At 41.1% G+C, this 72,089-nt stretch overlaps 1 long non-coding RNA gene across 1 annotated transcript; it reads left to right on the top strand.

The window, feature by feature from the left end:
• The first annotated feature begins 53,982 nt into the window (after positions 1-53,982).
• On the top strand, positions 53,983-62,645 carry LOC150044796 (uncharacterized). The gene is made up of 3 exons (XR_016533035.1): positions 53,983-54,074; positions 58,311-58,451; positions 62,116-62,645. It is a non-coding gene; the product is annotated as an uncharacterized LOC150044796 (long non-coding RNA).
• Positions 62,646-72,089: the final 9,444 nt, after the last annotated feature.

The raw sequence follows: 72,089 nt of genomic DNA, 5'->3' as shown, positions 1-72,089 counted from the left end.
TTTTCTATAGTCCTGCAATTCTAAAAACAAGAAGTAGTTTTTTTTTTTTTTAACTCTCTTGAGTCCTGGAGACCATGCAATTATTTTCAAGGTGATCTTGTTCCTCTCTTCTGACCAAACTATTCTTTCACAACCAGAGTTGCAGAATTGCAATATCAATTAAAATAGACCTTTAGGGGCCTGGAGTTTGGCCTAATGGTAGAGTGCTTGCTTAGCATGCACGAAGACCCGGGTTTGATTCCTCGGTACCACGTGCATAGAAAAAAAAAGCTGGAAGTGGTTCTGAGGCTCAAGTGGTAGAGCGCTAGCCTTGAGAAAGTCCAAGGACAGGGCTCAGGCCCTGAGGTCAAGCCCAGGACTGGCAAAAAAAAAATAGACCTTTAAAGCCATACTTTTCTGGAAAAATGCAGGTATGTATTCTTAGCTAATGTTACTTCCTTATTTTTCATGATTTAGTTGTGGGATTTCTTTTCTTGATAGTTCTGGGATTTGAACTAAGCCCTCATATACTTGCAAGCTAGTATTGTATCAGTTGAACCATGCTTCTAGCCTTGCTTTTGGCTGGTTGCAAATATTTTTGGGGGGCTTGGTCTGGTCTTAAATCCTGATCCTCCACCTTTGAGTTTCTTGAGTAGCTAGGCAACCAGAAGTATAACTTTTTTCTGATAGAAATGCATACATGCTTCCTTGTATTGTATTCTATGAGATACTGTTTGTCTAATTATCACCTTCAAAGACACTTCAGCACTAATTCATAAGGACTTTGTCATGGCCTGCTTAAAGTACATGACAAAGCCTAGACATAATTTTTCCACTGCTTGACAGTTTGACATATGTGCCTACATTTTACATTGATGAGCTTGCCTGACACACATTAAACTATAGAGCAAATATCCAGAGCTTAATATCTAAACATTCCTTTACTGGAAGGAATTGTGGTTAACCATGAATGGGGTTCTAAATTTCACATTGGACCAAGAGAAAACAATATTTATCGTTGGCAACGTATCTAATATTGCTATAGAATGGGACAGTTTGGGTTTGAATGGGAGTTCCTCCAGTTTAACAACTGAGATTTCAAAATGTGGACAACCATAATGTTAATTTCAGGGTACTGTGAGAAGGCAATTTAAGAATGGATGCGATCTGAACCATGTAGGAAACTTGTATCACGCAGAAAAGGTTCATTCTCACTTCCTTCAACAATGTCATATACAGAAAGTTCAAGTACTTTGCTATCCTTTCAGAAGCTGTCATCAATCCGTAATAACCCACTTGAAGCATCGTCCCCACAGAACACAACAGTGGATCCAGGTTCTCTAAGGTTATAATTTTTTTTTTTGCCAGTCCTGGGCTTCAGCTCAGGGCCTGAGCACTGTCCTTGGACTTTCTCAAGGCTAGAAGCTCTACCACTTGAGCCTCAGCACCATTTCTGGCTTTTTTCCTATGTATGTGGTACCGAGGAATTGAACCCAGGTCTTCATGCACGCTAGGCAAAGACTCTACCACTAGGCCAAACTCCCGGCCCCTAAGGTTATAATATTAACTAACCCATTCCAGCTACATAAGGGCATTACATGGGAATCTCAGTAGAGCACTCAGCAGTATGGGTACTGCTCAGCATGGGTATTCCATGCCTGAACAACTAGTATCACTAATTTATTAAAGTCGAGTCAAGAGTCACGGACTGGATAGTGAGGTGCTATGGCTCATGCCTACAATCCTGGCTACTCAGGAGGCTGAGATCTAAGGATCCTGATCACAGGCTTGGGTAGGAAAAGTCCATGAGACTTTTATCATGTGTGTGTGCGCTGCTTCTTTACTTCAGTTCCCTATGTCCAACAAATCAGTCTTGGCTGAGACTGGAAGCTATCTGTTGGATCACGAGCTGAAATCGATTCTTCTCTTTTCAAGTTGTACTTCATCAACGTGGAAGCCCCTAAGACCTACCACATGAAAACCTTTTTGAGTTATCTCCCTGGAACAATATTGTCTTTCGTCTTCTTTCTCAGGCGTCAGTGGTGCCTGATTGAAAGGGCTCTCGAGTGAGCAGCTGGACAGGCAAAGAAAACAGTCCATGTATTCAAGGGGTTCCCATGAGAGCAGCTGTATTTTTCCCCTGGGGAGTGTGGTGGGTGTCTATTTGTTCATTCGGTGTTGCTCCAGCATCTGGCCCACACAGGCACTGTAAGCCAGCCCAGTCTCAGGCTGTCACAGCGTGGTCCAGAAGCCTGATGCTTATTCCAAGTCAGTCCACTTCTTGCCTCTGTGTACTGTTTGAGCCTCTCTGCTTGCTCCCACATCATCTGGTCCTTATGCAGCAGCCAGGATTATCCATAATGAAGTAATCATCATAATGACGGTGCTCATAATCTGAGTGCTGGTGGCTCATGCCTGTAATCCTAGCTTCTCACCAGACTGAGATCTGAGGCCTGCAATTTAAAGCCAGCCCCCAAACAAGAAAATCTGAGAGACTCATCTCTAATGAACCACCAACAAACTGGAAATGGATCTAGTATTCAAATGACAGTACTGCCTTTGAATGAAAGAAGCTAAGAGATTTGTGCCCACAAGCCACACACACACACGCACGCACGCACGCACGCACGCACGCATGCACGCACTCTACGACGAGCATTGGTGGCATACACCCACAATTCTAGCTACTCAGGAGGCTGAGATCTGAAGATCGAGGTTCAAAGCCAACCTGGCCAAACAAATTCGTGAGTTCTCTAATTTACCAGCCAAAAGCTAGAAAGGGAACTGTGGTTCAAGGGGCCATCATGGAGTGAAAAGGTGAAGCAAGAGCACAAGGCCGGGAGGTTAAGCCTCAATAAAGCACAACAAAACAAAAAAAAAACAGTGGATAGCATTAATTCTGGGCTAGGTAGGATCTGATACTTTTTTTTTTCAACAACTTCATGGACAGAGATGCAATTTCTATATCATGAGATTTGCTTTTAAAGTATATAATTAAGTAGATTCTGATGTACTTTCAATACAGACATGTGCTACCAGTACCACTGTCTAATTTTAGAATGCATTCATCCACCCACAAAGCCCGGGAGTATCTAGGTATTCCTTTTTCCTTATCCTGGATCCCTGACAGTCACTAATCATTTTCTGTCTGTACAAATTTGCCTAGATTTGGCTGCCTATAGAATTCTTGATTGCTTCTTTTTTATTCTTCAGCTCTTTGAAAATGTCATGGCACTGCTGCTTCAGTTCCTGTATGGCTTCTGATGAAAACTCTGTTTTTAACCTGTGAACCCATTGCATTGAGAGTTAGTCTTTCTTTCTGTAACATTCTTGAATTTTAATAATTTCTATATGATGTATCGAGATACAATATCTATTTTGGTTTACCTTACAGAGGTTTTATTGATATTCTTGGATGTGTGGGTTATTTCTTTCCATGGGATGTTTTTGATCTTTATTTGCTAAAAGATTTTTTTTCCTGGTTCTTCCTCCCCAGGTACTTACCCCACAGAAATAAACAGAAGCAATATTAATATAAGGTAGAATCAATATTCGCAGTTACTGATAAGGAAATGATATACATACTTACCAAAGTAGAAAAGGTATATTAAATGAAGATTATCCACATGTTGAAATATATTTTTGCTTTGAAAAAATGAGATTTTTACCTTGTACCCTGCAGTCATTCTAGTAAGTGAAAGCCATTGAGTGTGTGTTTATGTATAGTGAATGAACGTCAGCGTGTGTGTGTGTGTGTGTGTGTGTGTGTGTGTGTGTGTGCTGGTTGTAGTCTTGGGGCTTGAACTGAAGGCCTAGGTACTGTTGTTTTGCTTTTTCACTCTACCTGACGATTAACTATTTGAAAAAATGGCTTAGGTTTTGGGATTGTGGTTTCAAAATTGGATAGGGAAGGGGAAAACAACATAAGCGACAGGGCGGGGAGGGGAGGGGGAGGGAAATGGGGACCATGACATGAGAAAGGGTATCAATGTATGTGAAGTAATGCACCTTCTATCTGGTGAATATAATGTAATCCTTCTATTAATTACAATAAAATATATGAAAAAAACAAATACAAGTAAATGATCAGAAGAGAATAAAAAGACTATTGAGATGGGGAAAAAAAGTAGGAAGTGATGCTAATGAGAAGCGTAGCCTGGCACAGAACTACTCTGAAGGAAGCAGTGCTAGTGAAGAAGAAAAAGCAGCAAATTGCACATCTATTAATCCATGGTCAACCTCTTGTATCCATGCAGTGATTTTTGACATGTAGACATTGTTCTCAAGTCCCCTTGATGGTTGGATTGGGTGATTTGGAATAGCTGTCTTCAGAGACTTGAGCTTGAATACTCTGCTGAGCTGAGAAATTCATCATTTTAATGACCACTTGGCTGGAGATTCGTTGTGTTGTGAGATTTGTAGTATACTTCATATGTTTCTTTGTCTACCCAAAAGTTTTCTGTGAAAAGAGCTATGAAAAAAAATCTCATATTTACCAGCTGTAGAGTATCAAGGGACCTGATTAATAGTAAGAACCTAGTAAAAAGAGAAAAAAATGATGAAGTTGTTATAATTATATATTTCACAGTCATCCTCAGGTGCTACCTTCTCAATGAAAGCCTTTTTTTTCTTAATTTGACCTTGAGAGATCCATTCAAGTCTCAAGTGGGAGTAGCGCTTAATATTTTATAGCCTAATTTAGTTTTTGCCTCCATATGGTCTTGCCATAATCTCTAGGGCAAAAACATCTCAATTATATAAGTTCTTTAGTGTAAAGAAGCCCAAGGCCAAGTAAATGTTTTAGTCAAAGAGAAGCAGAGAATAATTGGTTTTGGTACCATTTTCTACCTCTAAGGTCACTTCTGTTCCCCACTGTTCATTAGAACTCTGTAGGACAAAGTCTGGGTGTATTTTCCATAGGTTATTCTAAGAAGAGAGAACATTTGTCTGAGAGCTGGTCATCCAGGCTGGAGAGCTGCCATTATCAGACTTGCTAGATTAACTGACATTGGGCTCTCAGGTTTCCGTGTGTGTGTGTGTGTGTGTGTGTGTGTGTGTGTGTGTGTGTGTGTGTGCCTGACCACTGTCATTGAGCTTCTTTTGCATGAGAGTAGCATTCTAGCACATCCAGTGATGCCTTCTCTGTGTGTCAGCGTGAGGATGGGGGTAGCACTTGTACACATTTTGTGCATTAACTGATATAAAAACATAATAATAATAGCCACTATTGAGCTGTAACCCCTGTCTCCTTCCACTTATAGTTAAAGCTTTGGAAGGAAATTGAACTTGTGCTGTGGAACTTGAAATAGCATCTGTGGGTAGGCATGGATAAATTTTCTCAGATGGTTCCTGCTGGACTCTGTCTGGTGCAGTGACCTATGAAAAGAGTATCAATGGAATTTGGCTGGTTTTCTGCCTCTCTAAGGCCTACAACTTGGCTCTCATGCCCAGGCATCTGCAGACCACCTGGCCAAGAGAAGTCCTGCTTATTTCTTCCCCATCCTGCTCTTCACGAGGTCAGTGGACAGGGAACACAGGAAGAGGGTATTGCAGAGGAGGTGAGAATAGGCAATCCCCACTGAGAAGACATTCTGGGGGGAAAAATAAGGAAGCACACAGGAAGTAGCAGCCAGTACTCGTGAATGTCCTTGGCAAAACACATCACCTTCATCGAAAAAGTTCTCAGGTTAGAGTAGCTATCATCACAATCTGGTAGTGGGTAGAAAGCCAAGTGAACTTCAGTTGGTCAGAGAATTATGTGTGCGATGATGAACAGGCATTCTCAATAGACCTTAAAGTCAGATATCCCTGAGTTGAAATTCTCTCTCTCCCACTAATGGGCTGATTTGAGGCAAGTGATATTACTTTCTATGAGTCCCTGTTAATCTATTGAAGGAGATACCGTTGGCTCTCTCTACCTTGCTGTTTTATAGGAGATTTAAATAAGGATGGTAAATCACTGTCCCTAACACATGGCACTTGATGATCACTTGATAAATATTAGCTATTAATAAAGATAAGATTCGAAGTGGTGGGGGGGTCCTGTCTGTATATCTGCAGTGCTAAGAAAGCCTGTTTTATCTTTCCCGTATCTCAGCACAAGAAACTTAAGACACAAATCTTTCAAAAAAAAAAACAAAACCAAAAAAACCAAGAACACAGGGGTTGAAGGACAAAGACGTTCTCTGTGATGCTATTTTCAAAGGTTAAGGACATAAACAGGGCACAGTGGCTTGCGCCTTAATCCTCGCTACTCAGGAGTCTGAGATCTAAGAATCAAGGTTCAAAGCCAGCCTGGGCACAAAAAACCTGAGACTCTTATCTCCAATTAACCTCTAGAAAACAGGAAGTGGGGCTGGACTCCAAGGGTAGGGCAATAGCCTTGAGCTGAAGTGCACAGGCCCAGTTCAAGCCCCATGACCCACAAAAACTTTTTTTTTTAAAAAAAGGAAGGTGAGGACATAATAATGCTGTTCTCTTGTATAAACTTGTTTTCTTATATTAATGTACTGGTTTTTCTAAACTGGACTATTTGCTGGGGGAGGGGGAGGGCCTGAGACTCAGGGTGCCCTTCTGACATTTTTGATAGCTCATTGGACATAAGAATCTTACACATTTTCCTGCCCCAGCTGGCTTCAAACCATGATCTTCATATCTCAGCTTCCCGAGTAGCTAAGATAGCAGGCGTGAGCTGTCCAGGGCCTGGCTTTAAATTGAACTCTTAATTCTGCAAAATTCTTTGATAGTAGTGAATCCACTAAAATAGGAGGAACTCTGCAGTCCTATAATGACCGTGTAGAACTCTCTAGAAGTCCCTTCAGTATGCTGTCTGGAAATCTCCACAGCTCAGCTAGTGAGGAAATGTAGTGTATCTCTTTAGTTTTCATTCTTATCTAAGAGGTGACAACGTTTCTAAATATGCTGCCACTACATACACAGAGACTTGAACTCAGAACCTGGGTAGTTTCTCTTAAGGTTTTTCTTTTTTCTTTTTTCACTCAAAGTGGACAGTTGATCACTTGAGCCACACCTCTATATCCGATATTTTGCTGGTTGATGGGAGATAAGAGCTTTCAGAATTTCCTTCCCAGTCTGGCTTCAAACTTCCATTCTCAGAGAGTAGCTTTCAGGCACACATGGGCCCCACAGGGGCCTGGATAATTTGCTTGTTAAATAAAAATAATAATTTAGGATACTCCCAAGACTTAATGGCTAGAATACAGGTGTTAGGTATTTCTAGTTTCTGATATAGGCTACCTAATGGAAAAGAAGCTGAGTTGGGGTTTAGAGACTTTTCAACTGGGTCTCCATCTTTCTGATGTTGAGCAAATTCCTTCTATCTGTTAATTTATGTTTATTATATAAAGATATTGAACTAAAACTCAGTTAGATATAGTGAGATATATGAACCTGCATGTTGGCTTGTTAGAATTTTAGATCTCTTTTCTCCATTTCTGCCACCCCAAATTCTGTAGCTGGTCTACACCGAAGTTTAAAACACCCCAAATACCCGGGTAACTTGTGGCTCATGCCTCTCAACTTATGTACTTGGCCTGAGATTTGAAGTTCATGGCTCGAAGCCAGCATGGGTGGGGTAGTTGATGAGACTCTCCACCACAAAACTAAAAGTGGAGCTGGGGTTCAAAGTAGTAGATTGCTAGCTTTGAGCAAAAAGGTCAGGGACAGCACCCAACCCTATGCAATAAAAATAACAACAACAATCCAGAACAAAGTTCTCAGAACACTATAACATGTTGCATTAAAATGACTTAACGGAGAAAAAATAAGAAAGAGAAACAAAACTGGGCACTAGTGGCTCATTCCTATAACTCTGGTAACTCAGAAAGCCAAGATCTGAGGATAGAGGTTTAAAGGTAGAGTGCCAGCCGTCTTGAGTGAATCAGCCAAGTGGAAACCAGCCCTAAATCATCACTAATCTCATTCCACAGAGAATTTCTATTTTGGAAGTTTCACATGAATGAAATTTTATAGTCCTATGGTTAAGCACATTTAACATAAATTGGAAGAGTTATCTCTTTTTCTAGTGTGCGTAATGCCTCATTTCTTTTTATGGTCAAATACTGTTCCATAGCATGGCTATATCACACCGACTGGTGGACATTTCGGTTGTTCTTGTTTTAGCTGTTATCAATACAGTTGCTATCACCATTCCTTTACACATTTTTATGTAGTCATTTATCTTTTAATTTCCCCCTGATATATATATATATATATATGTATATATATATATATGAGTAGAATTGCCTGGCCATATAGAAGATCAATGTTTAATCATTAAAAATCTACCAGACTTATTTCTCCTCGTGGCTGAACGGAACATAATCCTTTGTGTGCTTAAAAAAATCAAGCCACAATAGAAGGAGCAGCGTGCACATATTTTAACATCACGAGATTGTCTACCTCTCATTCCTTCCACTGTCATTTCGCAAGTTTTTGTTATGTCTCTTCCCAGAGAGACGGCCAGTGGAAACCCAGTGGCTAGGCACAGCATTTGAATCCCTCTATATTATGACACAAGCACAACAGAGTAGTTCAGACTTAGGTCTAAATTTGACTTTGGAGCTTTATCTGTTTTATATCTTTGGGTATATAGTTAATGTATGTCTGTCCCTGCTTTTTCTCTTATGGTAGATTGTCATGAATATTTACATAAAGAATATCTAATATAGTTTTAAGCACTTACAGGTATTCAGAGGTACTGGTTGATAGAATCTCAATAAAAATAAAAAGTAGTACATTTGTATGCCAACTGAAAATGTTTGTTAAGTACAATGTACATTCACTCTTTATAATTGCATGAAATGTCTGAAATGTATCTGGAGACAAATTTAGTAAAAATCAACGTGGAGTTTCTCTACTAGATATTCTAAAGTATGCCTAACATAGACCTCAAGTGGTAGGGCAGCAGCTGTATGCGATAACACACACACACACACACACACACACACACACACACACACACACACAATATGCCTATAGGACTCAAAGACTTATGGTACATTGAGTTACATCTTTACATCTCCTGAACTGGAAAGAGTCATATTCTTTCAATAATCACAATTACAAAATTGCATGTATGTTTGCTTGTGTAGAAGAGATAATTTGCATCTAACATTGGTATGAAAATTCGTGGTGCATCTTCCCAACCATCTTGAAAAGAAGAAAGTCTGGTGAATTATACTGCTTAATATCAAGGCATTACTGGAAGGCCTCTGCAGTCTAGACCACTGTATTAGCATAAATTACACATTCAGACCAATGGGAGAAAAGTAGAGTTGAAAATGATCAACACATACATGTCCTCAATTTCACTAGAAATCAGTTGACAGTCAATTCCACTAATGGAGGTACAAATGAAATTCAGTGTGAGAAATGAGTCTTTTAAAAGTATTTTTTTAAATGGGGCACAGTGGCTCGTGCCTGTAATCCTAGCTACTCAAGAGGCTGAGATCTGAAGATCATGGTGTAAAGCCAGCCCTGACACTAAAGACCATGACACTCTTATCTCCAATTAAGCACCAGAAAACCGGAGGTGGTGCTGTGGCACAAGGGGTAGGGCAGTAACCTTGAAGTGAAGAGCTCAGGGGACAGCGCCCGGGTCCTGAGTTCAAGCCCCATGACTGACTACTGACTATATATATATATATGTATATATATATGTATATATACATATATATATAAAATTGTTATTATAAAGTTGCTATACAGAGCAATTACAGTTTTGTAAGTCAGCTGATGAGTGTATTTCAACAACGTTACCCCATTCTCTTTTTCCCAGTTTTTCTGCCCTGTTCCCACACACACATTGTCTAGTTCATTTTATAGTGGTCACCACTAGACCACATTTGTTTACCCTTTGTCCCTCCATGTCGGTGTCCCCACCATGCCATCCAAAGACAGATAAAAGCACAGACAAGATAAAAAGAAAAGGAAATCAACAAAGAAAAGGCCTCTTTGTTTCCATTTCCTATAATACATTCCGTTAGAAAAGGTGTCTTTTTAAACAAAGTAAATGCTACACTAGCTGGATAAACATATGGAACAGTAAATCTCAATCATGATTTCACATGATGTCATATAAAAAGATTCCAAACAATATTTCAGAGGGATTGGGGATTAAGACAGGCTACCCGCGCGCCCCCCCCCCCCGCAATTTTCCAGCTACTGAGATTTTTATTGTTCTGTGAATGAAAGCAGAGATCCCACGCATCCGGAAAGATGGAGTTATGAAACACTGTTTGGAATTCAGATCTCCCATCCTGCCTTGCTCACTTGCAGCATATTAGCTAGAAAAATGGCCTGACATCACTATTGTATTTGCTGCTGTATCAGCAAAGCAGAGGGAATCTGATAACAAAAAAAATGAATGCAGAGATTCCATTTCGCTTTTAAATCTGGAGACTGCAGAACAACAGGGAAAAAAAAGTTATATTCTTCCCTTTTCATATCTAATGAAGCATTCAATGGGCAGAGGGAGACAATGATGACGTCACTACCTGCATTACAGGTGGCTGACTTGGTAGAATTTGTAATAGCGAAAAGGAGAGAATGCTGGCATTGCCCTTGAAACTTCTTTTATTGCTGAGATGCTGAGTTCTCGGTTGTCCCAGTGAGATGTGACTTTTCTATTGTCCAGCTCCTCTGAATGGCTGAAATTGTTATCCTCAGAAGCTCCAAGTCAATAAGGCTGGGCGAATATTTTATGAGGAAATAAAAGGAACAGGAATAAATGCCATGAAACTGGATTGCTCAGGTCAGGCAGTTGGGGTTCACACAGTCACGTGACCTAGTATCCCTTCCTTAATTTTGATAGAAAGTTCCACAGCTTGTACTAGAGGAAAAAAAAAAAACCTAATAAACCTATGTGTTTGTTTTACTTATTTATTTTAGCCCAAGTCACTCCTTATGCTTCTCAAACAAGAATATACAATTTTTCAGGTCAATCAGTGCCTTACTATGATGAAAAACATCACTTAGGAAATAAATGACTTGGAGTTGGTTAAAAGTATACTATTTAAAAGTCCATTTTTGGCCGTCTGATCTTAGACACATTTACCCACTGCTTCGTAGGAATTGGTTTTCCTTTTTGGATAGGTATTGGAGTTTCCACGATATCAGCCCTATTCTGATTCACCAAACCACAGAAAGAGATCTAATTCCTTTTTATTTCAAAATGACAGAGCTCTTATAGGTAAAGTAGAATGGGTCTTCCCAAGATTGTTGGGTCAGTAAATGTTCCCTGGTTCTTCAGCCATCTATTAGACCCATCCATTATCATCCTGGAAGAGGTCTGCTTCATTTACAAATCTCTCAATTAGAGTCAAGGAATTGAACATCCTGATGTGTGTTCTGGGAACCAAAAAATAGAGGGAAATGTTTTTCATCTACTCATGTCTGTACACTATTTTAATGTTTTTTTTCAAACATTCTCCCTTCCATCTTTTTAAAATTTCATTATTATTATTTTTTTATGGGTCCTGAGGCTTGAACTCAGCCTGGGTACTGTCCCTGAGCTCTTTAGCTCAAGGCTACCATCCTACCCTCGAGCCAAGCCCCACTTTCCATTTTCTAGAGGCTAATTGGAGATAAGAGTCTCAGATTCTTTTGTATCTGGGCTGGATTTGAACCTTGATCCTCATATCTCAGCCTCCTGAGTAGCAAGGATTATAGGCGTGAGCCACTGCTCCCTGCTTCATTTAAAAATTTTTATGCTATTTTAATTTCATCATTTTATGTTGTATATTTTTTATGTTACTTTTGTTATTGTAATTGTTTGTGCCTGTACTATGGCTTGAACTCGGGGCCTTGTGCTCTTCTTTGAATTTTGTATTTTTTAATCAAGCCCGGCACTCTGACCACTTGAGATTCACCTCCACTTCCAGCTTTTTGCTGATTAATTTGGTTTAAAAGTCCCTCAGATTTGTTTGACCAGGTTGGTTTTGAACCCCAATCCTCAGATCTCAGCCTCCTGAATAGCTAGGCTAAGTCACTAAGATTACAAGACTTAGCCATGAGTACCCAGCCTCAATTCTTTATTCCAGAAGGACAGGGAATAAATGAACGCTTGTTGATTTTTAACTTAGGCTTAGATTGCTTTGTAAGTTCTCTTTCTGGCAACCTTATTTTTCCTGTCCACTGAACTCCATCTCTGAGGCTGATTAATTTTGTCACCAAGTGCGTGATTCAGATGAAGCCAGGCTAAATGCCAAGACATCCGGTGCTTCCAGTCCACAGCCCTCTCTGTTCTACCAGTCACCAGCCCACAGTCTCTGGGTCATAAGAGAATGAAAAATACTCAGCTCGCCCCATCTCATGAAGGGAGAATTTGAGGACTTAGAGGAAGTAAGTGGCCTTCTAAGGCTGGTTGGTATCATGGAGAAGTTCTCTAATCAGTCTGATGGGAGTTGCTGTAAAGATTAAGATAACACCGAGCGCCACCTACCGGTAGCAACTTCCAGGTGTGTTTAGAAAGTGGGAACACATGACCTAAGTAATTTAGTGGACTAGACCAACCTAGAGCATTTGCCTGTAGTGTTGGAATTCTAATGTCCTTTGCTTCTCTACCAACATCTTCTGGTCACGGAAAACCTCATTCTTTGCCGTTGCAGCACACATGGAGCTTAAGTGTTGGTTGAATTGGTTATTTTTGTTGTTGTTGTTGTTGGTTTGTTTAGTAGATTTTTTTTTTTTTTTGGTGTTGGTCCTGGAGCTTCAACTTTTGCTAGTTAATTAGAGGTAAGAGTCTCCTGGACTTTCCCAGGCAGGCTGGCTTCGAGCCACAATCCTCAGATCTCAGCTTCCTGAGTAGCTAGGATTCCAGGCACGAGCCACCATGTCTGGTGGAATAGTTTTTTATTTTTTTATGGTTTATATTATTGTCATTTTCTTTTTGCTTCTTTATATTATTTTTATTTATTTGTGTGTGTGTGTGTGTGTGTGTGTGTGTGTGCCAGCACTGAATCTTGAACTCAGAGCTTTATACTTGTGCTTGTTTTGTTTTGTTTTGTTTTGTTTCTGTAACATGGTTGGCGCTGTACCTCTCAGGTCACACAGTGAGATGTGGAGATAAGTGGACTTTCAAAACTGAAGATTGCCCTTGTGCAAGCCACATAGTATCCAGAGGATACTGAGGGCAGATTGTATGATATTACGCTCTTCTAACCATCCAGGGCTGGGCTAAGCTGTCTTTGCTCCTTCTCACTTGCATTGCCCACACGTAGTGCAAGGATGTGCCTAGATGAGCCGTGATTCGTCCTGAAGCATCCTTGTCCTTGTTGCAAATGCAAGCTCTGCCAGCTTCCACTCAGCCTCTTCTCCCAGTCACTCGTTGTCTACAATGCTCAGTCTACACAATGGTTTCTCAGTATAGCTCCTATGAGCATCTCTTCCAGTCTCCCTCGTTGACTTGGAAATGCAGTCTCCTCTGTTGAGCCTAATATTTGAGACTTAGACTATGTAGGTTCAAAGTTATACCTATGTCACTTTCCCAGGATAAGACTTAATGGCATCATCAGACAAGAATGATAGTGATGCCAACTCTTGGGTGGCTGGGGTGAAACAAGAGGATGCAGAGAGGCTAGGGCGATTTCTGCAGATAACTCCCATTTACTCAGTGGTTGTAGCTTTTTCTGTGTGTGGAACCCCTTCTACTTAATAAGATCCAAACTGGCCACAAGTATTATATATGGTATACTTTATTATTTATGAAGGTCCACTTGTGTCTCTGTGGGTTTATGTCCCAGGTGATTCATATGTACCTTTGAGAGGAATTGATTCTAAGTAAAGGCTATTTAAGTAGTTTCTGTTTTGTTTTGTTTTTGCATCTTTCCGCTTCACTTAGTATTTGAATAGGGGCCATTTGGTAAATGCATCACTCAAATATTCCTAAATGGGCACCGATCTGGATAATGATAGTGCTTAGTCATTAACCTGGATTTCTTCCCTTCTCAAGTATATTTACCAAAGTACAGAAAGAAAAAGAAATAAGTTGCCAGTTGTTTTAGGAAGCAAGATTCGGTCATGATGACCTTTGTTGTTGGCATTTAGTGAGATCTTGCTGTCATTCATTCTCCTCTTCTGGTCCTGGAGCTTCTGTCCCTTTGTCTGTCTTTTAAAGCCTTTGTGTTGCTACAATTCTACTCCCTCCCCCCCCCCCAGAAAACAAAATATGCTGAGAAAAAAAAGTGTGAGTGCATACATGTGCACGGATGTGTACTGTGATGTTTTGAATATGTTTACGTGTGTATGTATGAACAACAATATAATGTGTTGAGGAAGATGAAATGTGTCAATAGGGTATCTAGGTGGAAAGAATGAATGAAGCCACTCACTGACTGTTCTCTCCCTCTCTCCCTCCCTCCCTCCCTCGCTCCCTCCTTCCCTCTCTCACTCTACCCCTCCCCATTCTCACCTGTGTTGGTACTGGGACTTGACCTCAGGGCCAGGACACTGCCCCTTAATATTTTTGCTGAAGGTTGGAACTCCTGCACCGAAGCCTCCTCTTCCGGTTTCTCGTTGTTTAATTGGAGATGAGAGTCTAAGAGATTTTTCTGTCCTGGCTGTCTTTGAACTGCAATCCTCAGCCTCGTAAAGAGCTCAGGATAATAGGCATGGGCCACCAGGTGCCTGGATAGTGTGTTCTCTTATCTCAGCCTTTATGTCTTGTCCTTTCTTCTTTTCAGTCCCCCCCATGTCCTGTCCTTCTTGGTGTCCATTCAGTCGCACATCTTCATGCGTTTCAGGAAGCCCGAGCAGCCAGCACGGTGCCATCTTTGTCATCCAGCTACCACGTCACAGTGCTTGGCTCTGAGGGCAGTACAGGAGGCTCTGCCTAATTTCACCTTGGCCCTTTACAAGGTTGCTTATGTCCAACTCCAACATGTCTCACTTCCAGGAAGGTAAAATGTACCTGAAGCCTTGACTCTGAACTCTTCTCCTTTGCCTCTGCTCTAACAAGGCAGATGGATGTTTTGATTTTGCTCCTCTATTGTGAGCAATCGAGGCTGGGATCTATCCCCTTCCCCACTCTCCACCTCAGTCAGAGGTCTGCTGATTGTTAATACCGGGCTTCTGTGAGATACGTGTCTTTTCAGAGTGACATTCCTTTAGTAAATTCAGTTCCAGCAAAGTGTTTCCTTCACCTCCTATTTAGTACCCACGTTGGAAAACCTGCCCTGGTATGATTAATAGTAATCTTAGCAATCGTAGCAAGTCTTGAGGAAATCCTTCTGTGTCACTCCATATTCATGCTTTCCGCATCCCCTTGGGTTCTGTTTACAGTCGTAGTAATTAAGTATCTGAGAGCACAGTTAGAGAAATAACAACTGAGCTTATTAATGATAACAATTATGAATATGAAATGTCTGATGTTCATTTACATAATGTAAATAAAGGGATGAATTATCAAGCTGGAGGAGAAGGCTTCGGCCTGTCAATTAGCTCTGAGCCTATAGCCTTAGCATTGGGAAGGCTTTGTCTTTTTTTTTTTCTTAAACCATCAGTGACATTGATTTACCATGCATTTGTAGAATAAGAGAACTACAGCCTGGGAATCAAGATGATTTGAGTGCAGATAGGATTGGTTTGTGGTTTGACTCACAGGGTAAAGTAAATATTATTTTTTTCTGCTTTGCCAGTCCTGGGGCTTGAACTCAGGGCCTGGACACCATCCCTGAGCTTCTTTTGCTCAATGCTAGCATACTACCACTTGAGCCTCAGTGCCACTTCTGGCTTTTCCTATGGATGTGGTACTGAGGAATCGAACCCAGGACTTCATGCATGCTGGCAAAGCACGCTACCCGCTGAGCCACATCCCCAACCCTAATTTGCTGCAAGCTGATTGTCAAGTCCTTAGCATTACAGAGACATTTTACTGAATGTGGTTTGGTTCACATGAGGGAAAGTCAGATTTTACTGCGGCAAGAATCAAGTTAAGATAGACCTGCACACCTTTGCAAATGGATCTTGATTCAGACAGTTCTCACATAATGGAATCAACTCACACCTTCAAGGTCAGAGCCTGGGGCAAGGCACCCTCGAGTCAAATACATTCTGTAGTTTGGGCGTTGAGAGACATCTGATGCTTGTTATGAACTATGGACTTCAAGCAGCAAATGGGACTTCCGCAAAATGTGACTACCAACCAAGAATACTGGACCCAGCTGAGCTCTCATTCATAGCTGAGGGACAAATAAAAACCTTCCACAGCAAAGAAAAAGTGAAACAGTACATCTCCAGCAAACCAGTATTACAGTAGAAAATCCTCAAAGACATTCTACACATTGAAAATCAACGATAGCACCATATTGGCCGAGAAACGGCCCCTCGTCAGAAGACAAAGTAATTAGAGCAAGAATTGACAAGGCACAGCCCCTAAAAAGATGGGTAAAATGGCAGGTGCTAAAAAACACTTCTCAATCCTAACTCTTGACTATTAATGGATTTAACTCTCCAACTAAATGACATAGACTGACTAGTTGGATCAAAAAGCATCTTTCTGCTGTCTTCAGCAGACACATCTTGCCCACAAAAACAAACATATTTTGAAAGTGAAAGGCTGGAATAAAATCTATCAAGCAAACATACCTCCTCCCCAAAGTAAGCTGGACTTGCAATCCTAAATATGAGATAAAATAGACTTCCAATTAAAGCTCATGAGAAGAGACAAAGTCACCACATACTAATAAAGGGGTTGCTTCTCCAGGATGATATAGCAATCTTAAACATTTATACACCAAATACTGGAGCACCCAACTTCATCAAACAAATTCTTCCTACACTAAAAACACACATAGATACAAGCACAGTGCTCTCTGCTGACTTTAGCACACCTCTCTCGCCTCTGGATAAATCAGTGCAGCAAAAAACTCAACAGAGAATCCTCAGAACTAAACCATTACATAAACCAACTAGATTTTACAGACATCTACAGAACGTTCCACCAGCAATATGAGACTGAGGAATGAAAATCTCCACTGGGATTGGACCTGATCCATGAAGCCTGGGGCTAGCTTGTTTTCCATCAGGTATTGGCAAAGAGAGAAAGATGCAGAATACGAAAAGGAGTCTTTCCACTGTCTTTGGATCCCTATGCTTTTTTTTTTTATAAGACTCCTGGCTCTGGTACAATGCCTGTGCATCCCTTTGAAATGAAGTTTCTGTGTCCCAGGTGAGTTAGCACATATGTATTATCAAATGCTCTGCTGAAGTCACAAAGTTTCCTTCTCTCATTCTGCTGCTGCTTTGTGTTTCTTGGCTCTGGTGCTCTCTGTTCAAGACCCACCCAGCTGTCTTGGTGAGGAGATTCACTTGAATCTTCTAGGATCTCAGCATTTGTGATGAGAGCATTCTGCTTGGCTTCTCTCACGTACAAATGTACCCCATCAAGACACTCCTTGATTCATTAAAATTCTACAAGCGGAAGGTGCAGCCAGCTGCCATTCTTCTTGAGCAACCACCTTCCTGTTTTCAGTCGTACCTCACTGCATTTGGCAATGTTTTTGATGTGAATGACATTAGCCAGAACTCAAATCAGATGGCATCTGCTAGGAGACTGGCAGGGCGGGGAAGAGGGGTAGAAGATATCACAAATACATTTCTAAAAGGGAAAACAAAATCAGGGTGACATCCACATCCAGGTTGTCTTTTCAGGAGGCTCTGGTTCGTATTTAGTAGAGATAGATGGAGTGTGTGTGTGTGTGTGTGTGTGTGTGTGTGTGTGTGTGTGTGTGTGTTGTTTCCAATTTGCCTTTTCCAAAGTTGCTCTTAACTTATTTTTTTGTCCTTTTCTGCATCCTGGGGCTTGAACTCTGGGCTTGGGCACTGTCTCTAAGCTCTCGTGTTCAAGGCTAGATGCTCTACCACTTGAGCTCCACTTGCAGCCTTTTGTGATTAATTGGAGAAAAGCATCTCATAGTGCTGAAGGATTGACATACATCAAGATGCATGCTACACATAAATTGACATGGTGAATTGAAACCCCTGTGTACAACTACTTGGAGATAATAGCAAATGCTAATTACAGATGAGTGACAACGATGGAGATGCAGTGTATTCATACCTCGCTTGGTTGAGTGACAACTCCTCTGCATCACTACTTCCAGACAGAAAATCAGATTGGAAAGGGGACAAATCCGTCACATATCTGTGACAGATATCTAGTGTTGGAAAGACCTGTATTAGAAAGGTGGCCCAAATTCCCTATCGCTCTGAGGTGGAGGGTTCGGAAGTAAACATTTCCTAGGACCCCTTTCGACATTTTCAGATAGAGCTGTGACAGCAAGACAAACTGTGTGCCGTGGGCTTAGGAGCACAGATGGTGTCAGAAAAATCTAGCATGTGATGGAAAAACACGGTGTGTTCCCATCTCATGGAGGGTGGAGGGGGAGGAGAGACAGAGTGTGCTGAGTCTCTGCAGCGAGTTCTTTTATGGGTAGGTCCGGACTATGGACCCTTTGGAATACTTTTTTTCCCCCCTTTACTGGATTTAGAAAAAAAATCTAAATTCTGTTTTGTTAAAGTTTTACATTTTATTTTACTATTTAAAATTCTTTTGAATGGTACTTCTTGGGATTGTACACCAAGAATCCTTGCCATGAGTTGTTGGAAACACATTCGAGACATCTTAGGGTTTGTACAGGGACTACACAAAGTAGAACATTTGCTGTTTCCAATGGCTACGATCTATTAATGATCTTTGATTGTATTTGTAGATATAGATCAACCGTCCTTGAACCCTATATGTGTGCCTTTGTGTGTGTGTGTGAGAGAGAGAGAGAGAAAGAGAGAGATAGATAGAGATAGAAAGAGAGAGAAAAAAAAACTTGTGCTTGTGCTCTGGGTGCTGTCTTTGAATTTCTTTCCTCAAGGCTAGTGCTCTACCACGAGCTGTGGCTCAAGTGGTTTTCTGGTGGTTAATGGGAGATAAAGAGTCACACAGACTTTCCTCTCCAGGCTAGCATTAAATCTCAGTCCTGAGATCTTAGCCTCCTGAATAGCTAGGTAATTTCCTCTGAGTATATGTGTGCGTGTGTGTGTGTGTGTGTGTGTGTGTGTGTGTGTGTGTGTGTATGTGTGTGTTGGTACTACGGCTTGAATTCAGAGTTTTGTGCTTTCACTTGTCTTTCATGCTCAAGTCTAGCACTTCACCACTTGAACCAGAGCTCCATTTTCAGCTAAAAGCTTCAAAAGCATGATTGCACGAAGTGCCTACATAACATTCTGGAATGTTCCTCTAACTGCCATTTGATTCCAAAGAAACGGTTACATCGACAACGGATTTCTTTACCCAAGGAAGAGTCTACCTCTCTGTGCTATTCCCTTTTCTGTTAAAACATATTTTCCCATTAAATTGAAAAGGAAATTATAAACTGTAGAACGATGCCAACACAGCATCTTGAGTGATCACTGATGGAGTTATAAATAGCAGAAGAGGAGTTATGACACTCCTTCAGTACCAAATGGAGCTTGTTCTGAATCTCCCAGTTGGGTGTCTGGTCTTGTTTCACTGAGTATTTCATTCTTTGGTATGTATCATGAGGTTTTAGTAATGTTAGAAAGGTCTTCTTGTATCTCCTTATTCTATTAGTCTAATTGGAAAAGGAGAAAAAGGAATGTAAAACTTGCATTCTTTTTTTTTTTGCCAGTGCTGGGGCTTGAACTCACATCTGTTTTTTTCTTTGTTTCAGTTCTTGCACTGGCCACATGGTGATGCGTTTACCTTAGTGGTCAGGGATTGTGGGATTCGGGGTGGGGATCCTGAAAGGGGATTCCTGAAGAATCCCTTGTTTGCTTTTTTCCCAGATTACTTTTGGGGGACGCACACAATTATTTGCTAAATGGTAATGTAGTCTACATAATAGTCCCATCTCTGGATCCCAGTGAGATGGAGGTTAACACTTTCTGTATTTTTTAGGGTTGTTTATAGCTGAAGACTCCTTAAATTTGCTGGATGCTCGTGGCCCACCCCCTTTTCCTAGCTACTCAGGATGCTGAGAGCTGAAAATCAGAGTTTGAAGCCTATCCTGAGAGGAAAGTCCATAAGATTATCTCCAACAAACTACCAAAAAACAAACCCCGAAAGTGGAGGGCCCAGGAATTTGGCCTAGTGGTAGACTGCTTGTCTAAAATGCATAAAGCCTTGGGTTCGATTCCTTGTCACTACAAACCCAGAAAAAGCTGGAAGTGGAGCTGTTGCTCAAGTGGTAGAGTATCAGCCTTGAGAAAACTCAAGAACAGTTCCCAGCCCCTGAGTTCAAGTCCCAGGACTGGCAAAACAAAAAATAAGAAACACAATTAAAAAAAAAAAGCTGAAAGTGGAGCTGTGGTGGTTCAGGTGGTCGAGAGCAAACCTTGAGCAAAATAGCTCAAGGACCAGTGCTCACGCCCTGAGTTAAAGTCCCAGGACAGATGGACAGACAGACACACAGACACACACACCATCCAGGTGTATAACCACAGAAGTAATTTCCTATCAGCGAAGTAGCTCAATTTTTGTGTGTGTGTGCACGCCTGTGTGCGTGTGTGTGTGTGTGTGTGTGTGTGTGTGTGTGTGTGTGTGTGTTTGATGGGGCAAGATTTTAATCAAGGGGATGCCTTCTTTAATATAATTTCGGATGAGTGACCAAGCTTGTCAGTCAGTGCCTGAGTAGCCCATGCAGTGACCCCATTCAGAGTTGAAACTCTGATACTTTATCCCAGTTGGAGGAGAGAGTCCAAAATTTCTTGGACCCAAGCCCCCAGCACAGCACCAGCCTTCTGCTGAAAGCCTCGGCCCAGCAGGGAGCTGTTTCCTTGTCAACAATGAGCATTAACACAGCAGTAAGACTGGAAGGAAAAGCCTTTGTCTATTAGGGAGCCTGCAGTTTGGTTGCTAGGCAACCCCATCCGGAGGCAGCAACCCCTTGTGTACCCAGAGGGAATCCAGGGAGGCGGGCCCAGAAAAAAACAGGGAGAAAGATTGTCTCAGAGTCAGTCCAGGCAGTGGGGGGGGTGGGAAGATGGGGAGTGGGGAGAGAAACCCACAGTGTCCAGTACCCACCCACGTGGAGAATGGAAGTGGGGCAGTTGGCATACCAGCTCTGACATGGTAACTGTACTGCTTGATGCTGCCCTGTGACTTTGTCCACTTTCTGCTCCTGGGACCAGCCACAACCCAACCCACCTCTCCTCACCTCTGCTCTGACAGCAATAATCGGAGAGGTGGTGAGTCTCATCTTTATGTGGGATCAGCAAGCAAGAATGGAAAAAGATGTAGCGGTAAAAACACATCGCTCTAAATGCCTTCCTTTTTTTTTTTTTTTTCTCAGATTGGGATTTGAATTCAGGGCCTTCTGCTTGCTAGTCTGTCACTTGAGCTGCATCCCCAGCTCTTACGATTTTAGTTAATTTTCACTTGTGGTCCAGAATTTTTTTTCCATTTTTTTTTTCCACCCAGGACACCCCCAAAAAGTTCTGCAAGCCAGATGCTGATGGTTCATATTGGTAATTCTAGTTATTCAGGAAGCTAATATCTGAGGATCAGATATTGTGCCAGATCAGCCTGGGCACAAACATCTAGGATGGCAGTGGCAACCACAACTACAAAATAGCAAAAAGAGGGCTGGGAGTTTGGCCGAGTAGTAGAGTGCTTGCCTAACATGCACAAAAGCCCAGGTTCGATTCCTCGGTACCACATACATAGAAGAAAGTCAGAAATGGTGTTGAGGCTCAAGTGGTAGAGCTCTAGCCTTGAGAAAGTCCAAGGACAGGGCTCAGGCCCTGAGCTCAAGCCCAGGACTGGCAAAAAAAAAATAGCAAAAAGATAATATGATTATATCTTAGATTAGTCTCAAATCAAAGTGACTGTCCACAAACCAGATTTCTAAATAGACTTTGGGAGGGTTCTAGGTACCAAACAGTAACAGAAGTTTTATTATTTTTTTGGGGGGGGGGAAATCAAGAGGGGACCTTTGCTTTTGGCTTTCTTTTTTCTTTCATGTGTGTGTGTGTGTACGTGTGTGTCACGCCTGAAAATTGTTCTCAAGGTTTCTTGCTTAAGACTAGTATTCTACCACTTGAGCCATAGCTCCACTTCTGGCTCCAGTTTTTGGTGATTAACTGGAGACTGGAGATAAGAGTTTTCTGGACTTTGCTGCTCTGGCTGGCTTTGAACCTTGATCCTTATATCTCAGCCTCCTAAGTAGCTAGGATTACAGGTTTGAGCCACCAGCAATGGCATTTTTTTTCTTTATTTGTCTTTACTTTTGTTTCTAGAAATCACACAAGAGTATTCATTACTGGCCTATAAAATGAACTACAAAGGCCTCTAAGTGTTTTTGTGGCTGAGTCTTGAGTATCAGAATACAAGGACTTTTGTTTGGTGAGAAATGGCAGATGGATAGGAGATGACTGAAATAAAGGTCATTTCCTCTGGATTTGATGATAAAACAGGGAGACTGGAGAATATTGAGGAAGGAGAGGGATTAGAACTGACAGATAAATTTGATAGTATGAAGTAGATAGTATAATTTGAAGGACTTACCTAGACTGTAGGCAGAAGTGGACAAAAACATTTCTAGTCTAAGGTGATGCCTGGGTGAGTTTAAAGGCATTTAAAGAACTGTTCACTCGGGCTGAGAGCATGGACTAGAGGTAAAGTGATTGCCTACCATGCACAAAGCCCTGGGTTTGATTCCTCATTACTTTATACACAGAAAAAGCCAGAAGTGGTACTGTGGCTCAAGAGGTAGTGTTAGCCTTGAGAAAGCCTAAGGGAAGTGTCCAGGCTGTGTTCATGCTGCAGGACTGGCAAAAAAATAAAATAATAAGTGTTCAGGCATGTGTGAAATAGCACGGTGCAGCCCCCATCTGATCAATGAAGACGTGCTTTAACAAAAATTAAATGCTACAAAGAAGACTCGGGTCCCTTCTCCTGGGTGAGCACTGGTGGCAATGAGGAGAGGAGCAGAGAGGGTGGAGGGGGTGAAAAATGGTCACAATACTGTTTATACATGTGTGAAAACCTACCCATGGAACTTGTAACTTGTTGAGCTTGATTTAGAAAGGCCAAGCACACTAAGGAAAGTGGCAGAGTCGAAGGCATATTGTTTGCATGGACAGACAACGTGTTGATGCTAATAACAAATAATGAGAAAGGAATAGAGTGAGTGAAGTAAGCGTGGAAAACAGTGTACAGACGTGACATCAACCAGTTGGGCTTAAGATTCTTCCCCTGCCCCAAATCTGGTTTCTATCTTCATTCTAGAAGGCATGGATAGTGGTAAAGAACCCAAAGGCCAGGGCCAGATAAACCACAGATCAGGAACCTTGGTTGATTTCTTTTTGACAGGAGTTCTGTTCCTTTAAGAGAGAAAACATCAGAAACAGGGCTGGGAGTGTGGCCTAGTGGTAGAGTGCTTGCCTAGCACGTACAGAGCCCTGGGTTCGATTCCTCAGTACCACATACATAGACAAAGCCAGAAGTGGTGCTTGGCTCAAGTGATAGAGCTCTAGCCTGGAGAAAGCCCAAGGACAGTGCTCAGGCCCTGAGTTCAAGCCCCAGAACTGGCAAAAAAAAAAAATTAAAAAGAATGAGGGAAAGGGTAGATAGGGGAGGCATGGGTGAGAAAGTTGAAAGGTTGGTATGCATTGAGACATATTGCATTCATAAATTGCTTTGTTAAATGGCAACTCTTGTACAACAACCTAAAGATAATTTATAAAGGGAAATAGAGAGAAAGATGTGGGGGGGGAGTGGAGAGGCGGGGCGTAGATTGCTAGGGGGAAGGGGAACCAGCAGTCATAATATTCACTGCAAATCCTATGAAACTAGACATTGATGATAGGGATCAAGTGGCATTGTCCTTAAATTGATTTACTGAATATTAAGCTCCTTGTACAAATACTTACATGATAATCATATATATGCGTATATGATTATATGCATATATACTGTACATGTATATGTATACGCCTGAGAGAATGAAACAGAAGTGGGAACATACCCAGACTCTTGTCTGCTACCTTTCAACTTGGTATCTCACTTTTCTGTATCCAAATCTAGCTTGTATAAAGGGGTTGGTTTACGAAAATTATGTCAGATACGGTTAGGTAAGGTGTGTGTACCATGTTTGAGATCTAATCCATCGTGTTTCTGTTATCTGTTTTTGTTTTCAACATCATCTGCAGAAAATGAAGAGAATGCATGGCCCCTAAGGAAAGGAAAACGCCGATGAAAACATGTACTGATCTTTCCATTGTGTTCCCAGGGCTTCTGAGAAATGTTGTATTTCCTGTAGGTTGATGAAGAATCAAACTACATAAAAAGCTGTTGCTACCAACTCAGAGGGCTCTAGGAGCTTATATTGTTTATGATGATACTGAGGCACTCTTGAATTGGGATTTACTCTATATATGATGGAGAGAACCAGGGAGAACTTCTGAGCAGAAATAAAACATAAAGATATGAGACTTAGAGTAGGCCATTTGCATCTAGCCCAGCCCTTATGTACTTTCATGTGAATATGAAAATTCAAGCTTGTATTTCTTTTTTGAGGGAGGAAAAATTCTATGCCTATCACTTAAGATTCTTTTCTTTTGCTTATGACAATAATGTTCTTTTCTAGCTCAGAATGCCTTCCTGCTTGGTAGGTGGTCTAGCCATTGGGTACCTAATTCAATCTCTTACTGAAGATATTGTCTGAAGTACAGTATCTCTGTACTTGATTGACACCATCTATCAAACACTTGGAGAACACACATTATAGGGGTTGCCGATTCATTTAGCAATTGAAGATAACTGCGGGATAAATACCGACCAGAGTAAATTATTTTCAGGGTGAATGGCCAGTTGTTATGTGAATCACAATTCCTGTGTTTAGCCTCTTCTATAGTCTGCCAGAATAGCCAATGTCTGAGGCTGTTTCGAGATTGGCTGTTAAATTCTCATGACTGCTTCATGTCCAGTCTCTTCAGATGGTCATGTGAAATTTCCTCTCCCACATCTGTTCTTCTGTGCTATTTATTTAAAAAAACAAATCATGGCTGTGGTGGCATCTGTTACTTGCAGATTTCCTGATGGGAATTACCTATGTCAGTGCCTGTGGGAAAATCCTGTCCTCACTTCTCTTTTCCTGACCACAGCCCCATCTGAGAATCAGGAGAGCAAGCTGGGAATCCCTGGATCCCAGGCCCGTTCTTGGGAAGTCTGAGCTTTCTGCTTGGATGTCGTCGTTCTTCTGAATTAAAAGTGAAGCTGGAGGTCGGCTGTCTCCGCAACCTGCACTCACCAACCTTTCCTATAGATTATTTTATTTATTTATTTTTATTGTTTGCTAGTCCTGTGGCTTCAATTCAGGGCCTGAATTCATTTGCTTAAGGCTCTAACACTTGAGCCACAGCTCCACTTCTGTCTTTTTAGTGGTTAGTTAGAGATAAATGTCTCACAGATTTTTCTGCTGGGTTGGGACTGAGATTCTCAGATCTCAGCCTCTTCAGTAGCTAGGATTCCAAGCATGAACCACTGTTGTCTGGCTTCTTTCCTGTAGATTTTTATGTACCAACATTGTGCCAAAAGTTGTCACATTGTCATACAGGGAAAGTTTACACCACTGTGTGTGTGGGGGGGGGGGAGGAGGTGTTGTGGGTGTCAGTGTACACTGGTACTGGACTTGAACTCAAGTCCTGAGTGCTGTCTTTTAGATTCAGCCCCACGTCTGACTTTTTGGTGGTAAATTGGAGATAAGAGTCTAATGGACTTTCATGCCCAGGCTGGTTTCAAACTGTGATCCTTGGATCTCAGCCTACTAAATAGGATTGCAGGTGTGAGTTACCAGTGCCCCCCCCCCCTTTTTTGTCAGTTATGGGGCTTGAACTCAGGGCCTGGGTACTGTCCCTTGAGACTCTGTGCTCAAGGCTAGCACTCTCCCAATTGACCCACAGAGCCACTTCTGGTTTTTGAATGGTTATAATGGAGATAAGAGTCTCACAGAGACTTTTCCGCCTGGGCTGGCTTCCAACCTCGATCCTCAGGTTTCAGCCTCTTGAGTAGCTAAGATGACAGATATGAGCTATCGGAGTCCAGCCAACATACAGGCAGAAGCTCTCCGAGACAGAAGCCCGTATCCCTTAGCAATCTGCTCTCACCGTTTGTCTCTGACTTTCTTAATCCTTTTGGCCCACTGTTGAGCACATTCTGCAGTTTCCTCCTTAATTCTTTTAGTGCATTGCTTTCACAGAGCAACACACTGGCATTTGCGTTGCTGGACAACAGGGAGTAATAAGACACTGAATCTTGGGGTGGGGGGAGAGATTTGGTCCCGAGTTTCTTATTTTCTTTGTCCAAGTCCTTTCTGATATTTCTCCATTTTCTCTAGGGTTTTTTTTTTGTCTTTCCTTTATTGGTACTGGGGATTGAACCCTGGGTGCTGCATTTTCTAGGCAAGTGCTTTGCCACTGAGCTACATCCCAGCCCCTCCATTTTCTCTTCATCTTTTTTTCTTCTTGGTTTTTTCCCCCTCTTCTTCCTCCCTTCCTCCTCCACCTCCTACCATCCTCCTTCTCCTCTCCCTTCTCCAAGGGTTGTAGGTGTGTAAGGCGTCTTCCAGAAGCTAGCACTGTCAAGAATAGCTGAGAGCAGAAGGGGCAGGGTGTGTATTGGTGGGAATGAAGTCAGTTCTGAACAGAATAACAATGAAGAGTGAATGACAGTGAAAGAAGAATTAGAAAGAACTCTGTCTGGACGAAAGGGATTGAGTTTGTTAACTCACTGAGAGCTGAGGCCAGGGGTATCATTTCCACTGGTGTCTTCTGTGTACCACCCTCTTCCTACCCCAAACCCCTGCCTGGGGAAACACCTTTAGATTTCCATCAGTGGAGTGATGGGGACACAGGTGAATGGAGAGAGGTCGGCTACAAATCTTCCTGAGAGGGAATTCTTGCCAGCCCCATGTTTTCCTCAAAGAAGACTCTGATGCTGTCTAGGATGGGTTGGGTTTTTTTTTCCTCCTTAAAGAATTAGAGGATAGGGAAACATTTAAAGCATACAGAGCAGGTCTACTTGAAAGGAGAGAAAAACAATGGAACAAACAGTGGTATGGATTCTCTGTGCATGGAGAGGACCCCAGAACCAGTATCTCCTCTTTCCCAGGTCCTACTATATATATATATATATACATATATATATATACATATATATATACATATATATATATATATATATATATATATATATACAGTCCCTTGAGCCCTCCCACTTCAGATGTGTTTGGGGCCTGATTGGCTGAGGAGTGGAGGTGAGGTGTTAGGAGCCTTGTGATTGGTTCCTCCTCCTCATGCATCTTGTTGAGTCACCCCTATCCATGGTCCTTGTCACATTGCAGGCCAGGTGAGTTACCCAGTTGGTTAAGTCCTTACTCCTGCCTCTAATTGGGACTTAAAGTCATTCCTATATGAGATTAACACATAATTATATCACTTAACCAGTTGGGAGGTATTCAGAAAGCCATTTAACTTCTCTGAGCCTTGGTTTTATGGCCCGTATAATCAGGGTAATAGTTTTGAAATCCCAGGCGACAGAAAAGTTCACCCATGTGAAATACTTAGTACCGGTTAGCATACCGTGAGTGCTGAACTTATAGTCAATTTAGTTCATGAAAAATCTGGCTGCCTCTGACCCTCGAAGGAAGAGGAAGAGACACTGGAGAAAGAAACACTTACTGTATCTATTCTGAGAAAATAAAACGATGCACCATGCTTGCCATTCTTGACAGGAATAGGAAATGAGAAAAATAATATCATAAACCTTAAAAGGAGGGCAAAAATATAAGACCCAAAGGGCTGTCAGGTGTTTTTCTTGATTTTTTAAAAACCTTTCACAGCTAGAAAACTTAGAAGGCTAAATTCTAAAAGCTGTGTCATAACAGATTTGTTGCAGACTATCAGAATGAGAAGAAATAATGTCAGGGATGCTGAATATGTTCTGAAAAAAGTGGCAGCAGTATGGCCTCATCCTCCTCTTACCCCTCCTTCCCCAGGCTCTGCTCCTGGGCCCCTGGCTACCTCTCAAAGCTGTTGACTTCCCTTTGGATTTAGATGGCTTGAACCATTCTATTTAAATTCAATACAAGAAAGACATTTCTGACTCCTGGCGTCTTCCAGAAATTCAGCTCTTGTTGGCAGAAGGTAAATAATAATCTTGTCTTGCAAAGGAAACACCTTCATTTGATTCAGAGCATGGATGTCAGTGCCTAGAATCCTTTCTTTTCAGTGAAATAACCTTTGGTTGGTCAACTATACACCAAAGATATAGAGCTATGTATCTATATATCTACATTTCTATTTGTCATCATATCTGCATATTATCTAGATAGTATCATATCTACATGTTATCTAGATATCATTAGCTCAACATGTTCTATATTCCTATATATTACATATATAGAATTATTATTTATGTAGGGGTATGGAATATATAGTTACATAATATACTATATGATCTTATATATAGTTATAGATCTATATATAGATATATCTATTCCATATATTTACATATAGATCTATAACTATCTCTCTATAAAGGTATATCTATCTATCTATAATATTCTATATAGAATATTTATGATTATATATTATATATATTGCATATAGAGATATAGAATATAATGATTAATATATTGATTATAATAAAGATACAGCACATATTACATATGTAAATATATGAACAACTTATATGACATAAAGCAGTATATATTTATATGCAAATATATGCATATTATATAATATAGTATATATAACATATGTTATATATATATACACACACATTTTAATGTGAGTACTGGGGATTTGAACTCAAGGCATTAGGGTTGTCTTTCAGTTTTCTACTCAAGACTGGTGCTTTACGACTCCAGCCATACCTCCTTTCTGGCCTCTTGTTGGTTAATTGAAGATAAAAGTCCCACAGAATGTTTTCTGCCTGGGCTGGCTTTGAACTGTGATCCTCAGGTTTCATTCTCCTGAGGAGCAAGATTACCGTTTGAGCCACCAGCACCTGGTTGATACCATTGTGATATAAATTTTTACCTTATTTATTTATTTATTTTTGCCAGGCCTGGGGCTAGAACTCAAGGTCTGGGAACTGTTCTTGAGCTTTCTCAAGACTAGCAACGTATCACTTGAGCCACAGCACACTTCCAGCCTTTTGTGTGTATGTGGTGTATACACACAATCTAACCCAGGGCTTCATGCATGTTAGGCAAGCACTTTACCATTAGGCCACACTCCTGGCCCTAAATTTTTCCTCTTAAAACACCGAGTTGGTGATAAACCCTTCTCAAAGGAAAGCACATATTTGTAGTCTGAACTTGGCTGTTTATAACTAGCAAGAGAAATACTTTCTCCTCTTGACAGATAATTATTTTGTGCTAGAATTTATTCTGTAGGGCCGAGATACTCAAATCCTCTTAGCTATTATGTACAATGGGAAAAATGCTAAGATTGACCAAATTACCAAATGTGGCTGCTGAGAAAAGTTAAAGAGTGATACAATAATCATTGTGGCCATTGATGTGCAGAGCAATAAAATTTAAAAATTCTTCAAGTAAATAATTTTTCTTTCTTCATAAACCAGACACACCAGAAGTGCTTTGAGTCTGGTTAATTGGCCTTATTTCCTCTCATTGCATTCTGAGGAGAAAAGTACTTACCAGTGTCTGGGAAATAAATAATCTTAGTCTAATAATGCTTCAAGTTGTCCCTGTTCTAGCCAAGGTTAAAATAACCACAGCAATTGTCTTGACATTCGTCTGTTGACCTCACTGTTCTAAAGGCATATAATCTTACAGGGTGAAGAGAAAAAGGACATGTTGTAAAAATCATGGCCCATCTATCTTCAGGCTTTTATATTTTTTCCTACCCATAATTCTTATTTTCGGTCTCTTCAAACTTCAAGAGTTGTTTTGTGTGTGTGTGCAGGGGGGAAGTTATCAAGAGAAGAAAAATCTCTTTTTATTATATGAGATTATAGTTTACACATTTACCCTACTTTAAGTAAAGAGATTGTCTTTTAGAAAGAAATACTCTTGATGTAGATTGAGATTTAAAAACCTGTGTTTTAGCTGCAGAAGGAAGTAGTCAAGTGTTTAACTCCTACTCCATGAAGGTCTGGCTCAAGGGTTCATTCGGTAAAGTGCCTATCTAGTAAACACAAGGCCTTGAGTTCAAATCCCAGTACCACCACAACCAAAAGAGACATAACAAAAACTATTAATGTTGTTCTGTTTCACATTAGCAATTATGAAATAAGATTTTGTATGTCCACTAAATGTTGATACAATATTTTCTAAATTACTCCTTCATGTAATATTTTACTTTATTATGAAGGTGATGTACAGAATGGTTGCAGTTATATAAGTAAGGTCAGGAATAAATTCCTTTTCTTTTCTTTCAATCCTGGGGCTTGTACTCAGAGTCTGAGCACTGTCCTTGGGCTTTCTCAAGGCTAGAGCTCTGTTACTTGAGCCACAACACCACTTCCGGCCTTTTCTATGTATGTGGTACCAAGGAATGGAACTTGGGTCTTCATACACACTAGGCAAGCACTCTACCACGGGGTCACACTCCAGCCCTCATAAGTAAATTTCTTGTTAAACAATTGTTACCTGTTTCCTCATTTTCTCCTTCTTTTCACCCTCCTGACTCACCATCCTATCCCAAGTTGTAAAATTCATTTCCAACACAGGACCTGGTGAATAGCGCTGTTGCATTAGTTCACCCTGTGTTGTGTCTCACTATTTTGTTTTCTCCTTTTCTTTCCAAAATCATTCATATATATAATGACAGAGGGTACCAAAAAAATGAAACAACAACAACAACAAAACTAGTGACAATGGGGGGATTAACCAAAGTGTGGTGAGGGAGAGAAAGAGAAAAAGAAGTACTTTCACACAGTAGCTTAAACAACGAAACCTCTTGTTTCTGTATGTTGGAATTTATTTCGATTAGCATCATTTTATATGGTCGTGTGTACGTAGCTTTTGAGCTCTCGTGATCCTCTGCTAGGACTATCCTAGACACATACTAATTATTACAAATGTGAGAAACCATGAAGCCTATGTTTCTTTGGGTCTGGCTTACTTCATTTAATATGATTTTCCCCCAAGTCTTTTTATTTCCTTATGAATATATGATGGCATTCTTTCTGGTGGCAGTATAGAATTCCACTGTATGTAAATACCACATTTTTTTGATCCAGTCTTCTACTAAGAGATACCATGGTTGGTTCCATGTTCTGGCTATGAGAAATATTGTTGCAATGAACATAGTTGTGTCAGTAGCTTTGGGTGAATATTGGGGCTTAAATTCAGGAGCACTGTGCCTTAGATTTCTTTCACTCAAGGCTGACAATCTACAACTTAAGCCACTGCTCCACTACTGGCTTTTTGGTGATTAATTGGAGAACAGAGTCTCATAGACTTTCCTCCCCCAGCTGGCTCTGACTCAGTCTTCAGATCTCTGTTTCCCGAGTAGCTAGGATTACAGATATGAGTGAATATCGCCTAACTTAGATTATGTTTTGTGGCTGGCCTTGGGCATAAAAAGTCCTTATATTTAAAAAAGAATAACTAAAGGAGAAAGAGCTGAAAGCATCAGGGGGATCCAGTTGGAAAAGAAAACCAGGTGAGTGTTGCATCCTGGAAATGGAGTTCAATGAGGTGCACTCAGCAAGATCAAATACAACTGCAGATCAAGAGAACAAGGAATAAAACACTGCATGGAGCGTCCTGTGTTCAGCAGTAGGAATCGCGAAAGGAAAAGTTTTGTCGTAAGGCCCAAGTGAAAGCTAACGGGGTTGAGAACGGTGGTTTACACCACTAACCCCGGCCATTGAGAGGCTGAGATCAGGAGGACTTGCAGTTGGAAGCCAGCCCAGGCAAACAGTGGGAATGACTCCCACTGCAAGCCCCCCCAAAAGTGGTTGAGTTCAGTGTCAGTGGCTCACCCCTGTCGTCCTAGCTACTCAGAAGACTGAGATCTGAGAATCAGAGTTCAGAGCCAGCTCAGGAGTAGGAAATTCTTATCAATTAACCAGCAAAAAGCCAGAAGCGAATCTGTGGCTCAAGTGGTAGTGTGCCAGCCTAGAGAACCAAAAAGCCAAAGGATGCTACCTACGCTCTGAGTTCCAGCGTCAGTTCTGGCATACACACACACACACACACACACACACACACACGGTGTGGTTGTATGTCTGTTATCCTAACTATAGGGTGATAGAGATCACAGGATTGTGTTCCTAAACCTGGAGAGCCTGTCAAACAACTAAGGCACAAATACCTTGGTGGGGGGCATGGTTCAAGTGCTAAGACCTTTGCTAACAAGTCCCAGGAGAACACAAAAAAAGAGAGGCGAGGAAGTGAACTAGGAAGAGAGAGAGAGAGAGAATTGGGAAGAAAAGAGTACTCCAGAAAGCTCTTTTCAGTAGTTATACTATTAAAGAGAACAGAGAAATGGGATGGTAACAGAAGAGGAACCAATTGTAGGACAAACTATTTGTGTGTGTGTGTGTGTGTTGTGTGTGTGTGTGTGTGTGTGTGTGTGTGTGTGTGTGTGTACTGGTCCTGAGGCTTGAACTCAGGGCCTTGGCACTTTCCACGAGGATGTTTTGCTCAAGGCTAACACTCTACCCCTCCAACCACAGCTCTAATTCTGTTTTTTTTTTGTTGTTGTTGTTGTTGTTTTGTTTTTGGTTTGTTTGTTTTTTGTAGTTAATTGGAGCTAAGAGTCTCAAAGACTTTCCTATCCAGGCTGGTTTTGAACTGAGATTCTCAAATCTCAGCATCCTGTGTAATAGGTGCAACCCACCAATACCTGGTAAACTGTTACTTCTTTTTTTAATCTGGAAAAAAAAACCAAATGTTATGTGTATTATTTATAATCTCTCAACAAAGGTCCATTGGAGATGTAAACATGATCATTTCAGATGGATTGCTAGTCCTGCTGAAATGCTGGCTTAGGGGAGCTGAGATGGCTCTTGCCACTCTGGAAGGAGTAGTCACAGATGGTCCACTGGTTTTCCTGACCAGTGCAATCCAGGTACCTCATTTTGGAGCCAGAAAACAGTGGCCCAAGTTTGCCTTCTTTCTCTGCTGCTCTTTAGTACCAGGTACACTAAGCTTTATGATTGAATGCTTTTATTTCAATATCTGGCACATAACAAAATCTCAATAATCAGTAGCTCCTGTTCTTCCATCCTTGGTAAAAGAGTCACATTTCTGAAGAGGAAAAATAGGTTGGTGTGATTGGATTTAGTCTCTTCCAGTCTAGCAAGATCTCACTTCGCCTTTTTCAATTTTTTCTCCTCCCCTCCACCCCAACTCTTTCGAGGAGACATTCCTAGGTATTCCTTTGGGAGATGCTAAATGTAGCACCAGGGCGCCATGTCTGTCGTTTTCTTTATTGGGTTTCCTTCTAGGACTGTTTATGATTCAGCCACTGTTTGGAATGGCACTTCATTTCCAACAATCCTTGTGTTGCACGGGTACTCTTAATTATTCTCCTTTTATAGATCAAGGATTTGAAAGTCAGTAAGGTTAAGTATGTTGTCTAAAGTTATTTAGCTGTGAGTATTGGAGCTGGATTTTGACATCTTGTCAAGTCTGACTTTCCTTGGCTCTCAAATGACTCATCCTTTACATTATACTTTATTGGCCTGAAGCGCTGTTATCTAGATATTCCTATAGATAGCTGAGGAGACTGGGGAGGGAATATTAAATTTACCAAGTTTTGCATTAGCAAAGAAAGGATGACAGTCATTAGTCTCCAGTATAGCAGAATGTGTTGGAAGTTACTGAGAAAGAATGAATCATGCAGCTTTCCCCGAAATGATTCAGTGCCGAAAGGGAGAATGGTACTCTGACTGGAGTCAGTGTTGCTGAGCTGGGATCTCTTATGGAAAGGTCTGAGTTGTCATCAGTTAATCATTGGGTGACATTTAATCAAGAGCCAGAGATCAAATCAATGATTGACCTGTTGTAAAGCTAGGGTCCAGCTCTGGCTTCTTGCCTGGACTGACCAGTGTTAATGAACAATTATCTCAGTTGCATGACCTTTAGTCCCTGGGAAATTTCCGCAAGAAATAGCTATTTCCAAGAGGATACTTACCTTGTTTCCTCCCCCCTCTCTCGCTACCTGGCAGTGTGTGGATTGCCAAGGGGCCAGTTTGATGGGGATGGTGGAATGGCGAGCTGGTACTGAATCAGCCATTATTTTTAATAGAGAGAAGCTATGAAACTGTCCTGAAGGTAGGTAGGAGATGGGGGAAAAAACTGTTCCTTTCATTTGCTCTCATGACTTCCTCCCTTCCTGGCTCTTTGAATTGTGGCCTTATTTATGAAGTTTAGTTCTGAACTCGAGAGGGAGAAAACAGCCAAGGATTGTTGCTTTAACTCAAACCTGAGAGTTTTTCTTTTTTTTCTTTTTAATTTAAATGATTTGCCCAACCCTACTCTTGATTCCTTCAGTGATTGTTTTGTTTTTCTTTTGACTCTGTTTTGTTTTTCTTTTGGGAGGTCTTAGATTCAAATTCTTGCTTACTTGTATGTGCGTGTGTGCGTGCGTGCGTGTGTGTCTGTGTGTGTGTGTGTGTGTGCGCGTGTGTTAAACAAATAATTAAACAATTTTGAATGCTTCAGAGACAGTAGTTAGGAAAGAATTTTCTCTGTAGTGGTGTCATCTCCAATAATCAGGATTAAGGATATTTCTGGGTAAGGCTACAAGCCTACAAGCCTTGAATGAAGTGTTCAAGCTGGGTGCCATTGGCTCATGCCTGTAATTCTAGCTACTCAGGATGCTGAGATCTAAGGATCATAGTTCAAATCCAGCCAGGGCAGAAAAGTCCCCGTGAGATTCTTTATCTCCAACTAACCACTCAAAAACTGATAGTGGGGCTGTGGCTTAAAGTGGTAGAGTGCTAGCCTTGGGCAAAACAGTTTATAGGGATAGCTCCTAGGCCCTGAGTTCAAGCCCCTCCACCCCCCTCACCGATGACAACAACAAATCTTTTCAGCTTCTTTGTAGAAGATCTATTAGAAGAAAATGCAAGGAGACAGTTCACAATGGTGTTTGGCATTTGAGAAGTGTTAGATTTGGCATTCTTATCATTCTTGTCAGTGAGGGGACACACGTGTAACAAAATGAAGTCTATTTCTAATATAACATAGTGCAGTATATAACATATGAGATAAGGTAGGACTTGGAAGCCTAGGGGTCAGTAGAAGTTGAAGGCATGCACAGAAGCCTGGGCTTGTAGACTAAGCCTTTAGATCAGCTGCAGTATAAGGCAGAGCTATGTTTCAGGCCTGCGTTTCAGAGACACATAAGCTCCAGTTGAGGAATGGTTCTAGATTGCCTCATCCTCTGTCTACATCAGGGCAAGTCCCTTGCAACTGTGAGACTGAGATGTGATGCCACTTAGCACCAGCTGTTGTCGTCCAAAGGTATGTCTCCACCACCCAACATCAGACAGTATTTCATGCCCAGCACCTTTACAGATTGTACTGTCAATACCAAGTACAAGTCCACCCTCCACAAGGCGGACTCCTGCTGTGGCTTCCATTGCTGCAAGCTTCAGTGGTGATTCTCAGATTCTTCCCAGCTTAACATCTGCCTTGGTGGCCAAGAGACCTTCCTTATTATCTTAGGAAGTATGGCACGGTCCTGGGCTAAGTCAGGGTACTAAGCACACAACGTTGCTTTGGATCTGAATTGGGAACTGTTGAGCCCTATCACTGGAGTCTCAGAAATAGCTCAGGTGCCAGGGGAAGGCACAAGCTCCAGCATATCAGATTTCTAGTCTGGCAAGCATGACCTGTAGCCAATTGCATTGGTCATGAGTTCACCTCAGTATTAGTCAACCTACAGCAGTGTCGGTTCAATCCTACTATAATGCTGTGGAGATCTGCTGGTCTTGGCAGCGTAGACACATGATTGAGCATCATTTATCCGTAACAAAAAATGAAATCCTCCACTTGCTGCAAAGCAAATGGAGCTGAGTTTACAGTAAGCAAAACAAACTAGACGCAAAAGTCTGTGGCAGAATCACAGCTCTTGGAAAATCCATAAAGGAAATGGGAGAATGATAATGGAGAATAAAGGGTACCAGGAACAGGAAAAGATGCTGGGCATGGACATAAGACGATAAGGGGTTTGGTGGATTCTTAGTGGGATATGATCAGTGTACACAACCAGCATTATGGAAATACCACACTGAATCCAATGAGCATGCAGAAATCGCCTTTGAAATAATGCTGTTACCTCTTATCCTATGAGCTATTGGCAAAATAATCAAATCAAACGTGGCGGGGGGGGGGTCAGGTCTGAGGATCACAGTTCGAATCCAGCTCAGGTGGAAAAGTCTGTGAGATTCTCACCTCCAATTCACCAACCAAAAATCCAGAAATAGAGGTATGGGTCAAGTGGTAGAGCACCAGCCTTGAGTGAGAAAGCCCAGATAAGAGCTTGGTGCCCTAAGCATGTGAATGCACCTACACACACACACACACACACACACACACACACACACACACACAGTGCTGGTGATGGTGTGCAGATTGAAATTTATTGTAGCCATTTTGAAAAGCAGAGTAGAGGCTCTGTCAAACTTTGAAAATAGATCCACCCTATTATCCCAATTATTATCCCATAAACGGCTAGGTACAAGTTCACAGGAAATGAAGTCAGTAACTTAAGAGAGAACTCTGTCTTCCTGTGACATTCACTGCAGTGTTAGCCCTTCGAAGCATCAGTGAGAGGCCTAATGGCTGGAGCAAGTGCGATATCCAGGCGGGTTGAGTAGAAGTGCCTTGTATAAGACTTCACCACCGAGAAAAACCAGGGTAACAAAAGAAGAAGAAGAAGAAATAACTATTTTAAGGTAATGGATTGAAACTGATTAAGGAAGAGAACTCTGGAAATCCAAAAGAAAGTCAAAGAAACACTGGGAGTTAACAGCCCTGGGAGTTGGTAAAGGTAACCCAGAGAGACGAGCAAAGCAAATTGCTGCTTCTCCTCCTAGGCTTCCTGGAGAAAGGCAAGCCAAAAAGTGCCAGTACACATAATTATAGCAGCAGAGAGAGCATCTCGTCCCAACTGCAAGAGACTCGAACAGTTCTCCTGCCTGGGAAAGGCTGGTCAAAACTCAGAATGCAAACTTTTACCAAAGGTGCCTCTCGATCCCATCTTGCTTTAGAGACCAGCAGTGAGGGCCTCATCTCAACAAGGCTGGGAGCCTTGATCCAAGCCACAGCTCACACCAGGGTAGACTGCAGATTCTTCAGGTTCTGAGACCTATCTGTTCCCAAGGGGGACTAGGAAAGATGTCCTTTGCAGACCTGGCTCTACAGTGTCTCACACTGTGGTTCCAGCCACATCTGGGACACTGAGCGGCCCCAATCCGTGGCAATCCTCTGTTAGAAAAAGTGGGGGAAGGTGTGTGGGTGCTGGTACCAGGATCCACACGCCAGCCCTACTGATACCTCGGGACCCACCCACATCCTGGAACTTCACAGTGATCTAGGACAAAAACCCGTTCATATGATGCAACTGGAAGATTGCAGCTATCCAACTCACCTTGTCATGGTGCCATTTGCATTGTATCTTCAGGACTTGGAAGGTCTCTTCTAAGACCTCCACTTTCTGCAATGCTTATACCTGTAGCACGGACCCAACATTGCCTGTCCCTTTCATCTTGTGGACCCAGACCTACCAGAAGCAATCAGAATCACCACACAGCAATCAGACAGGCCTCTTGTATTCCCAGCCTTGCACTAGAACCATTGCTGTTTTTTTTTGTTGTTTTTTTTTTTAACCAGTCCCAATCTTTGAACTTAGGACCTTAGCACTTTCCTTGGGCTTTCACAAGGCCAGAGCTCTACCACTTGAGCCACAGTACCACTCCCAGCTTTTTCTGTGTATGTGGTACCAAGGAATCGAACCCACATCTTTGTGCATGCTAGGCCAAACTCCCAGCCCAACCACTGCTATTTCTTTGGACCCTAGGCATCAACCTGGCTTCGCTCTGCCAAGTCTGAAAAAGGTTCCATCTCACTCTGTGCTTTTAGAACTCTATCTTCAGAAGGGACAGGTGCAAGAAGCCTCCAAATTCATCTTCAGCTTCTTGTGGGAAGCCTCCTTCCTATTGGGTGGCTTACTATAGATGTTGATATGAAAAGCCTGGGGTTCGTCCTCTCCCCATTCTCCCTTACTGAGCCCAGAGCCATCAGATCTTGAGATTTGGGGTGTGTGTGTGTGTGTGTGTGTGTGTGTGTGTGTGTATGGTTGCACCTTTGGAAGCCTAAGGAGTTGCAAAGTCAAGGCGCTGCCTTCATGAGCTACTGAAGTGTAACTATATGACATTTTTGCGGGCATCAAAGCCAACAAAACTACAAGTAGACCATACTTTTGAACTCCTCTTAGCCCAAAGGACTCCCACCTAATTGACACACTACCCAGAAGAGAAGAGGCTTATTCTCTGAGTCTTCTTCCTCTTGTGGTTTCCTCCTATTTGTGAATCTGATGAGAAGAGAGAGTTATAACTCATGATTACATCCAGAGCAGTAGCCTGGTGGATTTGATGGTTTTTATGTGAGACATTTGCAGGTGGGGACTGTTGAACCATTTTTCATGCAAAGGATCAGAAGCCAGCTCTTGCTAAGGTGAAGATGTAGGTATGTGGTACTGAAAAAAATGGAGTATGAGGAGAGATGATGTAAGCTCTCTAATTACTGATAGTTATTTTGAATATTATTTGGGCTGTTGGAAGGACAGGGAGGCTCTACATCATTGAGTATTTTATATTTATTTCTATGTCGTTCTATGCAATTATGGAAGGAACTGTCATTTATTCAAACATAGGCAACCAAGTCTTCACGCCTTTAATCCTAGCTACTCAGGGGCCTGAGATCTGTAGATTGCAATTTGAAGCCAGTCCGGGTGAGAAAGTTAATGAGAATCTTCTCTCCAATAAACTATCAAAAAAAAGCTAGAAGTGGAGCTTTGGCTCAAAGTAATAGAGCACTAGCCTTGAGCAAAAAAGTTAAGGGACAGAGCTCAGGCACTGAGTTCAAGCCCCAGGACTGACACACACAAAACAAAACAACACTCACAAATCCTATAAGCAATATAGTTAACTGTGGACTGTCCGATTTTTCTTTTTCTAGTATCTTGGGATTTTTCTCAGCACACCCATAAACATATGTCACTGTGGCATTTAGGAGAATAGAAAGAGAAGACATTGGTACAGGGGTCTGAAAACAAATTTCTTTAATACTGCAGCCGTATTAAACTGTCATAAGCAATATTCCCATTGGGCCCTCGGATAAAATACTGGCTTTAAAGAATGTCTTGTGACTAGAGCCAAAACCCTAAATTATGTCTGAGTTTAGTCTTTTTTATATTTTCGTAGAGGTAAAATGAATGGTTAGGCATTAACCATGCCAACTTGAGACCTGAGAATGATGACAGAGATAAACCACTGAAGAAAGGGCTATCATGTAGGTGGATATATTAAAAAAAATGGATGAGCTGGAGACACAGTAATTCTTGGTAGGATTTGGCCAATGTTGATTCTCAGGTGTCCTTGAAAACAAAGGAGAATCCTCCAGCGTTTCCTGTGGCACTGAGGAATAATATTGTTAAACTGAGCTACAGGTCAGAAACATTAGTTATCAACCCCGCTCTATTCATCAATAGCTCATGATTTGGAAATATATCTGACTCAGAAATGAAAGCTTTAAAATGATATGAATGCCACGAAAACCTTACAGTTTGAATAAACGAAATCTTACATGAAATTTTTCTCATCAAATATGCCAAGTTTATCAAGAATCCTTCCCCTCCCCCCCCCCCCTCGCTCCTCACCTCTGCCCTTTTGCCAGGCATTGTGGCAGATGCCTGTAATCTCAGCCCTTGAATTAGCCTGGGCTACCTAGTGGGATTCTCTCTCAAAAGAAACAAAATACATACAATCTTGAAAAGAAATTAGTTGAGTACTGGTGGCTCAATGCATATAATCCTAGGAACTCAGGAGGCTGAAATTGGAGGATCCTGGTTCAAACCAAGTGCAGGTAGAAAAGCCAATGAGTTTTAAGTCTTCAGTTTAAGTTTGAGTACTAACACCAAAATAAAAGAAAAAAAACGCACATTGAACTGTCCTTTCTGTTAGCTTCAGTTTCTTTACAATTTCTTCCAATGAAACATGATGATGATAACATTTCTCAACTATTTGCGCATTCTTTTAGTTTATTAGCTCTTATGTTAATGTTATTGTTACCCCGGAGGATACAAGCGCACTTAGGGGTAATGAAGTATAATAAATGTACAACTTCATATGATTCAATCTGTAAGGGTTATTTATTTATTTTGTGTGCTTGTCCTGGGGATAAACTCAGAGCCTGGACACTGTCTCTTAAGTCATTTTTTTTTTCCTCCAAGACTCCTGTTCTACTAATCACTTGAGCCACAGCTCCACTTTTAGCCTTTTCCGTGGTTAATTGGTGATAAGAGTCTTGTGGTCCTTATTGCTAGGGCTGGCTTTGAACCTCTGACCTCAGATCTTAGCCTCCTGACTAGCTAGGATTACAGGTATGAACCACCAGGATCTAGCTTGTTTTCGTTGTAATGTAAATACATTACAGCTATGATTTCTTTACAGCTTATTAAGTATCACTCTCATAAAGATAATCTTGTTAATATTTGGCTTTTCCAAGTGCACTTAAGATTCAAGATTCTTTAGGTACCCACAAGGCCTTTAGTGGTTTGCCCCAAGCTATTTCTTCCATTTCTTCTAGTGGCTTCTATTTCTTCTGGTGACTTTTCCGATCAGATAATTTCAGCCTTTAAAACAAAAACACAATTTATTATTTTTAAAGTTATCTTTTAAGTAGTGGTACAGAGAGGTTTATTTCCAGCATGTCAGTTTAAAAATACGGTGCAGGCCTGGGAATGTGGCTTAATGGTAGAATGCTTGCCTAGCATGCATACAGCCTGGGTTCAATTCTATTGTACCGCATACATAGAAAAAGTGGGAAGTGGCTTTGTGATTTACATCGTAGAGTGTTAGCCTTGAACAAAAGCAGCTCAGGAACAGTGCTCAGGCCCTGAGTTCAAGCCTCAGGACTAACAAAAAAAGGTGAAAATATGCTCATTTTAGAGTGAAGAATACACAATGTTCTCTTTAATTATATTTGTAGTCACATTTTATGCTGTCAGCTCCTGCCTCAAAAACTGATCTCCATTCTTCCTTTAAACATAATACCCACCTAGTCAGGTACTGGTGGCTTATGCCTGTAATCCTAGCTTCCCAAGAGGCTGAGATCTGAAGTTTGTGGTTCAAACCTACCCCAGGCAAGGAAGTTCACAAGATCCTTACCTACAGATTATCACCAAAAAGCTGGAAAGTGGAGCAGTGGCTCAAGTGGTACAGAACTAGCCTTGAGCAAAAGTTAAAGAACAGGATCTAGGCTCTGAGTTTCAACCCTAGCTACCATCACACACACACACACACACACACACACACACACACACACACACTACACTTCTTTTTCTCCAATGCTCTATTACCTCACTGAATACATTTCTCCTATTTAATGCAGTCAATTTCCCTACTTAATATAACAGAGAACACAATCTGCTCACCACATTACTCCCCAAATAAATGGTTGCCCCCACCTCCGCTACATCTGCTTATTGTAAAACTGCCAAAGTCAGCTGAGAGGCCACAACACAGACAGTGACAATTCTGCCAGAATAGCCATTCCAGGACAGAGGAGAATGATCTAGTTCACCAAACTACTTTGGCTTTCTGATAAATGCCAGAACATAAAGGTTGCTATGCAAAGTCCCTATAATACCAACCCACAGCTTCTAATCCTCTGAGGCCTTTAATGAAATCCCATCCTCTCCCTACAGGGAAGGAAGACTTTTGGATTTTTTTTTCTCTTTCAATTTTTTTTTTCTGTTCTAGTCTATTAAATTGTCCCAACCCCTGTGTCTCTGTGACAGGCACATGTCACCATAGCTCATCTCCTGGTATAACACAAGATGTGTCTCTGTGGCTAGCAGAGATGATGCAGTAGAAAGATGCAGTGGGAAAGGAGCTAGGGAGACTGAGGAGACCCATGACAACTGGAAAATGGAGTGAGTGTGCCATGGGCTTCTATACGATCTGCAACTTTAATGCACTAAGAAGTTTATCTTTTCATGCAGATTTAGTTTGCTTGGGATAGTTACCTCTGCTGAGCAGGACATGTCACAGACAAGACAGTGTGCATACGAGGCAAAAAGCTGTGTGTGCTGTTGGAAAACACGGCAGAGGATTAATTCAGATTTTATGTGTTTATTTTAGGAAAAACATACTATAGACAATTAAGGGAGGGAACTGGGCCTGTGTGGTTTTTTTCTTTTGTTGTGTGCAAAATCAGTAAAGTCTACTGCACTAGGTTTTAGACTCAATGTGGTTGAATGGTGTGTGTGTGTGTGTGTGTGTGTGTGTGTGTGTGTGTATGCTGGTTCCAGAGCTAGAACTCAGGGCCTGGGTACTGTCTCTGAGCTTCTTTTGCACAAAGCTAACACTCTATCATTTTGCACAAAGCTAGCATCATTTCTGGCTTTTCCGGTTTATGTGGGACTTAGGAATTGAACCCAGGACTTAATATATGCTAGACAAGCACGCTAGCAGCCCCACTTCTTTTTGGACAATGTCACCATTTCCTTGGCTTTTTTTTTTCCTGTTTCCCCCCTTTGTCTCTGCCCACAAGTTGCATTTTTGTTCATTTTCCCATATAGTGCCTCCTCTCTAACATTTATTTCCCTTTATTAAGTGTTGCTTATCAGCATGGATAACTACAGCATTTCCTATCATAAAGAAATTCTAAGTTCTCCTGGCTTTTTTCTCTAGTCCTCTCCTGAATTTCCCATCTTTAAGCTTTTACCCCACCATCTTGAATGACTGTCCTCCAGCCACCAGGTGAGCAGGTATGCTCTGTATCCACAGGTACTTTATTCCTGTAATATTTCTTACCTTTGGCTACCAAACAGTCTTCTAGTTCTCTCTGTCCATTTGATCCCATTATGTCTTGTTAGTTTTTCTTCAGGTTTTGGTTAACTTTGGGGTAGAGTCATAGAGTTCATTTCAAGAATAGTCCTTTTATTTTGTCTCTAAGTTCATTCCTTTTGCCAGTGACCCAGCAGTTTATATTATCAATAGGAAACTACTTGAACACATATTTTCTTTCCTTACCCCCCAACCCCCACCCCCATATCAGTCCTGGGATGCTTGAACTCTGGCCCTAGGCACTGTCTCTGAGCTCCTTTTGCTCAAGGTTAACACTTGAACCACTTTTTCTGGTGCTTCATTGGAGATGAGAGTCTCACAGACTTTCCTACCTGGCTGGCTTTGAACCTCGATCCTCAGATCTCAGCTTCCTGAGTAGCTAGGATTATAGGTACAATATCCACTCTGCTAGCTGATAGTTCTCTCTGGATCATTCATTAGCCAGATCAAATCCTCTCCTGTCCTTAGCCAAATCGAATCTGTCTTATCCATATCTTGGTTGATGGTAAAGTCCTTTCTTTTAGTTAAGGTGGATTTATGGAATCTTTAATTCCTTCAAAAAATAAAAAAACAGAAACAAAAAACCTCCCAACTTGTCCTTTAAGAATTTTCCAGGTGTCATGTCTGGGTCATCTCAGTGTCTCTTCCTCGCTGCCTTTTCTGGACTTTGAGGTCATTGCTTACCTGCATTCTTGGTTTCACCTCTGACATGCTTGCCAGTTTCTAATCTTACCTCCTACATCTTATTCTCAACACACCAGCTGTATGTCACCTCAGGCTGTCTCCCTAATGCTTGTCACCTCCTCCGTTTATAAAACTTGACAGCAGCTGGCCATCCCATCCAGAAAACATGAAGCCCTCGTAATGATCTATCACATTCTACATGGTACATACCATCCTCTTTTCAATTTCTGACCCTATTTCTGAATCACTCTGATTCATGACATTATGGCATCTTTGCCAGGCCTCATGGCTGTTCTTTCCCTTTGGGATACTCTGTCTCCAAATACAGATTCCCGCCCCCCCCCAATTCCTCCTTCAGGGTTGTCTTCCTCTAGCTTTTTCCCTAATGGCTATATTTAAAATAGAACCATTGCCGGGTACTGATGGCTCATGACTGTAATCTTAGCTGTTCAAGAGGCTGAGATCTGAGGAGCTGGGTCAAAGCCAGCCCAGGCACAAAAGTCCATGAGACTCTTATCTCCAGTTAACCACTAGAAAATGGGAAGTGGGGCTGTGGGAAGACAATGAGAAACCCCTCCATTTTAAGATAAAGAAGTTGAATTGTCTCCGTTACCCAAGGCAACGCTTCCTCTGGGAAGGAAACAGCACCTGTGTCAGAAAATATATGTAAATAGAATCATTCCTATCAGCAACTAACACTTACTGGGCACTTCCTGCGTGTTAAGCACTGATCTAAGCACTTCTCATGCACTTAAACATGTCGAAACTGAGGAGAGAGCAATGAATTCATTTGGCTAGAATCACAATGCTATTCACTGGTGAAGGCAGATTGTAAACCTGATGCATTTACCCAGTTCCTGTAATAGAAGAAAAAGGCTTCCTTTGGAGATTCCTGGGGCATAAAGAAACAAACTCCATGCAGTGCCTTAACACATCCTGGACAAGTCACCAGTGCTACATATTATCTGCAGGCATTGCAGGTGTGTTGTCTCAACTTTTCAAGTGCAGTAATTGTCCGTGTGTGGTGTATAATACTGAGGTTCTCAATTATAAGACAGGCCTAATTCATTTCCCTCTCAGTAAAGTACTGAAATTGGAACATGATTTAAATAGCAGAGCAGATACAAGGTCACTGTGAAAATTGCACCACTCTTCTTCCTTATGTTATGCTTTTCAAATGGGGACAGAAAGGTTGTAGTTACAGTGAAGAGATAGAGAAACACTCTTAATAGATAGCATTTATGATACAAAAACTCCTGGCCCAGAATAATTACTGATGTGTAATTAATAGTTGTGGTGAATGCTGTCACTTTTGCAAAGTAGATGATCATTAGAACCATTTTTGAAGGCTTTGTGGAGATCTGGGCTCTTCAGGGGAAATGTTCCCTCTTTTTTTTTTTTCAGAGTGGTTTTGCGTGTGCTATCATAAACATATTTGAGACTTCTTGGGTCAGCTGGTAAGTTACAATGAGGCTAAGAATTTGCTTAGTTAGTGTAGAGTGTTTGCTCTTCTCTCCACCGAAGCTTTGACGTTTAATTGAGAAGTCCTGGTCTGGCTTACAAGGAGTAAACAAACTGGGCACCCAGTAGTTCAGGCCTATAATCCTAGCACCTCAGGAGTCTGAGGTCCAAGGATCATGGTTCAAAATCAGTCAGAATAGAAAGTTTTTGAGACTCATAGCTCCAGTGAACCAATAAAAAGCCAGCAGTGGAGCTGTGGTTCAAGTGGGAGAGGTGGCCCAGCCTTGAGCACACATGTTAAGGGATAGCACCCATTTAGTACCAACACACACACACACACACACACACACACACACACACACACACACACACACGAGTACCAAATGCAAAACTATTTCGAAGGAAAAATGGAAGATTTTTGTCACTGGGGCTTGTAACTAAGTCACAGGAACAGGACTTGATGAGCTAGGGCCCTCTGCAGGTCTTCATTATGATAGACCTACCTCTATCATAATGAATGCCTGGCTCCAGCACAGATGAAATTTGAGCCCTGAGCCCTGGATCTCCACATACCTCAGAACTCCCATCCTGACACCCCCCCCACCCCCCACCCCTAGCCATGCCTTAGTTGAGCAGGGCTGGCTGTTTCTAGGGACAGGCTTGTTGTGTTCAAGCCATTCTCTTGTTATATTCACTTGGCAGCCATCTCAGAATCCAGAAATGGCCAGACACAGAACACCCACCAGCAGTCAATCACTGTAACCTGGCCTAGCTTGACCAATGAACTATCTTGACTCCACCTCCCAATCAGCCTAAGACGTGGGCTGTTTTAACCATGCACACCACCTTATCCCTTGCCCCTTATTCTCCCTATTTAACCACCCATCAATGTGTCTGGCCCTGGGATGAGCTGAGAAGGACTTAAGCGATGACTTCTCATATTGTGCCTATGCCATCTTCATTCTCTGCCATATTTATATCATCTTTCCTAATAACAACAACAACAACAATAACAACAACAACAGCAACAAAGAACCCCCAGGAACCCTTTGGGAACCCAACACCATCCAGACATGAATACGAACATGGGTAGGGTGTCACTGTTGCTGACCTGACCTCCCTCCCCCTCTCTCATCATCTCAGCTATCTCTTGGTGCCCTAGAGAGTTTCATCCATTTCCCTACCCATGGATTTCCTTCTAAGAGCCTCCTGGACCTTCCCCGAGGGTGCTACTGGTCCTAAAGCTTTCTCATTGAAGATCTTCCTCTCATGTTGCTTTGTATCCTCCATGACTCCGCCCCTCCCTCCACTTCCAGACTTTTCTTCATCTGTACTCCTTAAAAGTCGACCTGAATGAGGCATTGGAGAGGACTCTAACTCATGTGAATCCTCTTTAATCCAGCTGTCAGATGGCATTTACTTCTCTACTACCTGTCCACATAGATGTTTTTTAGCTTATTCTTTATGTAACCCCTGGGGGGTAAATTTTACAGAAGTCAAAATTCAGCAGTGGGAATTCCATTTTCAAGCTCTTGAATACTCAAATGTTTCTCTTTTCCAATTTAAAAAAAAACATCTACACACATGCCCCTAGATCTGACCATTGACAATGACAGCAACCTTGTCATAGTCGGATTACCGAATATTTCATTTGGAAACTTTGATATGTTTGCTCTCTGGCTTACTTCTTTTGCCAGCCTGACTGCCATGGACTGTTGAGACTCATAGTGATCTGAAAGTCTTAGATTTCTGTTGGATGAAGGTTGCATTTTGTATTACCACACCATAGTGTGCTCAAGCTTTACTGGTACCATGGAAGCACATAGAACATTAGAATACCTTTTTTAAAAACAACAATAGCAAAGAAAGGACATTTGGAAATTCTCTCTTCTGTAAAAGTAACAAGATTCTCGGCATAAATCAACTGAACAACTTTTTCAGAACTCTACCCAAAAACTGATAGCTATCCAGAAATGATTATACTCAAGAAAACAACTGAACAGGTGAACAGTGAATGCTGTAGTCTCCTTCCTGATTCCGTGGTTTTTGTACCCATCATCTTAGCAGAATTGTAATTATAGGAGAAACACAAGATTATCAATCCCTGCAGGAAAGAGGACAGGGACTGGGGGCACCTTCAAAGTCTCTGATAGAGGATCATCGTTATCTGTCTGTCTTCCAGGAAAACCCCACTAGGCTTTAGTTGTCTGAATGCAGAGCTCACTGTCTAATCTTGCGGATCTCTATCCAGAACAGTAAGACAGGAGAAAGACAAGAAGAGGATCCAGAATAGGGAAGGAAAAAAATCAAACTATCCCTATTTGTATCTGAAGGATCCTAGAGACTCCACTGCCAAGTGCTTTCTATCCCTCCCTCCATCCCCCCCCCCCTCTCTCTCTCTCACACACACACACACACACACAATGGTGACAAAGGCAGATAGGGAAGACAGGGACAACAGGTCGACCACACAGGGTTTCTGCACATTTCTGTGCCAGAGGACCAGTGGCAAGCTGGGAAAATCAATGTGATGTTCTCACGAGGACTCAGGCAGCTTTGCTGCCCTGGGGAGCACAGTGGAGGGGATGAGGTCCTTTCTGCACAATTCCGAAACCCCTTGGTTGTGCTCAGTTGGGGCATTGGTACCCGAGGTGTCACTAAGAGAAGGAAGGAGGGTTCTCCAAAGAGGACATGTTCTGAAAGAATCTCTTTGCAGGCTCAGGAGATCTCTCTCCCTCTCTCTCTCTGTTTCTCTCTTTCTCTTTCTCTCTCTGTCTCTGACTGTCTGTCTGTCTGTCTCTCTCTGTCTGTCTCTGTCTCTGTCTCTCTCTGTCTCTGTCTCTCTCTGTCTGTCTCTGTCTCTGTCGCTGTCTCTCTCTGTCTCTGCCTCCCTCCCTCTGCCCCTCCCTCCCTCCCTCCCTCCCTCCCTCCCTCCCTCCCTCCCTCCCTCCCTCCCTCCCTCCCTCTCTCTCTCTCTCTCTCTCTCTCTCTCTCTCTCTCTCTCTCTCTCTCTCTCTCTCTCTCTCTCTCTCTCTCTCTCCCCGTCTGCTTTTATTTCTTTAGCTCCTGGCTGTGGCTCTACTATATGATCTCTTCCCTCCACTTCTGACTTTTTGCCGATCCACAGGAAAACAAGAACAAGAGACTCTCCGATTTGTCTGCCTGGGCTGGCTTCAAACCACAGACCTCAGCCTCCTGAGTAGCTAAGATTAAAAGTGCGAGCCACTCGCACCTGGCATTAAATTCCCCCCCCTCTGGAAGAGTGGGAAAATGCAGTTATAACATTCAGTGTTACATATATGAAATTAGAATCTGGCAAATTGAGAGGATGAGTGAGGTGGGGAGAGAGGAATATGATGAATGGGGTAACAGAATAAAATGAATTATACTCACAAACTGACACATTCCATTGAAACCCTCAACTACTTAAGGATAATAACATGAATGGATAAATAAATGAAATTTCTCTTTCTCTGACTTAAACAGGGTAGATTATTTCTCGTTTCTCCCAGAGGGCATCGTGTTGCAGAGGGCAGTACCATGCAACTCTGGAAATTGATCCACACTGATGCCCTGGGCTATTTAAGAGTGGGTATACTACCTAGAACCCACATCTGTTCATTCCCAAACAGTTAGGCTCATCCTGCCCCCATCTTAAAACCTGTACCACCCCCCCAAAAAAACCTGCTCTACCGTTATGCTCAGGAAAATTATATTTGGAGCTGCTCAGTCTCACAAACAGCAGAAAATGTGATTTGATTTTCATGCCCTCCAAATGCAATACCACATTCAATCCAGCAAGCAAATAACGGGCATTTTCAATCAATCATTTCACGGACAACTTCCTGGGGCCCTGGGTAACGACAGCTTTCCAGGAAAGAGGGTTAGGAAATACTTTTAGAGAAGCAGCCCAAGGCTTTGTGGGCCAGACCTGTGGCTGAGGACAAAGTGAATTCCATTTTGAGACTTCTATAAATCACATGCAAGTGAATGATATCACTGGAGACTCTGAACGCCTCTATGAGGGAAGATGAAGTGGAGATAGTCTAGTGATCATTTGTTTTCAAGTTGTGAACCCAATTCTATGCAGGGCAAGGCCAGGGACTCAAAGCACAGTTGTGTGAGTCCAGATCTCCTGTTATGAGTCTTTACTTTTTGACTTTGCTCTAAACACCTGCAGGAATCAACCACAGCTTCAGGGAACAACTGATATTTGCACCAGTTGTTCCGTGCAGGATGTTTACAGCACCACTTGACACTCACCCCAAGAAGTGAGCACAGAAATATTCCTCAAGAAACTCAAAGGTCTGGAACTCTTCTGAGGTTTCCTTGACCCTGGAGGCCATGTTTTGACAATAAAGTGAACCTTCCTTCATTCATGCAACACAAACTCTTTCACCTCAAAGAATTTGTTTTGGTTGGGAGCTGGTGGCTTTATGCCTGTCATCCTAGCTACTCAGGAGGCTGAGATAAGAGGATCCAGGTTCTAAACCAGCCCAGTGAGGGAAAGTCTGCGACTTTTACCACCAATTAACTACAGAAAGGCCAGAAGTGGCACTGTGGCTCAAAGTGGTAGAGCATTAGCCTTGAGCAAAAAGAGCTCCTGGACAGTGCCCAGGGGCTGAATGCAACCCCCAAACGTGGCCAGAAAACCCCAAAATGTCAAAGGCAATTGTGATGTGCGCATAAAGTCTCAACTCGCAACCGCAAACCCTCACAAGCTCTGGGCATCCAGCCATGTTCAGATATTCAACTCTGGACTAAGGACTGAAAATGAGGGAGAGAATTTGCAACGTCACAATAGCAATTAATAGAATGTAGAACGAAATGAATAGAATTAAGAGGATTTAACCTTTTATTCTCTAACTTCCAGTTTCCAGAGACAATCTCTTTTGCAAATACTTGGAATACAGAAAGTTTGATGCTAATTGTGAACCACATTTTGTTTTTTACAGTTACATTTAAATTTATAATTTATACATGTATGTATACACATATGTATATATACATAAGTATGTTATATATATATATATACACACATAAATACACACATACATTGAACTCAAGGTCCGCTTGTTGTCCCTGAGCTCTTTTGCTCAAGGCTAACATTCTACCACTTTGAGCCATAGCTCCACTTCTGGTTTTCTGGTGGTTAACAGAAGATGAGAGTCTCACACACTTTCCTGACATGGATGAATATGAATCATCAGATCTCAGCCTCCCGAGTAGCTAGTATTACAGATGTGAGCTATCGTTTTTACTTTTAGTAGGTTTACAAAGGTGCTTCATTTCAACATGTAAGCTCATGAGCACAATGCCTCTTGACCAGTACCGCTCTTTTCATCATTCTCTCCCTTCTCTCTCAGCCACACCCATCCCCTTAATTTTCCTGGTTCCATTTTACATAAGTACATTGAATATTATGACTACATTCTCCCACAATGCCCCTCTTCATTTGTCTATCCACCTCTGCTGGCCTTACCATTACCATGACCCCTCAAGTACCAGATTCCTGATATTTTGTTAGACTTTATTGGTATTCTCCCCTGCATGTACTATACTTTAGTTAATTCATATTACATTCATATGTATATGAGTCAATATATATTTACATATATATATTTCTAAATTAGATCTCACTTCCACACGAGAGAAAACATGACACCTTGATCTCTCAGAGCTTGACTTTATTTAATATGATTTTTCCAGGTCTATACATTTATTTGCAAATGACATAATAATATTCTCCATGACAGGAAAGTAAAAGTCCTATCTACCCATGTCTATATTTTTCTTGGTAATTGAAGGGCTTCTGGGCCATTTCTATGACTTGGCCAGGGTGAATAGTGCAGCAATTAATATAATTGTGCAAGTGGCCTAATGATTCCCACATTGTAATCTTTTGGATAAATGCCCAAGAGTGGTACGGCTGAATCTGTGTTTAGTTTTTTGAGGAATCATATTTTCTATCTTATCACAAATCTTCCCCAAACAAATACTATGCCCCATTCAAAAAAAATCCAGTTAATTCAGAAGCCCTTTATTAAACAAACTGGAAAACAAATACCAAACATGTATCTGTGGGTGTTAATCAAGAACAATAGATTGCACATTAATTTTTATCTGTCACTACAGGAGAAGGGTTATCACTGGATTTCACAAGTGTTTGAAGTTCTCAGTGGCAGAGAAGGGATTCATCAAGAAAATAGGACAATGGGCCGGGAGTTTGGCCTAGTGGTAGAGTGTTTGCCTAGCATGCACGGAGGCCGGGGTTCGATTCCTCGGTACCACATAGATAGAAAAAAGCCGGAAGTGGTGCTAAAGCTCAAGTGGTAGAGCTCTAGGTAATCCAAGGATAGTGCCTAGGCCCTGAGCTTAAGCCCAGGACTGGCAAAAAAAAAGAAAAAAAAAGAAAATAGGGCAATGCACAAAGTAGTAGTTAAAAAAAATCTTAAAGGAAACTTAAATAGTTAAACTTTCATGTTTGTTGTCATTCAGAATAAAGCTTTGAATAAGATGATGTGATTTGCAGGGAAATAGATGGACCCAAACAGACAAATGGCACATGTTTTCTCTCATATGCAGAAGGTAGGTCTAAAATACATTAGGACATGATAAATTACGCAGGACTCCAGATATTCACACACAGTGAGACCGAAGGAGGATATTCTTAGGGACTGACAGGAAGATACAGTGCCTTTGTGCATCTGATCATATAAAACAACACTTCTCAAAATGAAAAACAGCAAGTACTATATGACGTATATTTACTATAATCAATTCTACTATCTCATTTCTACTTAATATGCAAGTTTCCTCAGTTGTCCCAAGAAACATACATTATAGTTCATTTGTCCATTTTCATAATCTAGTATGGTTTACCATCCCTTTTGTGTCTTTCATGATATGGATACATTTGGCAACCTGGTAAACTGGATAAAGAGATGTCCTTTGTTTAGGATTCTTTTCTCATGAATAGATCCAAATGAAACTTTTTTTTTTTTGGTAAAAGTGCTGCGTAGATGAGTTTATCATTTCTATGCTTTGAAGAATATTAAAATATCATGACCAGACTGAGTGTGGCCTAGCAGTAGAGTGCTTGCCTAGCATGCATGAAGCCCTGGGTTCCATTCCTTGGTACCACATACACAGAAAAGGCTAGAAGTGGTGCTGTGACTCAAGTGGCAGAGCACTAGCCTTGAGAAAGCTCAAGGACAGTGCTCAGGTCCTGAGTTCAAGTCCTAGGACTGGCAAAAAAAACTATGACCAAAATAAAGAGAATAAAGACCAAAACACCAAACACAGAATTAAGTCTTGATAGTACAGTGGCTGAGCTAGAAGGGTGAAACTTGAAAGTGTTCAGTGAGGTCTCAAAGTCATTTGACTGTGAGAAATTCATTCCCCCAAACTCAAAGAACAGACCTGAAGATAGGAAGTACAGCCAGAACAAGACTTTATTTATTAATGGCGATCTTTCAAGATCAAGTGTCTGGTAGGCACAGACACCCAGAGAGTTTATGCCATATATTTTATTTCCCCCATTGCCAAGTTCCTCCTCTCATTGCCATTGGGTAATTTTGAACATATATCCTTTTTGGAAGAGGGTCTTTTATCCCTGGCATGAAGAATCTTCTGGCATGTTCTTCCTGGAACCTACTCTATTTTGGTCAGTCTCCTCTCTCTAGTCAACTCTGATCCCTTCTGATATCTTATCTGCTTACGTTCTGTATCTAGAGAACTTTGAATTTCATGGACTTTTTAGAACTGTCACATTGAGTAGTAAGCGGTTAAATCATTGTATTGTATAGGTGATGTTTTTTCACTTAGGGTCAAGTTACATTATCTTGAAAATGGACTACCACTGAATATTTTCCACAGCCAATGAGTGGCCAGGAAACCTGTTTTGTCTCCATCGTCTCCAATGACATGTAAACACTTTGAGGAATGTAAAGGTGACATTGGCTGGGAATGTGGCTTAGTGGCCGAGTACTGCCATGCAGGAAGCCTTGGGTTTGATTCCTCAGTACCACATACACAGAAAAAAAAAGTCAGAAGTGGTTCTGTGGCTCAAGTGGTAGAGTACTAGCCTTAAGAAAAAAGTAGCTCAGGGACAGTGCCCGGGCCCTGAGTTTCAGCTCTAGGACTGACCAAAAAGAAACATCAGTTGTAAGATAGAACAGTCCAAGAAAATTGACATTCTTGATGGTCTTCAAGATGTGTCATGTTCTTGTGAGAGTGGCCTGCCTTCAGAAAATTGGGGACATGACAGTAACTTGCCTGAGCTCTTTAAAAGCCAGGGAAGTACTCACGTCTATTCATCAGATGGAAATGTAATGATTTGACTTCTAGCTGTCATTAACCAGCTAATAACTATTTATGACCCCAGGATGGAACTTCTACCCAGTTTAATGGGTTACCCAGTAAACCTATGATTTTCTCTGGGCTGTTAAGGCTCTTGGTCTCAGTTGCTGTATTCAGGGCTGAACAGGTTCTGCTGATTATCCACATAATAACAGATCATGCTCCGAGGGCCTTCTGGAAAAACTCTCAGCAAACCAAATTGGAGTTGTGCCTAAGCAGGAAGCCGAGCAGCAGAATAACATGTTGATTGCCCTGAATAACCCTCATACATCACACTTAGGAGAAATGGATCATAGGTTTCTCAGCTGCATTTGTAGGCAATTGTGACTCAATAAGTGCTGGAGGATTCTGTCTGCTGACACTTCTCAAATATGAATTTTTACAAGCTGCATCCTCTCGGCTCCAAGCTGGGAGGCGGAAGGGACCTGCCCTGGATAGAACCTGTGGACCTCATGGGATCAGACTGACCAAGCTTGGCTCACAGAGCTGGGTAATTTCTGATTTATATGGCCAGGTAGAGTGTCAGATCTTAGAAATGCCTACATCCAACTGGGCACAGCTGACTCAGGCCTGTCATCCTAGCTACTCAGGAGGCTGAGATCTGAGGATCACAGTTCAAAGCCAGCCCAGGCACAAAAGGCCAGGAGACTCTGATCTCCAATGATAAACCACCAGATAACTGGAAGTGGTGCTGTGGCTCAAAATGGCACTAAGCCTTGAGCTGAAGAGCTTAGGGACAATGCCCAGGCCCTGACTTCAAGCTCCATGACTGCCCAAAAAAAGCCTGCATCTTGTGGCCATCCTGAAACGATCTTTCAAGCCAATCTCTCTACTTTCTCTCCTCCAAAAAACATAATGCTGCTGCTGCTGCTGATGGCGTGTGTGTGTGTGTGTGTGTGTGTGTGTGTGTGTGTGTGTGTGTGTGTGTGTGTGTGTAGGATAGCCAGGTTACTGTCCCTTAGCCTTTCATTTTGCTCAAAGCTAGGGCTCTGCCACTTGAGCCACAGCTCCACTTTCCACTTTCTTTTGATGATGATTTGGAGAGAGGAGTCTCACAAACTTTCCTTTTCCGGCTGGCTTCAAACTGCAGTCGTCAGAAGTCAGTCTTCCTTGGAGTGGGACTCAAGACATGAGCTGCAGTACCTGACTTCAAAGGGTATCTTGATACTTGTTTCTTAAAGGACAGTTTCAGATTGATAGAAATATGGGAAAGATGACACAGAGACTTCTTTTATCCTCTCCCACTTCCCCAAATAACCATTTTTTATCAGTAGGGTAATTAAAAAAGAAATTTTTTATTGTAAAGGTGATTGAACAGGGGATTTACAGTTACATAGATAAGGTAATGACTATATTTCTTTTTTGTTCTTTCTTTTTTTCCCCCCAGTTCTGGGGCTTGAACTCAGGGCCCAGACTCTGTCCTTGAGCTTCTTTTGCTCAAAACTAACTCCCTACCACTTGAGCCACAGCACCACCTCCGGCTTTTTCTGTGTTTGTTGTACTAAAGAACCAAAGCTCGAGCTTCATGCATTCTAGGAAAGCACTCTACCACTAAGCCATGCTCCCAGCCCCTATATTTCTTTTGAAACACTCCGGTCCCCTCTCTCATTTTCTCTTGCTTATCCCTGCCTACTCCCCTCCCCCACCCAGGTTGTACAGTTAATTTCCAACATAGCCTCTAGTGAGTGTCATTGTTGCATTAGTTTATCCTTGGTCCTGCTGTTTTCTTTTTTATTCTCTTTCCTTCATTAAAATACTTCATTTTTAAACTGGTACATCTTCATCGTCATGTTATTGGTAAAGCCCATATTTGTTTTGGTTTAATGTCCTTTTCTACCCCGGACACCACATTACTTTAGGGTATCATTTCTATAGACATCTCTTGAGTGACTTCCTTTCTGTATGTGATGATATTATAATGAAATCTAGCCAGGTTTTGTACAACACCCTCTATTAAAATGTGCTGCCTTTTCAGAATACCAGAAATCCTACTTGAGATCATTTAGTTGGCTTTTGTATCCCCTTCTGACTCATCCCTATGGATGATTATGGTTTGTAGTTTTAGTTTATGGTTATATACATATTATATAGCGTATATATATCTAACTATATAGTTTATAGGTTCCCATGAATGTTTATATAGTTTCAGGGACCTACAAATTCTCTGTATTTCTTCTCTTCAACATGTCTCATAACCACCCCTGGAAGCCACTGCTCTCACTATAACTGTAGACATTTTCATTTTCAGAATATCATGGAACTGTAGCCATACAGTATGTAGTCATTGGCAGTGGTTTCTTTCCCTTAGCAACATGTATTTTGAGGGTCTGTCCTATCTCCTTGGGACTTTATGGCTCACAACTTTTCATTGTGGGATCATCCAGCCTGATCACAGTAGCTACTGAATTACATCCTGGTTGAATCTCTCTACTGGTAATTATGAATAAAGCAGCTTTAAGCATCTATTTGTACAAGGCACTGCATGTTGATGGAAGGTTTTTAATTTGGAAGAAAGAACCCCAGGTTTGTGACAATATTTAGTCTTGGGGAGTAAGTAACAGACTATCTTCAAAAGTGATTGGGTCTTTTTTGCATTCTCTTGACAATGGCATTCTTTTTCTTTTTATACTGATGTTAATTAATTGTACAAATAATTTTACAATTGTACAATGTACCATTAATTTTATTTTATTTATTTTTTTTGCCAGTCCTGGGCTTGAGCTCAGGGCCTGAACACTGTCCTTGGACTTTCTCAAGGCTAGAGCTCTACCACTTGAGCCTCAGCACCACTTCTGGCTTTTTTCTATGTATGTGGTACCGAGGAATCGAACCCGGGTCTTCATGCATGCTAGGCAAGCACTTTAACCACTAGGCCAAACTCCCGGCCCCTGTACCATTAATTTTAACATCTCATATTAACAAGTCAATGTGTAAAATAGTTCTTAATCACCTTCTCTACTATTCTCCTTTCTGTATGTGCCTCCTTCCCAAATAGACACAAGCTTTTGCTAGCATATTGCTATTGCTATTCTTAGCTAGCATTTCCTATGGCTAATTTTGAAATTATTTTAGTAGTGCTACTACACATGTATTTCATTTAATTGTTGCCTTAACCTCTGAGATAGATGAATTTTTTCCACCATGTGTATTTATATATGTATATATGTACAGTATATATATGTAGATATGTGTATATATATATGTGTGTGTCTGTATAGATGTCTTAAATCTATTAGTAAATTTGGAAAGTGTCTGCTACAATATCAGTTTCACATGAAAATCAACACTCCAAAGTTCCACTGTGTGTCGCGTTTGGGATACTCTGGGAGCTTGCTATATACGTTCCAGTGATGTACCTCCTCCTCTCCACATACCAGCTTTCCCACAAGGCTTCAGTCTTCTTCCAACTCCTATCCTGCAACAGGCTACCTCAGTAACTCTGTGTGTGTGTGTGTGTGTGTGTGTGTGTGTGTGTACACATATCACTACTGGGGCTTGAATTCAGAGCCTGGATGTTATCCCTTAGCTTTTTGGTTCAAGGAAGGTACTTTTCCACTTGAGTCATTGCTTCATTTTGAGCCTTGTGCTGGTGAATTGGAGAGAAGTATCTCAAGGAACTATCTCCACTGACCAGCTTTGAACCTGGATCTTCATATCTCAACCTCCTCCATAGCTAGGATTATTAGCACGTGGCCACACCAACTTTTAAGTTACTCCATCCTGAAATGTCCTGTTTGTGAATGGAAACAATCTACAGAACATGTCCAAGAAAATATTTTTTAAATATTGTAATATCAACTCATATATTACTCTTGAGAACTCGACGATAAAAACATGCCTTTAATTTTACTCAGTAAATAAGAAATCAATAAATATAAGTAGCAGTTTTACAGGATCAAAAAAAAGCTGTCCTGGTGGCTCGTGTCTACAATTCCATCTTCTCAGAGGCTGCAGAGACTTCTATTTTTCTAGATCTATAGAGCTGTAACAAAACCTGTGATTTCATAAAGCAACCCCATGAAGTAGGTCAGACTGGAGTTATGAACTCAATTTTTTTTTAAGTGAAGAAACTGGGTGAGTATCTGATTTGCTCAATCCAACCCTAGTTTTTTCTAGGTATGGTTTAAAGACCATTTGTATTAGAATTACTTGGAGAAATTCCTATTAAAAAAGGATTCTGGGAGCTGGGAGTAAGGACTAGTAATAGAGGGCTTGCCTAGCATGTACCAAGCCCAGAGTTCGATTCCGTGGTACCACATATACCAAAAAAGCCAAAAGGGGTGCTGTGGCTCAAGGGGTAGAGCAGTAGCCTTGAGAAATCCCAAAGACAGTGCCCAGTCTCTGAATTCAGGCTCAAGAGGATTTTGGAAAGGAGCAACATCTGTTGGAATTGTGGGAATAGTCCCAGAGGCTTTCATTTCTCACAGATAATAACTCTCCACAAACTACTGTCATTTATGATTTTGACTCACATTTTTTCTATTGGGTTCCGTGTGTGTGTGTGTGTGTGTGTGTGTGTGTGTGTGTGCACTGGTCCTAGGACTTGAACTCAGGACCTGGGTGCTGTCTCTGAGTTGTTTTATTCTCAAAGCTAGTGCCTTACCATTTGACCCACAGCTCCATTTTTGACTTTTTGGTGATTAAATGAAGTCTCATGGATTTGGTTGCCCTAGGCTGGCTTCAAATCTTGCTCCTCTCCTCAGATCTCAGCCTCCTGTCTTAACAGGTGTCAGCCGCCAGTACCCAGTGAACTCATGAGTTCTTAACACTGCCTACCATAGGCATGCTAAGTCCTCCATCTGGATAACTGCCTTGCGTGACCCGTGGCAGCTTTGAGACACAACATGGCTTCTGCATACTTTCTCAGGTAAATACTTCCACAAAGTGGAAGCTTCCAAAATGCAGATTTCATTCCCTACCAAAGCTATTTTTTTGTGTGTGTGTCCAAAAGTTGAGCCTCGGAACACAGAGCTGCTATGAACAAATGCTTGATTACCCAGCACCTCTTGTCTTTTTTGTTGTTGTTAATGGCAGCATTTTGTCCCTGGTGTTTTCTGTGTTGACAGCTCATCCGCAGAGCTCCAGGGTGGTGGCAGAAATCTCACTATTCAATTAAGGCTTAAGTGTCACCAGAATATGCAAGAAACAAGCAGAATGACATCTGATGAGGGCAACTGCAATAATAGAACTTAAACAAACAAATCGTCCGGCCATCAAAAGTCAGGGTCTTCCAGCCACGGTACCTAGACACTACAGGCTAGACTAGCTGGTTTCCTGGTTGTGCACATCATTCTTCATAAATTATCAGGTGAATGACAACAACAGGAAATAGTTATCAATGTAAGAAATCTCGATTGGATATCCACTCTTCTATGGGCATGAGAATTAGGGTTCTAAGGTCCTTGTCTTCATAATACAGAACATGAATGAGCAGGAACTGCAGACAGACCTGAGAGAGGTAGTTTGGAGAGCAAGAGTGGGCAGGTTTTCTGACACGGGCCAGCAAGAGAAGCCAGTACTATTTCAGCCACCTCATCAGAAAGCCTGGGAGAATTTGTTAGTAGGCTGACATAAATGAAGAAGAAAATGATGGAAAGGGGTGACCCTGGTTAAGAGGCATGGCACTCTCTAACTGACCTGTTGAATGTGACGTTCTGTTTGTGAAATTATTTAAGGATCAAAGAAAGAAAGAAATAACCATGTCTAGTGTAGTGGCTCGTGACTATAAGCCTAGTTACTCAAGAGGCTGAAATGGAACGATCAAGGTTCCATGCCAGCCCCAGCAAGAAAATTTATATGTCTGTTTTTTTTCCCCCCAAACTAACCACTATGAAGCCAGAAGTGGAGCTAGGATAAAAGTGGCAGAATGTTAGCCATGACTGAAAAAGTCCAAGGATAGCTCCCAGGCCCAGAGTTCAAACCCAGGCCAGGTACAAAAATAAAGAAAAGTGGAAAAAAAGAAAATTACAGAAAGAAAGAAAGAAAGAAAGAAAGAAAGAAAGAAAGAAAGAAAGAGAGAGAAAGAAAGAGAGAAAGAAAGAGAAAGAAAGAAAGAGAAAGAGAAAGAAGGAAAGAAAGAAAGAGAAAGAAAAGGAAGGAAGGAAGGAAGGAAAGAAGGAAGGAAGGAAGGAAGGAAGGAAGGAAGGAAGGAAGGAAGGAAGGAAGGAAGGAAGGAAGGAAGGAAGGAAGGAAATAAGGCAGGCAGGCAGGCAGGCAGGCAGGCAGGCAGGAAGGAAGGAAGGAAGGAAGGAAGGAAGGAAGGAAGGAAGGAAGGAAAGAAAGTGTGAATCCATCACTAGATACTGGGTGTTGGCCTCAAACATTCAAGGGGGCGAAACAGCCTGGCTTCTATCACTAAATCCTTTGTCCCAGGCAGGACTCGGGTTTTCTAACATGGAAGTTAGAACTGTTTTACATGATGCCTTCGAATTCTGTTCCTTTATCGCATCCTTCATGGCTTTCACTGGAGTGAGAAATAACTCCAGCCATTTGCTACACATCTGCTTCTTGTATTAAATGGTAAGATTGGAGAGCCAGAGGCAGGTGCCAGTTCTGAAAGCAATAGGGTACAGAAACTAGCAAGGCTTCTTGCCTACCAGAACTCTTTAGAATTTGAGTAAATTAGTAACACACACACACACACACACACACACACACAAAAATACATGAGGTAAAAAGTGATGAAACTCAATAATGATTTACATGTGGCATGGTGGAAAGGAGGAATAAAGGGTCTAGAAAGTTCCCTCGAATAGCTTGGATATCTGGGTTATTATTAACCAAAGTAGAGAACTCTACATAGGGAAGAAGCAGCTCTTTTCTTGACTTTATATGAAATGATTTTTTTATTGTAATGTATAGAGGGGTTGCAGTTATATTCGCCAGATAGTAGGTGCATTACAGTTAGTTTACTATGGAACATGTAAACTACACTAGGAGAAATTCCAGTGATACAGAACGTGGTCACACCTTCTTTCTCTAAGGGGAAGTAAATGACTGGGGAGGGGGGGGGTGCAATTTTCACTACCAAAATTCTCAAATCTCCTACCTCAAAAGAAGCTCTTATTCCTGATAATACTGCCGTTGTCATAGCAACAGGCATCATCTGCTATCTCTTTACTCTGTTCCCCCTCCCCTCCCCCCCAGACATGGCAAATGTCTCATTTTGTCAGCTTTTTAATAATCAAATGAGGGGTGAAGTTGGTATTTGAACTCAGTTCAGTCTCGTTCCAGGAACTTGTTATGTTTAGTCATTACACAGCATTATAAATACAACTTCTGGACACTGGACTGAGGAGAAGGCAAAAAGCAAGTTCTAGATTTGGAATAGGCTGTATGGCTATTATGTGGTGTTTACTCATTCTTCCTGCTCTGTAAGAAGCAGAGTTTACAGCTCTTGTTCACCTCTACATCTTTCATGAGTGTTCAAGAAAGAGCAGGGGTGAGGGGAGGAGGTAAGCTCTCTCCACAATGGACTTCTTTAAAAATATTTTTTGTTGTTGTTGAAAAGGTGATGAGCAGGGGGTTACAGGTACATAAATAAGGTAACGAGTACATTTGGTTTTTAACCAGTTACCCCATCCATCATTTTCTCACCCTTCCCTATTCCCCTCTCTCCTCAAGCTGCTTGTATCTAACAGGGCGTCGAGTTTCAATGTTGCATTAGCTCCCTCTTTGTCTTGCTGTTTCTGTGATTCTTTTTCCCTTCCATATATTGAACGATCTCATATACAAGACAACAAGGTACAGCAAACTAAGAAAAATGAAGTGTGGCTTCGTAATTAACTTAAAGAATAATATTTCCTGCAACTCGGACCATTATTGGTGATAGGAGGCACTATCATTTATTATCTGTCCTCACCTCTGTGGCTTTGTGGAAAAATGGGATTTATTTTCATTTTTAGTTTAGTGTAGTTTTTGGTGTTGATCCTTGGGGCTTGTATTCAAGGACTGAATGCTCTCCCTGAGCTTTTGTTCAAGGCTAATGCTCTACTACTTGAGACACAGCTCTACTTCTAGGTTTTTTGTGCTTAATTGGAAATAAGAGTCTCATGGGCTTTCCTGCACAGGCAAGCTTTGAACTGCAGTTCTCTGATCTCAGCCTCCTGAGTAGCTACCAGTGCCCAGCTTTTCTTTTCTTTTGGGGGCTGGCCCTGGAGTTTGCACTCCGGGCCTGGGTCCTATCCCTGAGCTTTTAATACCCTGAGCTTTTAATATTAAATCCTAGTGTGTTACTACTTGAACCACTTCCATTGTTTTGCTGGTTAATTGGAGATAAGAGTTTCACAGACTTTCCTGCCAGAGCTGGCTTTGAACTGCCATTCTCAGATCTCAGCCTCTTGAATAGCTAAGATTTACAGGCCTGAGCCACTGGTGCCAAGCTCAGAAAATAGAACTTAATATTAAGTTAGTGCAATAAACTTCTCAAAGATAAGCTCATATAGGGCAGAACAGTTTCCAATTTGGGTTTTGTCTCAGGCCCAGACCTAAGATTTACATGTGACTTTTTGTAAAAATTCTGCTAACTGTAGGTTCGATGAAGAGACCAGTGGACAGATCAGAGATGGAGCTCGATGCCTCCGTGGGGAGGAAAGAATGATTAGCCCCCTTCACCTGGCCTATCTTCAAGTTACCCTGAAGATGTTGTTGCGTTCTGGTGTACTTGCTTCAGTCCTATGACTCAATATCAAGCAGACATCCAAAACGGACTAGGAACATTCTCCTTTCAACATGGAGAAAGGACCTACCAAGAAATGAGAGACAGTGCCACGGATGGAAGAGAGATAGAAGTTTACACAAAAGACACTTCTGCTCTGAGTCTTGGCATTCTGGATCCGTACATTCTCCCAGTGCTCTTTCTTATTCCACGTCCTATATTTTACCATATGTCTGGGAGAATCTTCAGTTCAACATGAAACAAAGAAAGGCTGGAAAAGGAGGAAGCCTGCAAACAGGCCCACCGTGCATGATATACATGGCTGAATTTCTAGTTGCCTCAGATTTTCCCTTCTCTTGATTATGCAGCTTTTAATTGCTTCAATTAACGAGTTATTTGGCCTCATAGAGTATTTCCTCTTTGAAAATGCAAATGACCAGGGAAATGGCTAGATGGCCATTTCTGGTGTAGTATGAATTAGCATGTGCTAGTCGCTTCCTAATTTTAGATGAGTTCTTGAATTCTAAAACTTTGAAGGATTTAAAAAAAAAAAGCAACCCAAACCAACTTCTCACTGTAGAGTTCCACCAGCAAAGCAGTGAGTGGGGAAGGGTGGGGGGTTGGATTAATCAGTAATGTTCAGGAAGGTTTTAATATGTTTTAAAATGGAGACTATGAAGCTTGTCAGTGGAGTGTACTTTTAATCAAGGACACATTGCTTCAGATGTTCCAAGACAGGGTGATTGAATCATTAAATGATGTGATAACTGTAGCACAAGAGAAGCTAACAGGGAATGAAGACAAGTAGATAAATAAACATCTGAGTATCTGGGATTAATCCATCCCTAAGCTTAAGTTTATCCTTCTGTACAGTAGAGATAAATATTATCTAACACTTGCTGTTGTGATGGGAATGGAACAGAATTAAACATTAAATTCACTCAGTAGAGCTCCCTGAGCCCAGAAACTCAATGCATTCTAACTCTAGAAAACTTTTGAGAACTGGTGGTTCAAATATTTAAAATGGTGTATCACCCCTTATCCCAGGACTCTTACCATTGACTTTGGTTTTTCTAATTTATTTTATTGTTGCTATAGAAGGGATATACAGAGGGGTTAGCTTTCTATCAGTCAGGTAATAAATACATTTCCATTCTCAGAGTGTCATCTGTTCCCCCATTCTCTCCCATTCTCTCCCTCCCACCTCCACCCACGAGTTACATAGCTCACTTTCATTCATGTCCACTGTACTTTTTCACCCCTTTTCCTTTCATTCTGTGTTCTCCTCCCACTCTCCCACACATATGACTTGAGCTCAGAACTTCATGCTGTTTCATTCAAAAGCTGGTGCTCTACCACTGAGACACAGCTCCATATCTAACTTTATGCTGCTTAATTGGAAATAATTGGATGTCATTAGAGATAATCAAACCTTTCTGAATGGGCTGGCTTTGAACCACGATCCTCAGTTCCAGCCTCCTGAGTAGCTAGGATTACCGGCGTGAGCCACCAGCACAGAACTTCCAACTCCCTTTCGGAATCTTAATCAACACTTCGTTAGATATATGTGACAAATGCAGCTAGAGATGCCAACTGGAAAACAACGAGAAACACAACAGCCTTGAAAATCTCTCCCAGTAGCTCTGTAATTGAACCAGACAGAAAATATCATGTTCAATTAGTAATATCTTGAGCTAGATGTTAAGAGTTTATCTTAGGAAGGCAGATCATTTTAATTAATCCCTGTGAATTACCAGTTTGCATGAAACAGTTCTGGTCTTACTAATTAAATCTCAGAATTGTCAAATGCTGAAGAAACTACTGAACAGTAAGTTTCGAAATGGGTACCTGTGTTGAAATATCTCAAAATATTGGAAGGATGTTATGATCAGAACAAAGGAAAATTAGCTCATTTTTTTATCAACATACTTTAAATGGTATTTTGTGAAAATTCTAAACATGGCATAAGCAACAGAAACAATTTTAGCAACTTGAAAAAGTTATGTTCAGCCAGCACTGGTAGCTCATGCCTGTAATCCTAGCTACTGAGGAGGTTAAGATCTGATCATCTTAGTTCAAAGCCAGTTCAGGAAGCAAAAATTTGTGAGAATATTTGTTTCAATTAACAAGCAAAAGGACAGATGTGGGGCTGTGATTCAAGTGGTAATAGCACCAACTAGAAGCTTGAATGAAAAGGCCAAGGAAAAGCTTAGGGCCCTGGGTTCAAGCCCCACTACTGGAACGAACATATATAATATTCAATGAAAATTAAATTGAGCACAGTTGCTTTTAGAAGTTTTAGTAAACAGAAATATGTAGAATATATATATATATGCATACAAACACCCAGCTTTAGCAAGACATAACTAGCTATAAAAGAATTATGATTCCATTTCATGTAACATTACTTATAAAAACAGTAAAATTACATGTAAAAAAATAACAGAGGACTCCTGGATTTCAGATGTCTCACCTTAGAAGGTTGCCCTATTCTAACAAGCAAAGATTGTATAATGTATAAAACTGTAACTGTGAACCCACAAAAAGCTGAGGTTTCTAGAGAAAACCACTAGTAAGGAAAAACAGCCTCTGACCCCACAGGAAGCTGTGAACATTGACTCCAGAGACAAAGTCAAGAAGGAAGACAGATGCGAGTATGGTGGTTTCTTTGGCAAGCAGAGGCTAAGTAGACTTAGAAGCCCTGGGAAATGCAGATAAAGAAATTTTGTTTCTTTTTTTTTATCAGAGATCTTTGTGGAGTATTTATCAAAAGATTAGAGCTAGAAGAAAAAGTTGAAGAGAACCCCCCCATCCTCCAGTGGGTTACAGATCTTAATGAAGGAGAGCTCACCCCATTCCAGACTTAGAAACCCCTTAATTGATCCAAGTGTTATTCACTATTGTCAAAGGATAAAACAGAATAAAATACCTGATCACTCTTTCCATGTCAGAAACATGCATACTGAGAACTATAAAACACCACAAAGTGGAATTGAGGAAGACACTAGAAGATATTAACAATTTACCATGTCCATAGATCAGTGGAATTAATATTGTGAAAATGGCTTTTTTACTAAAAAAAAACCTACAATTTTCATGCAATCCCCATCAAAATTCCAATGCGTACTTTGTGTGAAAAACCCCTAACATCCTGCACAGCGATCCTAGGCAAAACCAACCCCCCAAAAAATCAGTGCTATCAATATCATAATACTTGACTTCCAATTATATAAGAGCTGTAGTAACCAAAACAGCAAAGTACTTGTAGACAGATACATAGAACAATGGAAAAGAATGAAGGATCCAAGCAGAAATTCATTTCGACAGTGCTACTCAGCTTCAACAAAGAAGTAAAAGAAAAAATTGTTGGAGAAATGACAGCTTCTTTAAGAAATGATATTGGCATAACTAAATATCCACACTGGAAACAGATCATCTACATAAATGATTTCCAGTGAAAAATCCAATGTCGATCCTACACAATTAGGAAGAGAGTGGGTGAAGGGTGTATAGTAAAGTAATGAGTAAGATGATTAAAAGAGGTGATACTGATCCAGATATACTGTATTCATAAACTGCTACATTAAATGGCAATGACTTTGAACAAGGGCTGAAAAAAATTGAAAAAAAAGCAAAACAACATATATATGAATTCCACTCAATGAAAGATCTTAATGGAAGACCTGAAACTTTTAAAATTACTAGAGTAAAACATGAGAAAACCATTTAAATATACAGGCAGAAGTAAGATCTTTCTGATCAGGATTCATTTAGCTCAGGAAATAGTAACAAGAATTGATTCATGCAATTGCAACAAATTAAAGAGCTGCTGGACAAAAAAAAGTTACTAAATGGAAGAAATAGCCTACCTAATGGGGGGAAAATGTATCTGTAAAATCAACTCTTCATGCAAAAGAATATGCAAATATGTTTAAAAATCAGAAGAACAAATAATCTGACCAGTAAATGGGTAAGTGAACTGTACAGCCAACAAGTACAAAATATAGCAAGAGATATTTAGTATCATTAGCAATCAAGGAAACATAAACCTGTACTACCCTGAGATTTGCATCACATCCCAGTCAGAATGGATATCCTCTATTATTTATTTATTTTTGCCAGTCCTGGACTTGAACTCAGGGCCTGGGCACTGTCCCTGAGTTTCTTTTGCTCAAGGCTAGCACTCTACCTCTTGAGCCCCAGTGCCACTTCCAGCCTTTTGTGTGTCTGTGGTACCGAGGAATGGAGCCCAGGGATTCATGCATGCTAGACAAGCACTCTACCACTAAGCCACATTCCCAACCCCGGATGGCTGTCCTCAAGAAAACAAAACTCTGGCGAATGCTGGTGAAGCTGTAGGGAAAGCGAATCTTTATTCACTGTTGATGGAGATGGAAGCTGGGGTAGGTCCTGATGGAGCAGTATGGAATCTTCTAGAAAATGGACCCCGTGATGCTGCTGTAGAATACTCCTGGGTATGTTCCTGATGAAATCAAAGTCCGCATACAACCCAGATACCTGTATCATTCACAAAACATGACCCTCTTCACAACAGCCAAGGGGTGGGATTGAGCTGAGTTCACATGAGCAGATAAGTTCATGTGTTCAGAAAGAAAATGTGATATACATTAGTCACTCCCTTACATTCTAGTTACAGGTGGATAGACACAGTCACCAGGCTGTCAACCACTGTGTTGTAATTTCAGGATGGTACATCTTTTTTTCATATATTTTTATTGTGATTAATAGAAGGGTTATATTATATTCACCAGATAGAAGGTGTGTATTACTTCACACACATTGATACCCTTTCTCTTGTCTTGGTTCCCATTTCCCTCCCCACCCTCATCCCTCATCTTGATTTTCCCCCTTCCCTATATACTTTCAAATAACCAATTAATCATATATACAATATATCAGATAACCAGGAGAAATACTGTAACAATATGAGATAACCAAGGGACAGCAAAAGAGATGAGAGATAACAGTACATTAAGGACAACAATCACTCATCATATGGCTTTTGTTTCTAAATCCTGGAGGTCCTTTCATTTAGCATCATACAATATGGCCTTATGTATCTAGGTTTTGCTCTATTGCAAATCTCTGCTAGGAGAGCCCAAGGTTTCTACTGATTATGACAAATGAGGGAAAGCATTGAACCTATGTTCCTTTGAGTCTGGCTTACTTCACTTAATAGGATTTTTTCTAAGTCAGGATGGTACATCTTATGAAATGGTATAAATTTCATCTTTTGTGACTGGTGACACTCCTTTGGGAGAAATCTCTGGTGAAGGGATGCGATGGGCTTGGTATACTTCCATATGATTTTCTGAAGATGGGACCATTGAACTGACCTTCCAAGTTTACCTAAGTTTGACTTTAAAAGAAAAACAGTAGCCAGCCTTCCTTCTTCCACTTAAACACATCTGCCTCATTTAAAAAAAAGTGCACTGCATAAATATATTTTACCATCTTTATGTAGTTGTGCAATGGAAACGCCATTCAACAAAAACAAGTTTATGAATACAAAACACCTTGATGCTTCCATTTTTCATCATTTTTGTTGTCGTTGTTGTTGGTGGTGGTGGTGGGGCTTAAACTCTGGGCCTGGGCACTGTCCCTGAGCTCTTCAGCTCAAGGCCTTCGCTCTACTGTTTGAGCCACAGTGGAGACTGGAGTCTCATGGACTTTCCTGCCCAGGCTGGCTTTGAACTGTGATCCTCAGATCTCAGCCTCCTGAGTCGCTAGGATGACAAGAGTGAGCTACCAGAGCCCAAACTTCATTATATATATTTGTATATATATATATATATGTGTGTGTATGTATATGTATATATATGTGTATACACATATATGTATATCTATCTATCTATCTATCTATCTATCTATCTATCTATCTATCTACCTATCTATCTTCCACTTTCCTTTTCCTGTGTGAACTTGAGAAGATCCATTGATCCTTAGCCAGTTGCAGCTGGCAACTTGATTGAAGAATGGCATCTCAGCAGGTAATTAGCTTGTGTTTTGCAAAAGAAAATAAAAAACCCATAAAATGATGAAGACGCCAGGAAGCCATGCGGATCCATTGTTTCTGTAATTAGCCGAGTTCTGCCCTCTCGATTCGGAAGTTCTGAGAAGGCCAAGTCCCCTTCAACAAAGGCACACCGAATTTTCTGGAAAAGAGACCAGCCTATGACCACAGGAGTCCACGACTCAGAGCTGGCTAATGGCTTCTTTGACCTGTCAGAAGCACAAAGCATTTCATACAGCCCCCTGCCCCTGCTTGTGTAAGAAGTCATCTCTGTAGGAAGCTCGAGGCATCTCTGCTAGTTCACAGGCAAATCCACCATCAAAATGCTTTCTTTCGTTCTGAAACCTAAAGCAGAGGCCACGGCAGAGAATTCCTCATTTGCTAGTTTCCCTCTTCACCCCGTATTCATCATTAGAACTGGAGACAGGCTTATATTTAATAACAGTAGGTAGCATTTTATGAATTTATATTCATTTTCATCTAAAGGATAAAAATCAGAGAAGCTGCTGCCAGCTTTCCCCAATTCCATCTCCTATATTATTGAAATTTGAGCTCATCTTTTTTTCTTACCTTTTCCATGTACTTTATTTTTTATATTATTATTATAAAGGTGACATACAGAGGGATTTGCAGTTACATAAGTCAGATAAAGAGTACATTTCTTTTTAGACAATGTCACCTTGCTCTTTACCTCTTTATCCCTGCTATCCCTGCCAAAAGTCTTGTAATTTCAACACAGTGGCTTTGCGAGTACCACTGTTATACTTGTTGAATCTTTGTCCCTCTTATTTCTGTGCCCTCCCCCTTACCCTCCCCAAGACACATAACACAAAAAGAAAGCAACAACAAATGAAAAATCCCCCCTCTCCCAATTTCTCAGAGTTCATTAAAATGAACATAATTTTATATGATCAGTGGCTCTTTGAGAAAAAAAAATCTCCACTGTAAGCACCTTTGGGGGAGGGGACTGGCTTAGTGGTTGAATGCTTGCCTAGCATGCATTGAAGCCCTGAGTTCGATTCCTTAGTACCACATACCCAAAAAAAGCCCAAAGTGGTGCTGTGGCTCAAGTGGTAGAATGCTAGCCTTGAGCAAAAGAAGCTCAGTGCCTAGGGCCTGAGTTCAAGCCTCAGGACTGGCAAAAGTAAAAAACCATTTTTTATATCTCAAATATAAAATAGCTCTAAAAATTTAACCTCAAAAGCATCTTTATCTATAAAAAAGATCCTAGCATTATCTTATTATCAACTCCATTCAGTTTTTGATGTGCCCAACACATTCACTATCTACTGTCTATTATTTACCTAATTATTTGCATAATTGGGCATGAGTGGATTGGTAGATGTTTTGTTTGTATTAGAATTCAAATAAAGCCTAGGCACTGTAAATACTGAGTCTTCTCAGAGTCATATTATTCTATGCTCTCTTTTCTTTTTTATTCCTCGCAATTGATTTGAAGAAGCTAGACATGTGTTTTCTTCTTTTTCTTGGTGGGGTTTGAACCTATGCTTCTCATACTTCCAGTCTGGATTTGTGCTTGTTATTTTAGATAGAGAATCTCAGGACTCTACAGCTTTGACTGACTTCCAATTATGATCCTTAAGATTGAAACTTCCTGTCAATCTAGGATAACAGGTGTGAGTACCAGCATTTGGCTATGAGAGGCTAGACCTTTTGTCACGCAGATTTCCTGCCTTGCTAACTGACTTTTCATGTTATCATTTACTGTGTTCCTCAGACTCGTGTATTTTCTATAACTAAGTAGACAGAGGCCTGGAAAGTTCTGGATTCGTTGCCTGTCAGCCTCATAGTCCTTAAGCCTCTGGGAGACCATTTCTCTTTCTACAATTTCCACTACTATATATCACGATCCAGAACTGTTGTTTGTTTAGAATCATAAAAACGTGACCAAGTTCACTCTACATTTATTAGGTGAAATATTTCCATAATGAAAAATAATTCTACTATTAATTTTTTGCTCCCTACAGTACAGTTTTATTAGAGAGGATCCATGGTTGTCAAAATGATAAATGAAGGCTGTGTGTGTGTGTGTGTGTGTGTGTGTGTGTGTGTGTGTGTGTGCATGCAATTATAGTCAAACCCATTGGAATAATTTATCAGTACTCAGAATTGTCTACCTCAATGAGAGACCATTCAAGTAGCAATCTCTAACAACCTCCTTGTTTTCTGGTATAATAAAATACTTCTTTTTCATCATGAACATTTTCTTTCTATGGGAAATAATATTTGGATAACAAAGAAAAAGATATTGGTAATCATTGTGTTGTGCAATAACTATCTCTGGATTTTTTTTCATGGACAAAGCATTGTTTTAAGGATAAAATATTCCATGAATTTATTCATTTGAATGATCACAGGGCTTTGACGTAATCTTTCAGTCTTTCCTCTGTACCTTGTTTTCCCCACAATGAAAATCTTGGTTTCCATGGCATTGATATAACAGATCTTTTCTTTATGTGATAATACACAGCTAGTAATCTCAGAGTAAAAATAGCTATATAATTAGTGCTTTAAACAAGTCTTGAAATGCATTTTCCCCAGGAGGTCTGTACCAATTAGGATTCTTGGCTTTATCACTTGGGTTTGGTCAAGTGGTCAATTCGGTGTCTCCAATAGGATGCTTCAGCTCAATTATTTTATCTTTACATTTTTTTTACCTTGGCTTCTTACATATTTTGTTTGTTGCAAGATGATTATGTGGATCCAAAGTCCAACGTGAAAAGTGATTGTCTTGTCTTTTTGTTTTACTTTGGTGCTGGTACTGAGATTTGTGCTCAGGGCCTCATGCTTCCACTCTGCCCTTTTTGTTCAAGGTTAATACTCTACCACTAGAACTAAACCTTCACTTGTGGCTTTTTCTGATTAACTGGAAATAAGGATATCTTGAACTTATCTGTACCTGCTGGCTCTGAACACAAGTTTCAGATCCCTGCCTCTTTAGTAGTTTGGATTATAGGCATGAGCCATTGTCAACTGATTTCTTGTTTTCTTGATAGTGAATGAGTTTTGATATTTATCTGATAAATATCAAACCTAGGGCCTCACACAAGCTAGGAATGTATTCTACCACAAAGCCACATTCCAAGCCTGGGCAGTCTTTTACTGAGGAATATGCAGGTGGTTTCTGATCTCGCCATTGCAGAATTCTTCAGTCTATACTGTAACACATATTCTTCTTCATATATGTTGGTTAGGATAATCTTAAGGCCATTTGCTAAAGTTGGAAAGTTACATTGAAATGTTCACACATGGGAATTTTTCACAAATCTACCATTAATGCCGCAGAGTGGAACGATTTGTATTTCCACTCGATCTAGGTGAGTGACTCCGCTTTGCACAGACACAGCAAGAAATTGCTGTCAGTAGTTGGCACTGGTGGCTCACACCTGTAATCCTAGATACTCAGGAGGCTGAGACCTGAGGATCATATCTTGAAGTCAGCTGAGGTAGGAAAGTCTATGAGACTATTTTTATTCCCCTCAAAATCTGGTTGCATTGTATTTTATTATTTGCTCTATCTTGAATTTTAGCCTCATCAGCTACCTGTGGCATCTTACATTTGACAGTCTCATCTAGACAATGCACCTGTGTTATGAACCAAACCCTGAAACCACATCCAGACTCCACCCTAACTCACTTCCATGCAAACAGTTCCCTTCTACAGCCACTGTTGATGAGCCCAAAATCCACCTGTCACCTTTCCATTATAGTGTGATTGACCAGAATGCTGTGGATTGAACTTTTCCAACAACTGTTCTCTAAGGCTGCTGTCTTGTGCGACTCTTATCTCTACA

This window comes from Megascapheus bottae, chromosome 29 (genome assembly GCF_031878675.1).
Source record: "Megascapheus bottae isolate mThoBot1 chromosome 29, mThoBot2.hap1, whole genome shotgun sequence".
In the NCBI taxonomy this organism is placed as follows: Eukaryota; Metazoa; Chordata; class Mammalia; order Rodentia; family Geomyidae; genus Megascapheus; species Megascapheus bottae.
The sequence above is the reverse complement of the archived record's forward strand: the minus strand, read 5'-3'. Positions and strand labels throughout refer to the sequence as shown.